The 72,089-nt window shown below is 35.8% G+C and overlaps 2 protein-coding genes and 1 pseudogene across 3 annotated transcripts; 1 reads left to right on the top strand and 2 right to left on the bottom strand.

Moving 5' to 3' along the window:
- Positions 1-24,742: 24,742 nt before the first annotated feature.
- Positions 24,743-28,291, bottom strand: LOC142551275 (putative E3 ubiquitin-protein ligase RF298; annotated as a pseudogene).
- A 13,816-nt stretch (positions 28,292-42,107) lies between these two features.
- LOC142551274 (SAC3 family protein B) lies at positions 42,108-52,542 on the top strand. Of its 2 annotated transcripts, none has more exons than XM_075660420.1 (16): positions 42,108-42,433; positions 42,555-42,776; positions 43,787-44,026; positions 44,769-44,885; positions 45,833-46,051; positions 46,312-46,488; positions 46,580-46,812; positions 47,240-47,340; positions 47,532-47,747; positions 48,214-48,441; positions 48,520-48,611; positions 48,717-48,810; positions 49,142-49,234; positions 49,325-50,106; positions 50,186-50,300; positions 50,738-52,542. In XM_075660420.1, the coding sequence occupies exons 1-16, from the start codon at positions 42,312-42,314 to the stop codon at positions 52,517-52,519; spliced, it is 4,833 nt and encodes a 1,610-aa protein (XP_075516535.1). In that variant the 5' UTR covers positions 42,108-42,311; the 3' UTR covers positions 52,520-52,542. The 2 variants fall into 2 exon arrangements, with proteins under 2 accessions (XP_075516535.1, XP_075516534.1); XM_075660419.1 differs by having other exon boundaries at positions 45,809-46,051.
- A 1,482-nt stretch (positions 52,543-54,024) lies between these two features.
- On the bottom strand, positions 54,025-56,799 carry LOC142551273 (putative protein phosphatase 2C 35). Its single transcript, XM_075660418.1, has 2 exons — positions 55,402-56,799; positions 54,025-54,357 (listed from the first exon to the last, which is right to left on the bottom strand). The coding sequence occupies exons 1-2, from the start codon at positions 56,314-56,316 to the stop codon at positions 54,226-54,228; spliced, it is 1,047 nt and encodes a 348-aa protein (XP_075516533.1). The 5' UTR covers positions 56,317-56,799; the 3' UTR covers positions 54,025-54,225.
- Between the last annotated feature and the right edge of the window lie 15,290 nt (positions 56,800-72,089).

Genomic DNA, 72,089 nt, shown 5'->3' with positions numbered 1-72,089 from the left:
GAAAGCAAACTGTCTGTAGCCATGCAGAAGTTTGAGAATATGAAGATGAGGGCCGGAGAAACTATGAATGAATTTGATGAACGATTCAGCAGCCTCGTCAATGAACTCTCAGCTCTTGGGAAAGACTTTGGCAATAGAGAAATTGCATTAAAGGTAATGAGAGGTCTACCCAGAGAATGGGATGTCAAAACAATGGCAATGAGAGCTTCCAAGGATCTCAACAAGTTAGAACTACACGACTTGTTCTCGGATTTAAAGGCATATGAGTTTGAACTTGAAGTTCGAAGTGGAGAAGAGCCCTTAACAAATCCACCAACCAAAGCTCTCGCAGCTACTGTTAACTCTACTACTACAGTTGCTCCAAGTTCATCTTCTACTACTGCTTTAGAGAACACTTCTGAGAGAAGTGCTGAACAGATAAGCAATGACGCAATGTCATTATTTTTTAAGAAGTTTTCCAGATTCATGAGAAAGAATCATAGAACATTTCAAAGTCCCAACCGCAATTTCCAAAAGAAATCATCACCTAGTGATATGGCATGCTTTAACTGTGGAAAAGTTGGACACTTCATTGCTGATTGTCCAAAACCAAAGAAGGATGACCAGAGGAAGAAGGGTGTCAAACGCAATGATAAAAAGACCAGAAGAGACAGGAAGGCAATGGTTGCAGAAGAAAGTAAGTCCAAATGGGCAGACTCAAGTTCTGAATCTTCTGGTTCTGAAAGCCATTCGAGTGAAAGTGATGAAGATGAGATCAAATGTCTGATGGCAAATACTGAGTCAACCTCGACATCCGGAGAGGTATTTGACTTTGACTCTGATGAATTTACACGCAATGATTTAGTCAAAGCATTACACGACATGGTAGAAGAGTATTCTAGACTTTTTCAATCGTTCGAGGAAGTTAAGATCGAAAATCAGGACTTAAAAGATCAGAACAGTAAGTTAACTTGCTTGCAAGTAGACAACTGTAATGATTTACAAGTTGAGATGAGTAAATTAAAAACGAAGAATGAAAGAGCAAAAGCAGAATACCAGAAGATGCTTTCTGAAAACCAGAAGTTATCACTACTGGTAAATGTTTGGAACAAGTCCTCTATTTCACTGGAAAAGATGCAAGAATTACAAAAACAATCTGGAGACAGGAGTGGTCTCGGATTTTGTAATAATGAAGGCACTTCTGAAACGAATACTAAGCCAAAACTGGATATGTGCAAAGGGAAGTATATTCACTTTGTGAAATCCAGTGTGGTACAGAAACCAGAAGTACCTACTGTTTCAGTAGAAAGGAATGTAAATCAGATGAACAAAAGGATGCATTATGGTCTGGGTTATGTTGAACCTAAGGAAAAAGTTGACCAGAGTTCTAGAATCAGAAGAGGATTCAACTCAGGAAGACAACCTCCTATGAAGGTTAAAAACTACCAGTACTACAATTCTAGACCTGTTCAGAAGAGATACAGGCTAGACAACAGAAACAGAAGGGAAGAACAACATACTAATATGCACAATGTTAGAAACAACAGACCCTCTGTTGCACACACCTCCCCCTGGATACCCGAAGTATAAAAATTATACAAATGTGGGTTCCAAAGGGACTAATAAGGCTTGGACCCAAATAGATTGGGTACCAGATACTAAAATTTGTGCTTGCAGGAACAGGTGAAGAAAACCAAGATCAGTAGCTCAACGTGGTATTTGGACAGTGGATGTTCAAGACATATGACTGGACAAAAAAGTCTGCTATCAGAAGTAGTAAGTTGTGCTGGACCAGAGATAACCTTTGGGGATAACTCAAAAGGTAAAACCGTGGGTAAGGGTAAGATTATCCATGGTAACATCACTATTAAGGATGTGCTCTTAGTTGAAAATCTTTGTTATAACTGGATCAGTATTAGTCAATTATGTGGTAATGGATTTTCAGTAGCATTCCAGAAGCACACTTGCACAGTTAAAAATGCTGATGATTCTACTGTTATAACCGGAGTAAGAAAAGGCAACACCTATAAAATCTCATGGAACATAGATCATATCATTGCTCCTACATGTTTAGTTGCATCTCTAAGTAATAAACACTGGTTGTGGCACAAAAGACTGAATCATCTAAATTTTAAGTCTATCAACAATCTCAAAAAGCAGAACTTAGTCGATGGATTGCCAGACATAAAATTTATTAAGAATCATGTATGTTCTGCATGTCAACTTGGTAAGCAAGTAAGATCTAGCTTCAAAAATAAAGGCAGCAAATCATCCTCAAGATGTTTAGAATTATTACATATGGACTTATTTGGTCCAATCCCTATCATAAGCTTAGGGGAAATGAGATACACTCTTGTTGTTGTTGATGATTTCTCTAGATTTACTTGGGTAATTTTTCTTGCTGGAAAAGATCAAACCAGTAACCTCCTGATCAAACTTTTGAAAAAGATTCAAAATGAAAAATCAGTTTCTGTCATTAGAATCAGAAGTGATCGAGGTACTGAATTTACTAACAAGATTCTTGAGATATATCTAGATGAACATGGCATTCATCATGAATATTCAGCTGCCAAGACGCCTCAACAAAATGGAGTAGCTGAGAGGAGAAATAGAACACTTAAAGAAGCTGCTAGAACAATGCTAGCAGATGCAGACATCTCTCAGCGCTTCTGGGCAGAAGCTATTAATACAGCTTGCTACACACAAAACAGAACGATGATCAACAAGAGAAACAATTAAACTCCGTATGAAATATGGAAAGGAAGTAAACAGAACGTATCTTACTTTCATGTTTTCGGTTGTAGATGCTTTGTGCACAATAATGGCAAAAATCATTTAGCTGCTTTTGATTCAAAATCTAACATTGGTTTATTTCTTGGATATTCAGCAGTTAGTAAGGCTTTTAGAATTTTCAATAATAAAACTCTTAATGTTGAAGAATCTATTCATGTTGTCTTTGATGAAGACAGCAGTGTTCCCGAGATTACTAACATATCTAATTTAAGAAAAAGATTAGACAGGGTTTATCTGGAATTAGACAGTGAAGATGATGAAGAAGCAAGTGTCAAGGATATTCAAAATCCAGAACCAGACATTCACATTCCAGAACCAGCAGCTGATACTCCAGAACCAGCAGCTGACATTCCAGAACCAGCAGTCGATACTCCAAAACAATCTACTGTTTTATATGAAGACAATCTAAATCCTTTTATTTGGAGAAAATCTCATCCTCCATCTTTGGTAATTGGAAATCCAGCAGCTCCACTAAGGACTAGAAGACAGATGATAAATGAATACATGCATGCTGTTTTTATTTCTCAAGATGAACCAAAGAAGATCGAAGAAGCTCTTCTGGATCCCAGTTGGATAGAAGCTATGCAAGAAGAGCTGAATCAATTTGAGAGGAATAAAGTTTGGTTTCTAGTACCTAGACCTTCTCACCAAGCTGTCATTGGAACTCGGTGGGTATTCAGAAACAAACTAAATGAGGAAGGAACAGTTGTAAGAAACAAAGCAAGACTGGTTGCACAAGGATTCAGACAAGAAGAAGGAATAGACTATGATGAAACCTTTGCACCAGTAGCTAGGCTCGAAGCTATCAGAATATTCTTAGCCTTTGCTGCTTTCAAAAACTTCAAAGTATATCAAATGGATGTAAAGAGTGCGTTTCTTAATGGTCTACTACAAGAGGAAGTCTATGTTGAACAGCCTCCAGGTTTTTCTAATCATTTGTTACCAAATCATGTTTTTAAATTATATAAAGCATTGTATGGTCTGAAACAAGCACCTAGGGCTTGGTACGACACACTTTCACAATTTCTCATTAATCATGGTTTCACCGTTGGTACTGTAGATAAGACTTTGTTTACCTTAGCCAAAAACAAACACATATTGTTAGTTCAGATTTATGTTGATGATATCATATTTGGGTCAACTAACCCCAAATTATGTGCAAAGTTTGCTAAGTTAATGCAGGACCAGTTCGAGATGAGCATGATGGGAGAATTAACATTTTTCTTAGGACTTCAAATCAAGCAACTTGATACTGGAATCTTCATAAACCAAACTAAGTATACAGAGAAACTACTGAAAAAGTTTGGGATGGAATCATGTGCTGCTGCTTCCACTCCTATGAGCTCATCTACTAAACTTGATAAAGATGAAGGGGGAATTTCAGTAGAGGTAACTCAGTATCGTGGTTTGATTGGTTCATTGTTATACCTTACTGCCAATAGACCAGATATCATGTTTGCTGTTTGCATTTGTGCTAGATTTCAATCAAACCCTAAACAATCACATTACATTGCTGGTAAAAGAATTTAAAATATCTTAAGGGTACTCAAAATGTAGGCCTTTGGTATCCCAAGGACTCGTCGTTTAATCTTATTGGATACTCACATGCTGATTATGCAGGATGTAAACTGGATAGAAAAAGCACAAGTGGTTTTTGTCAATTTCATGGTGATAGGTTGATGTCCTGGTTTAGCAAAAAGCAGACTTCCATAGCCACGTCTACGCAGAAGCTGAATATCTTGCTGCTGGAAGCTGTTGTTCTCAAATACTTTGGATACAGCAACAACTCAAAGACTATGAAGTTCAAGCCTCTGAATCATCAATATTTTGTGACAATACCAGTGCAATTGCTATATCACATAATCCAGTACTCCATTCCAGATCTAAGCACATTGATATCAGACATCATTTTATCAGAGATCATGTGCAAAAGAAGAACATTCGTCTGGAATACATTCCTACTGATCAGCAAGCAGCAGACATTTTTACAAAACCTCTGCCTGAGAATAAGTTTTCTTACTTTCGAAATACACTTGGATTAATAGATTTAACTTGATTATTTATCATCATCTGATATTATGGCTTAACTTTTCCTCTGTGATTATTCAGTTTTTAATTTTGCAGAAGGTAAAAGCTGAACGATAGAAATAATCTGTAGACATAAAATTTCATTAAAAATAATAGAAGCAGGGGCGTACATTTCTCACTTCTTTTTTAACGTACTCCCTCCAGAATGCCAACCAAGTGGTCAGTTCTCCGGTGGAGGTACGTAGAAACTCCTCTGAAAAAGCAATCTTTTTCAGAGTCTTTTGCTCCTTTAAGAGCATGAGAAGGTAGACGCCATCATCAGAGACGACGTCATAATATTTCTTCATCATTAACAACTCATTGGTGGAAGATGCTCGCCCACTCTCGAAGGAGGACTTAAGCTCCTGGATTTTAGTCCAGGTAGCAAGTTTCTTCTTCATCACTTTGTCTTCTATTGCTTTCTTTCTTGCAGCGGTCACCTCCCTCATAAACTCATCAGCCAAATCAGGACTATTATCTCTTGCCATTTCTCTTAAAGAATGATTATCTGGTTTACCCCATGTTCATATTTATAGATGAAAATCAGGCACCAAAGCTCGAGAAAGTCTTGACTACAGTAGATATATATATGAAACATTCCATATAGAGCTATCATCGGTTCAGTTACCAAGTATTTTAATTTAATAATTGCACTAATTTAGGTAGAACTTTATTCTGATCTTCTGTGATTTTGTGTCAAATGCAGAAAGTATTTTGTCTCATTAACAAAACAAGGCTTTCTTCAGTTTCCAGTAGAAGCTATCATAAGACGACTTACTTCCTTCTGAACTTAATCATTTATTCATTTTATTCTTCTAACATTGAGTTGTTTGCAGAAAGGAATAAAGGAACATCAAGTACTTCAACTGAAATTTCATTAGAAATTTTCCAGTACATTAAACAAAGTGAAAGTTACAGAAATCTCAAGACAATCGAAACGTCTTCTGAAATTCTAGACTAATCAAGCTCATGTCTTCAGTAATATCAGCAGCTTGTAGTATTCTTGCAAAGTACTTCAGCAGAAGAAGGGCATTATAGATGATATTAGCATTATCGATCCACCAGCACTCTCTTATTGCATTAGCATGCTTCTGGAAGGGATCGATGCTACATATCAATCTCAATGAAAGCAAACAATCTTTTTGATTGTTAATATTACAACTCCAGGAGTATGATCCAAGGATCATTATGTGCAGAACGACTTTTTCCAACATCTTCTTAGAAATCGCAGCAAGCTGTCTTCTGAACATTCTTGCTTCTGCTTCCGGATCAGTTGTTACCTCTTCTTTCATTTGATTTTTATGTTTACTTAACCTTATTTAACCCTTGCAGGTATTTATAGTGATATTCAAAGGAGATAAGGATCCTTGCGACTGTTCAAATTCAACGGTTTAAATTGAAAGATTGCCAAGAGTCGTTTAGTATTTAATATCCATTACTACTGCATTAATTGAGGGGGAACATCTTTATGGCATTTATATTAGAAACTGATTTGTCTTTTCGATAAAACAGTATACTTACCAGAAGTTGTTAAAGTGCTGCATTTGTTTCAGCATCTTATCCACTTCCAGTAGATATTATCATAAAATGACAAATCAGCTTCTGTTTATTTAGCAACCGCCTCGGACAGCCCGCCAATTTTTCAAAATATTTTAAAATGAGTAGAGTAACTGACACTTTTGTCTCTCTCTCTTCTAACATATCGACACGTGTCCCTATGTTCACTGACGGCTGTATATTTTGCTTTAACCGTTCATTTTTTTTACTACGCTTTACGAACTCAGATTATTTCCTTGTCTCTACTGCTTTTTCACATCTACTGCTAACATACTTCTATTCTCTTTCAAATTTAGAAATGGCCGCAGCATATATGTTGAATGCTTATCAGGTGAATTTTGCTTCTGTTCTCACTATTAAGGATGAGAATCTTGTCAAGATGTTCAAATCATTGGAAAAGTCCGGGCTTCGAATATTCTTGGAATCACCTGCTGTTATCTACAAGTCTGTTCTTCTGGATTTCTATGCCAAAGCAGAAGTTGTGGAAGGCAAGATTACCTATACATAGGGAGATGCATCGATTTCTATTGATGCTGCACTTCTGGGTTTCACTTTCTTCCTACCGATTTCTGGCCTTTCCGAGCTCTCAGACATTTCAAAGGAAGGCATGTCCATCGCCTTGACAAATTTTTCAGCCACTGGAGAAGAACTTTCACCCTCTTGCTTCAAAAAGCTACTGAAAATTGAGTACCAGGTACTCGCTGATATAGTAGCAAAAGCCTTGTTAGTTAAGGCTGGAACCTTTGACAAACTAACAAAAGAAAAGGTTCAAGTGATGGTGGCCATCACATCAGAAAAGAAAGTGGATTGGGGACATTTTCTGTTTCGCATTATGAAGGATATGATTCTCAGGAAAAGTACTGGATTTGCTGTGCAAATCAGTAAGATGTTGAAAGATGCTGGTTTTCCTGGAACAGCAGAAGAGGATGGCTCTTCGGTAACAATGACTGATGCTGATAGCGTGCTTGCTTTAAGGCCAAAGCTAACCGTTGGTGAGTTTGTGGCCATTAAGAAGGAAATTGGAGAATCTCAAATTGAGGGGCAGAAGAAAATTAAACGAAAAATGGTTGTGGTCTTGTCTGATTCTGACAAAACAGAATCTGGAGAATCAGCAGCACCCACTCAGCAAGCTTCACTGCCTCCCACCCCAGCTAAGAAGAAGCCTCGCACAACAATCCGCATCAAGAAAACAGCGGTTCTGTCTGAACTGGAGAATGTTCCTCTCCGCCAAGTTTTTCCATCTGTTGTTTCATCCACCAAAGCCAAACCGATTGACTCAGGGCCCTCACCTGCTCAAAGCTTCAGACAAACTTCTGGTGTGGTCATTAGAGAATCTGCTACTGGTTCTTCTGCTTTTAAACCAGTAGTCTCTGCTACTTCTGAAAAAGAGAAAGAAAAGATTACTGAGTTGTCTAAGTCACCGGTGGCAAGATCAACCATTCAAACAGCAATAAATCTACATCTGGAAGAAGTTGAAATCTCAACCAGAGAAGATATGAAATTTTTTGACGATTGGCTTAAGGTACGTGTCTACCACCCAATCACATTTTTGAAAACTACTAGTGTTTATGCTCAAACAGTAGAAAATGAGAAAAAGGTTTTTGATGCTGCCGGGACACGAAATGTGATAGAAGCTATAAATCGTCGCAATTACATTCTGGAAAAATTCAAAATGCAGAAGATGGACACTGTTCTGAAAACCTTAAAGTCAAATTTTGACTTTGCAAGTCCTACTGCTTTTCATGACCAGAATGTCATTCAAATTTTGTCGGAGCAGCTGACAATTCTTTCTGAACAAACTGCTAATAAGGAAAAGGCCTTTTCTCGGCCTCCAAAGTTCAGTCTCACTTCTGTCTCCGCAATTTTGAAGAATCAGACAGTTGAGGAACCGACCAAAGCTTCTCCTGAAGTCAAGGTCTCTAGTACTCCTGCACCTCAAGAAGTTCCTACTCAATCATCCTCTCTGATTTCTGTTCATGATCTGGCATCGGTTGATGAGGTAATCGAATCGATTATGCCGACCCAAATAGCACAAGATGAATTGCTTCAAGCTATTCCTACTACTACTGATCTTTCTCCAGAATCTGCTACTGCTACTGCAACTGCTGCTGCCAGTGCTACTGTTATGACTACTGCTTCATCGTCTCTTCCAGCACTTGAGCATTTTTCAGAAGCTCACCAAGTTGATATGGCAATTTTATTGCATACTTCACCCTCCGTTGTTGAGCCACAAGCTGTATCTGTACCTGCTGCTGTTTTGCAGCAACCAGACGAAGGGCCAACAGAACAGTCTACTGCTTCAGAAGGACCTTCTGTTGAACCAGAACCAGCTGTTACGACTCAAGCAGAAGCTGTACCATTCTCTATTCCTTCTTTGCAGTCTCCTGAGCGCATTGCCCGAATGGAGGAAATTAAACAAAGATTGCAAGCAAGGACTCCTTCCCCAGCTATGGAACCATTTGATCTAGAATTCCAAATTGATGCTCTTCAAAGGGATCTTGTAAATCTTTCAAACTTTGTCAAGCGGATATCTTATGAAAATGCCGCCGAATTTCATGATGCTCAATTCTTCCGAGAACGCATGTCTAAGGAAATACAGAACACTGCGGAATCTCTGAGTAAAATGCATGCTGAGACCATCGTCTTTCGACAGGCCATATCCAAAAGTTCCAGTCAGATCGCGCTTGCTCAATCTGATTTATTTACCAGGATCACCGAGCATGATGAAATGTTTCGATCAATCTCCACCACCATGGACCTGATGGATGCCAAGATTGATTCTCAATCTCAAACGCTCACTGCTATTAATGATCGAGTTTCTAATTAGACTCCTTATCTGGAGATGCTGACAAATGGAATTCACAATTTATTTGAGAGAATGGATGAATTACTTGCTAGGGTCCTTCTTGACGATGCCAAAAAGGGGGAAGACGATAGAACTGGAGCAAGTAGCAGCAGACCAACTGGAAGGAATCAAAATCTAGATGAAGCCATCTTCAGGGATATTGGAACAAACTAATTTTTTTTTTAATTTTATATTTATGCTTTGTGTGATTTTCTCTGAATATAAATTGTTTTGATTATCTAATCCGTTCTTATCTCTATTTTACTAACACAGAACATCTAGGTTTTGGCATCACCACAAAGGGGGAAATTGTTAGAATTAAATTTATTGTGGAGATGCTAAGAAAAAACCAGTAGATGTTGGATTAAGTACAAAACCAGTAGAACCAGTAGATGTTAGATTAGTTCAAAACCAGTAGAACCAGTAGATGTTGTAAACCAGAAGTACTTATATCGCGCTAAAACCTACTTAAATAATTTCTTAGCTAAAACCAGAACTAGAAGGATACAAAATTCAAAATATACACTAACAGAATCTTGCGTATCTCAAAGTCTCTAAATATTACCGTTGATCTATTAACGTGATACCAGCATTTATTGCTTCATTAAATGCTATACAAGAACATTTAAGACGGTATACCATTTTTTGTATGAACTGCGACTGATTACTTTTGATGTATTCTGCAGGGTCCATTTTAAGCAATAAAGCTGAACCACCAAAAAGAAAAGAACCGTTCAGTTTTTGAACGTTGAATAGAGCCTATATATGGAGATGAAGGATTTCGTGAAGTAGTACGCAGCATTGAACAAAAATCTGAATTGAAAAACATCATTCGAGCATTGTTAGAACTTTCAGTTATCTAAAGAGCTCAAACACTGAAAAAGCAGCACACGCTTCATTGCATACTCTTGATCATTGAGATCATATTGTGCTAGCTATTTTTCGTTATATCTTCTCAAGCTATTCACTTCACTATTTCATTGATAGAAGAATTTGTAACTGGAAAAGAGTCTTTTCTAGAACTTAAGATCATTAAAGAAATTGAGTTGTAAAGCTAAGAGTTTCAATAGGCGAAGGGTAAGTCCTGTTGAAGTGGGTGTGTACAATTGTTGTGCTGTATTCACCAAAGTCTTTTAGTGATACCTTCTGGAAACAGAAGCAGGGGAGACGTAGAATATTCATCTTCGAACTTCCAGAAACAAACCTTGTGTTATCTACTGCTTTTCGGCTTTATTATTTTTCACCCACTAACCAATAGATCGTTTTTCGCACATTATCTTGTGATCTGCTGGTCTTTATACTTGAACAAGAATCGTTAAAATCTCTAACAGGATTTTAGCACATCATTCGAAAGAATTTAATAAGTTGCCCATTGAGTTTATTCAACCCCCCCTTCTAAACTCAACCCGATCCTCAACATGGGGGTTCCATATAGTCAAGATCTTTTCTCTTTTTCAACCGATCTTTTCTTTTTTGAAAGGTATTCTCAATAGATGATATTGGATTATAAATAATCATCTGTTTCCCTTCTTTAATGTCAATACATACGTGATAGTTGTCTCCATAATTTGTGTTTATTTGTCCTTCGTCCACAATCACTCTGACAAAGCTCTCCAATTTAACGTCGTTGTCTGTGTTCGTTTTCATTTTGTTGTCAACCACTTCATTCAAACTTTCAATTGCAGGATCACTATCTCCATCCACATCTTGTTCGGTATGAACTTCATCATACTATGTGTGAGATCCCTAAAGCCAGATCGGGTGAATGATTTGCTTTAGATATGTCATGTGAATCCCATCGTCTTCCCATGGTGAGGTTTTCCGGTGTCATAATTATATTATTTGTTAAATGGAATTTGTATGGTTAATTATATTTGAAATGTGATTCACTAAAAAAACTATGATGCTACTGTTTAAAGGAAGCTCAGATTTGAAGGTTAATATGTACATTCTTCTTGTACTTTTTTTATTATGACATCACTGAAAGAAATCATTAGGTTGAATTTGGACGGATGAATTTAAAATCCATGTGAAAATGTGTTTTCTTGTAGTATTTATGACTTTTTTGTTATCTTTGTTTATTAAATAAGTGAACAATAAAATAAAAAATACGAGAACACCAGGATTTTAACGTGGTTCGGTTCAACCGACCTACATCTATGGGACCACGCCCAACAATAAAGTGAACTCACTAAGTATAAAATTTATGATCATACAAGAACTTATTCAAATAAAAAGACTCATTTTATAATGGCATCTCTATGAAAAACTGTAGCATCCGAAAATCAGTCCACGTAGACTGCATGCATGAAAATTATTAAATTTCTAAAATATTTTAATTAAATGATTTAGTATGCATGAATGATATATTTTGAGAAACTAAATGATTAATTGTGCAATTTATTCGATTGCATAATTTAAAGATGTTCAAGCGAATATCGGTGGTTGGCTGGGGACGGAAGACAAGGGACGATTAACGTGTTAAATATTTAAAAGCTAAATTTTTATTTTTAGTTAAGAAAAATTTTATTTTAAATAATTCAAGAATTTTAGCATTTTTTAAGGTCAAATTTAAACTAATTAGTGGAGCAAGGCATTTTACGTAATTTATATGAGATTTTGGAAATAAGTATTTTTAAATCTTTTAATTTGAGACCTAATGATTTTATTGATCTTAATAGGCCTAATTTTTTAATTACAAACTAGGGCTAGTTAATCTCATTAAGTATTTAGAAAGCCTTTTTGTTTTTGGTTTTTTTTAAAAATATAATAATTATTAAACCCTAAACACACACACCACTCATGTAACTTGGAGAAAAATGGCCGAAAAATGTAGGACTCTAATAAGGGAAGTTTTGAAATTTTTTCACTTTCGTTCTTCGATTTTTTTCATCGTTCTTCTTTCCAACAACGATCAGCCGTCTCCCTTGCATCATAAGATGGGTTTTTGATGAGAGAAAAAGGTGGAAAAAGGCCTCCGTTCGTTACCGATGTTCCGCCGCACCGATAATAGTATTTCGAGCGTTTTAAACGCAAAGACATGTTTTCAAATCTTTCTTTATGCACCATTCAATCCATAATACTACTGCAAGGAATTACTTGCAGTAGTATTTGCTCTTGATAAGTTCCATTCATACTTTGTTTTTTCAAAAATCAGTGTTTTTACTGACCACAATGTACTTTAGTATCTGCTTGATAAGAAAGAGGCCAAACCACGATTGCTTAGGTGGATTTTACTTCTTCAAGAGCTTGACCTAGAAAAAAAAAGATAAAAATGTGTAGAGAACGTGGTAGTTGATAATCTTTCTAGGCTTGAGCATGTTAGTAAAGAACTTGTAACTGATAAGACAGATGATTGGTTTCCTGATGAACAGTTGTTAGCAATGAAAAATTGTCCATGGTATGCCGATTTTGCTAATTTTCTTGTTACAGGCTCACAACCCCCGAATTTAACATTTCACCAAAGAAAGTAATTCTTTTTGGACGTGAAATATTATTTTTGGAAGGAACCTTTCTTGTTCAAAATATGTGCAGATGCCATGATAAGGAGACGTGTGTCGGAGTAAGAGATGAAGTCGATTTTTAGTCACTGTCATGACCGCGAGGTAGGTGGTCATTTTAGACCCACACGAACGACATCCAAGGTACTTGAATGTGGCTTTTATCAGCCAACTCTCTTTAAAGATTCACGTTCCTTTGTTCTTGCTTATGATAGATGCCAGCGCACATGTAACATTTCTAATCGTTATGAGATTTCTTTGAATAATACAATCGAGTGCGAAGTTTTTGATGTTTGGGGGATAGATTTCTTGGGACCGTTTCCAAATGGGTGGAAGTGGAATCATATGCCACAAATAATGCTCAAATGGTACTGAAATTTTTAAAGAAAAACATTTTTAATAGATTTGGAACACCACGAGCAATAATTAGTGGCGGTGACACCCATTTTTGCACTATAATTTTTGAAAGAATTTTGGGCAAATATGGGGTCACTCATAAGATCTCGACTCCCTATCACCCCCAAACAAATGGTCAAGTTGAGGTGTCAAATTGCAAGATTAAGAGAATTCTGGTGAAGGTTGTGGGGGTGAATTGAAAAGACTGGTCGTTGAGGTTGGACGACGCGCTTTGGGCGTATATGACTGCTTTTAAGACACCTATAAGCACTACACCTTATAGGCTGTTTTTTGGTAAAGCGTATCATTTACATGTTGAGTTAGAGAATCGAGCTTATTATGCAACTAAAGCGCTGAACTTTGATTTTGCTCTTGCATGTGAACACATGTTGCTGCAATTGGACCAATTGGACGAATTCATAGGTCAAGCCTATGACCTGGCGTTGACCTACAAAGAGCGTACAAAGCAAGCACACGACAAGTGCATTATGTCGAGGGAATTCAAAGAAGGTGAAGCGGTGCTGCTATACAACTCCAAGCTGCGCCTATTTCCTGGCAAGCTCAAGTCAAGGTGGACTGGCCCATACATGATTACCAAGGTGTTCTCCTCGGGAGCCATAACTTTGAGAGATGGGAAGAATAAGTCGTTCGCAGTCAGTGCTCAATGACTGAAGCACTATTTGGGTGGCACAGTAGAGCCAAAAATTAGAGTCACTCGATTCCAAAACAATCAGAGCTGAGAGGGACTTATAGTCTAGCTCTGAACTATAAATTGAGAACTAATTTCTTTCCATTCTTATTTTTTTTTGTTTAATTTTATTTAGTTGAGTTTTTAAACTAGATTTTTGTTGTTTTTATTTATTATTTTTATTTAAAAAATTAAAAAAAGGAGAAATAATTTGTGTTCGCGACCGAGCGGTAGGATTTTACCGCTCGAGCGCGAACACCTCTGCACAATTGCAATTTAAAGAACATTTCGCGCTCGGGTAGTAAAGTCTTACCGCTTGGACGCAGCTGCCTGTAAATAGGCGTCGTCCCTTTCTTTTTCTCATTATGCGCGAACCTATTTCCCCCATCCCCAAATTTGTTCTGAAAATCACCTCTCTTGTTCGTTTTTCAGCAAAAATTCACTCCAATCCGGGCTTCATTTGGCGTGGTTCTCGCTCCTCGGCAGGTATTAAGCGGTCTCCACTCATCGGTCACCTTCTACTACACCATTCATCATGCCTCCAAAGAAATTGAAAGGTACCTTCGGTTTTTCCTCATCTTTTTCAATTGATAGGAATTGCTTTGTGAATGAGGCTGCTCGGGCACGGTATGATCATGCTAAAATCCATACAAATCCGACTGCCGAGATGGGTTTTTTTAGGCAGATAGAATATAGACATCTAGGCCCGGCCCTGTTGTGGGTTTTAGTATGCGTGGATGGGAGAAATTTGGAAATCAACCCAATGCGGCTATTGTGTCAATTTTCAGGGAATTTTATGCAAATGCGGCCGAAAGGACAGATGGTAAGGCTTTTGTTTGAGGTAGACTCGTTTCCTTTGATTCTGTCACTATTAACACACTGTTAAACATGGTCGAGGTTGATGATTCCCAATTCGAGGCATTGGTCGCTAACCCCAATTATGCTATGATACTCGAGGCGCTATGTCATCCAGGAGCGACCTGGAAACCATTAGTGGGGCCGCTGAGTTGCTTTGATGAGAAATTTTTGAAGGCCCAAAATGCCCTATGGTATTTATTTTTGTCAAGAAGGATGATACCGGTCTCACATAAGAGCGATGAACAAAAGGAGAGGGCAGTGGTGTTGTTTGCTTTATCCGAGGATTACGACATCAATGTGGGAAAGCTCATAAATTCTCAAATCATGGTGAGTATTCACAACAGCCACATTTGTCTACTCTTTCCACTATCATCTCCGAGTTGTGTGCGAAAGCGGGAGTTGTCTTCCATGGTGATGAGGAATGGTTGCAGCCGATGAATGCTATTTGTGTGGAAGACCTACACCGGAAGAGTGCAAAGCGGCAAATTGACTTTCCCACTCAAGAGAGAGATGAGGGTGGATCAAGCAGCACTGCCCCGTGCCACCTGCAGTCACAACCCTGGAGACAGACCCAAAATGATAAGACGGATGAGTCGCTTGCCTTCATGGCACATCATGACCGAGTCAATGTGAACTTTAATGATCATTTTGCCTACGTTGAGTCCCTGATGCGCATCATGCTCGTTCAAGGGGGCGCTGACCCAGCGGCCATACCACCACCTCCGTCGTTCATTCCCCCATTCCACTTTCAGTATGACTATCAGCAGCAGGGATACACCTGGGGTACCACCGTCAGAACACGACAAGGACGAGCCTTGATTAGGGGAGTTCACTATTTTCCCTTCTTTTCGTTTTTTTGCTGCATTCTGTTTTCATCGTTGTTTCATTTTGTCATTTAGAGTACATTTGTTTCTGTGCTATGCATCTATGTTTAGTTTGTTCCAGTCATTTGTGCAATGGGGACATTGCACACACTTAGTATGAGGGGGTCGGGGGTCAGTCAGTTGTGCATTGCATGTGTTGTCAATTGATAGTGAAGCATGTATGTTGATAGCCGATGATGATTTTGGATTGATGACTTACATGTCTCTAAGTCTTGTCACTCATTATTGATGCCCTATATGGTAAAATCATGCATTTTGGCTTGAATTTTGAAATTTTTTATGCACATACAATGGGTTTTGGTAGTTGTGTGAATGATAATTGAGTTTAAAAATTTGTGGGGGAAACTGGAGAGACATGAGATGTGAGTAGAACTTGAATGAAGGTCTGCGAAAATGAATGAATAACCAGTAGCATGAACTCGAGTAGGAAGCTTCTGTAATCCTTTTTCTAAATTGTGTATGAAGCCTGAAAATTATTCCTTGGGTCAAATAAACTTACATGCCACATATTCAGAGCCTAGAGAGTACACATGAGAAAACTATACACTTATTCAAAAAAAAACAAAGAGAAAAATAAAAGGAGATGTAAGATGAGGGAAGCCAAAAAGGGGATGCAATTATATCCCTAGTCTGAAAAGGTGGAGATGTACGGAGTTGGGGAATATCAAATAAAAATTCTGACAAGTGCATAATGAAAATGATCGATGTACTCCCAATATTTTTATACCACTTGAACACATGTTGACAATACCTCCCTAAACATTTTTGTGCAACCATGAAACTCTACTGCATTGTGTTTACTGGTTGGTTACGAATGGAAATGGAACTCGGGAGAGTGAAAACTTGCATCGAATTGTTGATTTGGTGACTCACACGATTTGAGAATGAAGCTATCTGAAGTACAAGCTACTAGAACCCACAACCCACACACACAAACACATTTTATATCAAAATAAAAATGCGATGTGGTGATATAAAATGGTGTTAATGGATATTGTGATGTGACTGATGAGATGTATTTCAAAGACCCACAGATGCATGAGATACTAGTTGTTGTTTCGCCATCGAGTTTGTTGTTTTAGTACTTTTATTTGGTGTCTTGTCCGTGTCGTAATTGTGATCTATGACATATTTTGCTTGAGGGCAAGCAAAAGGTTAGTATGAGGGGGTTGATAGGTGTCATTTTTACGTGTTTTATTGCTTTAGTTTTGTCTGTGTTTGTATTGTGTGTGTGTGCATTTCATCTACATTTTGTTCGTTTTAGAATTAACATATGTATATGATCATGGCTCACTTGTACTTGATGATTTTGCAGGTGAAATTGCCGGAAAACTGAAATCGGGGGAGAAGATACAAGCCACAAGAAAAGGAGGAATTGGCATAAAGGTTGGCGCTCAGGCGGTAGAATCTTACCGCTCGGGCGTGAGAAAGAGAGAAGTTGGCAAAAGAGTTAGCGCTCGGGCGGTAGAATCTTACCGCTCGGGCGCGAGTTGGTTACATTGAAGAGTGGAAAACAGAAGAGTCGACGCTTGGGCAGTAGAATATTACAGCTCGAGCGCGATTGCTGCACGATGGAAGAAAAAAGATAGAGGAGTCGGCGCTCGGGCGTTAGAATCTTACTGCCCGAGCGCGATTCAAATTGGAAAAAATATTTGAGGATGATTTCTTGCCTTCTGTTGAATGCTTACCAATTGGGGCTGCAAATTTGGCATATGGGGAAAATAGGCACGAAAAACATACACTTTTCAGCAGCCACAAAGTTTGGGAGAGGAGAAAAAGGCTTGGAGTGAAGAAATTCAAGCTTGCCGAGCACCGTTCTTCTCGTTTTCTTCATGTCTAGTATTTCTAGCTTAAAATTTCTTGTTTAAATATTTTTTTTACTTATTTTTTTCATGAATTCTAGTAGCTAACTTTCATATTTGTTGAGATTTAAGGGGATCCTACCCCAAAACCATGTTTAATTAATTTATTTCTCGACTTTTGATAAATAATTAAAGAGATTTAATTACTTCATTGAGTTGAATTAGTTTGACATAGCTCAAGATGGCGTGTTCAATTAGTTAGGAAATCATGACGAGTGCGTGGATCAGTGTCCAACGAATTAAATAAATGAACGAGGGGAAGGTGAACCGAGATTCTCAATAAATTCATTCTTCATTGAATTTTTGATTAATTATTTTAGTTTTTTAAAGTCATCATTTAATCCTGAAAATATTTAATAATTGTTTATTTAATCATTTAGTAGTAAGTAATCAATCAAATCATCATTGCTAAAATTTTAATAATTGGAAATAATAACTGTGAAATACAGTCTCTGGAGGAACGATACTCATACTCTTGTACACTATATTATTACTTGACATCGTGCACTTGCGATTAAATCGAGCTTGAATTTTATTGATTTTTACCGAGGATTATACAATGCAAGTTTTGCTTGATCACTTATGTGGCCTTTCTTGCTGCTTTTCCTCGTTGACTGACAGCTACAAAGACAGCCAAGGTAACACACTATGAAATTGTGACAAGCAAAGGCCTCTGGCCTTCTTCAACATCTCAAGATCTTTCATCATATAAACTTCGGTTCGTGCATCTTGTACACGGGTTTTTCTCGTTGATTGTTTTTCCTGTCATAGCCCTTTTGGACCCTAACACAATAGCATGATTTTATCCATCTTTTGAGTCTACAAAGAAGATTTTTTTATGGTGCTACCTCTAGTTATAGGGAAGGTTTTTGGCTCCATCTGACAGGAATATAACAGGGCATGACATGCTAAATCTTGGGAAGAGATTCAGACAGATGTGTTGTCTCTATCGTACAAGCTTGATGATGATATTAGATGAATAATCAAGCATATTCAAATTCTTCAAGGAGTTCGAGGAATCATTTCATGAAGACGTGTCAAGAAACAAAGCATTCGAGTACAAAATGACACCGGAAGGCAGCCAAGATGCGCCCCAGCGGCCAGAAACACGTGCCCTAGTGTACTAGGCTGAGGACGGTGCCCCAACAGCAGAATCCTCGACCCAGTTGATGAAAATCTCTGCCATAGCGTGGCCCAGTACCCAGAAATCCCCGCCCCAGCGCTTCACAGTGCAGAATTCATCATAAAAACTCTAACTTACAATTTTGTTGTATTTTTCCTATAAACAACTTGTAAACATTATTGAAAAAGATTTGGATCATTATTGAATGAAATTGAGAACTTTTCTCTAAAAACTTTGGCTTTTGTTTCACACTTTTGTGATTTTTTATCAAATCAAACTTATCAAAGTTTAATAACTTTGTGGTGTTCTTCTATTATTCTTCACTTGGATTGTCAACGATGAGTTCTTTGAAAGTTCGTTTGAGATAAATTGTTTATCAATTTATTTGTTTCTAAACCGCGTGATTTAAGGGCGAATACATGTTACTTGTTTTCAAATATTAAAGATCAGAAATTTAAAATAATTCTTGTTGTTCAGTGAATCGAGGGCGTGATTAGGTATAGTTTGTGTTTGCTTTTCTTGGGTAATCGAATTCGCATCATTTGGTATCAGAGCTTTGGTTCGCTTTGGCTAATCATCAGGGCGAGGTTTTGAAACAAGTAAGCTATCTGTTTTATCTATCAGTTTTTCTTCTTTTATTGTTCGTTCTTCATTTCCTTGTGTCGCAAGATTTTTGTAGAATATTTTATTCTTGTGTTCGTGAATCTTGCGATTCTCGAACATCCTTGAGTTGTTCTTCGTTTTTCGGGGTGCACAAATTCTTGTTGTGCAAGTGTAAAAAAATACAAAAATTTGAAAATATGTGCTATCATTTAGCATTGAATTTTTTTTCGTGTCTCTTTGTGAGTCTTATTCAAGTGTCTTTGCATCCAAAAAAATCAAATTTCTTGTATTAGGCAGTCCGAGTAAGTCAATTCGCAATTGTCGTGAAGTTTGAACTTGAGAGTTTGGTGTATACAAGCTACAAAGCCTGAAAGTGTACCCTACGAGAGAACTCTCAAAATTGAGTCAGATACTTTAGTACGAGCGTTTTTTTTTTTTTTGGAGTGACATGTGAGGTATTTGTAGTGAGGACAAAAAAAAAGAGTTTGAGTGAATTTTGTTGGATTTACTTGTGAGATTGGGGTGAGGAAAACATACTCTTGTTATTTTTTTATACTAACATTTCTTGCGTGTACGACATGTCTGACGATTTTCAATTTCAAGAATGGGTTGGAGAGTTGGATAGAGTATGGGAGAAGGATTTTAAGCCTTTACGTGAGAAGTATAGGCAAGTTGAGAAGGGTAGAAGAGCAAAAAGAGTCGAGGAGAACAGGGTGTCTCACTGGAATCATTTTGATGATAGGCGACGTGATGAGGGTCATAGACATATAAGTCGAGAAGAGTATAGTTTTGGTGTGGCTAAGTGAAGGATCGTTTGCTGGGCACTTTGAGGTGCATCAAACAAAATATTCTCCAATGAGCTGCAATAGCTCGTGTTGTAAGAATGTTAACACCGAATAATTAAATCGAGTTTAGTTTTAAAACTAAGCGGAAGAAACTCTAAGTAATCATTCGTGAATAAAACTGTTATATTAGAAAGCTTTTAACTTATGTAAACTGAATAACTAAAAAGCATAGGATCAATTCTCGGATGTATCAGTTCAGTTATGGTAAGAACTGAACTGATAACACCTCGAACTGAACAAATCAGTTTGAAAACAATAGTTAATCAGTTAAGTACACAAGATATGTTTATGGATGTTCGGAGACTTCAAATGCTATTATGTCACCCCTTCTACCACCTCGGGTAGGATCCACTAAAAGACTTTGATCTATACAACACCTTGTACAAACCCACTCAGCTTAGGACTTACATTACTGCCTAATCTGAACTCCTAGCCTAAACTGAAGGCAGCACCTTTCAGCCAACACTTCTTTAAAGTCTGTGTGTCAAAGACTACATGCACAAGTTTAATCTCTTTGTGCAAGACTGTATTTGAGTGGTGGTGTGTGTGTTCGTGTGTGAGAACTGAACAAGAAATGCACCACGAAGGTGTTCTCACACACTAAAGAAATAAGCTTCTAAACTAAGCTGATATGACTTGAGTATTACCTCTGGGCTGATTGCTTCTGAAATCTTGTAAGCAAATAAGCGTGCTCTTTCTTTTTCCACACTCTTGTGTTGTATATTTGTTGATGGTCTTGAGCTTGTATTTATAGAGGTATTGAGACCGTGCTTCAAGACTCATCACATGTGATCGTTGCAGCTTGAATGCATTTCTTGATATACGTGTCTCGACTTTTCTCACATGCCTCCAGGAATCTCTCTGCTTTAATCTTTGCTACAACGTCCATTATTTTACCTTTGATCGTACAGATGGTTTTTTATCTTTGTGCGTAGCTGGAATCCATTTAGATAAGCTTGTCTTGATCTGCAACTGATTGATTCCTAACTGATACTCTTAACTGGTCATCTGAACTGATCTTCAGTTGGGCTGGTGAAATCGGTTGACTCGTCAGTTGAACTGATTTCACTCTTTCAGTTGAACTGGTCATCTGGGCTCTTCATCAGTTGAGTACTTCATCAGCTAGCCGGGCTTCTGAAGTTCTACTGCTGAACCACTTATCAGCTAGACAATCAGTTGAACTGTTATTTGATAAATCAGTTGAGCTGATTCAGTTTGGTCGATCAGTTGGTGTTTTTAGTTTACATCTTGAAATCTTCAATTTTGGCTCGTTTAACTGATCAGTTCGAAGCTTGATCAATTCCAGCTTCCTGCGCACTTAGGTAAATCATTAGAAACAAAGTAACAAATTTTGTTAACATCAAAATGAAGATTGCGAATATGAAATGTTCCAACACTAAGATAAAAATTCCATCTTTCTGTAGGGAAGTCAATCCAAAGGTGTACCTTGAGTGGGAGGAAAAAGTGGAGTGTATGTTTGATAGTCAAAATATACATAAGCTATGAAGGAAAAATGAGCTTGTAGCGAGTTTACTGACAGTGGTGATACTTGGTGGGATAAATTATTGTTGTGTGTGAGACGATGTAACAAAGGCCTTATAGTTACATGGAGTGAGATGAAAATGGTGATGAAGAAGCGATTTGTTCTTAATCACTGCAATAGGAGAGTTGGTAGAAGAGATTAACGTGACTTGCATCAGGCCTCTTGGGAATCCACATGGAGGTCGATCATGGAGGAGAGGATCATGGCTAGCCCAATGACAGATTCAAATCATGAATCATCCAAATATGAATATCAAAGTACATCTGAAATTTTCAACACTCATGCTTGTGATATTATTTATTGTTGGTGTCTAAAAATTGGACATGATATTAGCCAATATCCAAATGAGGTAGCGACGGTGATGGATTATCAAGCGGAGCCTGAACCCGAAGTCATAGTTGAGCTTGAACCTAAAATGGAGGTTGAGATCGTAGTTGAACCTAAATATGAAGTTGAGATTGAAAAAGTAGAGGATGATGATACTCCATCTGTTGATGCGAGTGTTGAACATTATGCAGTGGAAGGTGAATCGGTAGATGATGGAGAAGTTCCTTTTATGTCTACTATTGAGGAGGAGAGTAGACAAATTGAGACTTTGTTACGTACATATGTGGAGGAACAAAATATTTTATTTGTTCAATTGAATCAAAATGAAGAAGTTCTCGAGATTCAATTGATATGTCATGAAATGATTGGAAAAGATATGTAATGGCCGAAAGAAAGAGTGAACAAAAGAGTGAGATGCCTATAGAAAGAAAAAAGATGAAAAAGATGATATAAAAGAAAAAGAGACCAAAGAAAAGGAAAATAAAATAATTTGATGGGCCAAAAGAGTGAGAATGAGAGAGAATTATTTTTGTATAAACCTCCTCAAGTACCTTTTACAAAGAGGTTTATTCATCTTCTGATTATATAGTCATTTCAATCCCGAGCATTGTTAATTTTTCTTTGCAGGATTCTGGAGATGTCATGATGAGGAGTCAAACGGGTGTCAATGATGGAAGAATCCCTTGGTTTGATCGATATGACTTCCGAAGCAATCGAAATTACATGAAAAGGAGGAAAGCGTGTGTCGATGCTAGAAGGATCCAATGGGTAGTGCAACATGAATTTGGAAGCGCTCCAAGAGATGTAAGAGTAGTTGTCAACACAACGACTATGATGTATGACGTGCTTCCTTATCTTAATTCTTTGTTATGTTGTTTTCAAGAGTTTGGGAAAAATGTTGCAAACATGGTAATTAAGAAACCAGATTTAAATTTTACTTTTGTCTCTAATTCTTATAGATTTGAGAGTAGTTGGAAATTACATGTACATATTGTGAATTTTGATTTCTCACGAGTTACTAAATTGGTGGGATTTGGTGGCTATAATAATGTATATGCATTATACTTGAATTCTTGTGACGTGTCAAAAGATTGCATGAATAGTACATTTAGTATGTTCTATTTGCATGATTTATATTTGTTTGGTGCTGGTTGTGAGAGGCGCATGATTGGCTATGACAATGTGCATGTTTATGATGACTATTTTTTTAACGAGTATAAAATTGTCAATCTATATTCATTACATGAGCTAATTGGTAGTGAGGCACGTAGGGCCATAGATATAATGCATGATTTTATGTGTTGATTTCATATAAACGATATGTTGAGTGGTATTGTGATACATGAATCATATATAGGAAAATGACATCTGGACTAGATTCTTATATATTGCCTAAGCTACGTCTTATGTCTAGTGAGCTATGGTCGTACACATGTATGAATTTTATTTTAATGTTAACTAGGTTTAAGAAGAGGATGAACTTAGTTTTCTTGATGCTTAACGAGATGTTCATATTATTATTTTGTGTCACTTGTTATTTGATGTCTGGAATAATTGATGATTGCATGGATAAGGTAACCATGAAGTTGGGGTTCTAAACGGTGACAATTAATATTTTGTGTCACTTGTTATTTGATGTCTGGAATAATTGATGATTGCATGGATAAGGTAACCATGAAGTTGGGGTTCTAAACGGTGATAGAGCACACGGATGACAGCGCTTACAGACTAGAGTTGAAAAGTAAACATATTGATAATATAAATCTTTTATTAATAACTTGCTTGGTTTTTGTGCAGGCACCGAAGATTTGAGGACAAATATTTTTTTAAAAAGGGGAGTACGATATGAATTTGATCGGGCATGACGTACTAAATCTTGGGAGGACGTCTCGATCGTACAAACTTGATAATAATTAAAGATGAAGAATCAAGCATATTCAAATGCTTGAAGGAGTTCAGGAATCATTCCATGAATACGTGTCGAGCAACAAAGCATTCGAGTGCAAAATTACTCCGGAAGGCAGCCAAGACGCACCCCAGCGACCAGAAACAAGCGACCCAGCACACCATGCCGAGGATAGCTTGCCCCAGCAGACCAAAATCCCGGCCCAGTGCGTCCCCTGTGAACCAGCGCTCCAACTGATGAAATTTTGCGCCCCAGCGCACGACAATGTAAAATTCAACATGGAAACTCTAACTTACGATTTTTGTTGTATTTTTCATATAAACACCATGTAAACATTATTGAAAAAGGTTTGGATCATTACTGAATGAAATTGAGAATTTTCTGGTTTTTGTTTCACATTTTTGTGTGTTTTATCAAATCAAACTTCTCAAAATTTAATAAATTTGTGGAAGTTGTCGATTGTTTTCGCTCGGATTGTATGTTGTTCACTGAATCAAGGGCGCGACTAGATATAATTCGTGTTTGCTTTTCTTGAATAACCGGATTCACATCACATCTTTGTAATTTTCCCTAATAAATGCAATGGTGTTGGGTATCCCTCTAGCCAGACCTCAGTTTCAAGTTCAACTTCATCTTAAGGGCATTTCATATCGAAATGTTGATATAATATTTATTGGCAGACTATTTTAATAACAATAAGTTCTCGAGGAATATGTCTTCATTTCATTATGTAATCACTAATGATCATGTTGTAACATGTAATATACTTATCATAAATAAGAAAATAATATTGCATAAATCTAATTCTAATATCAACATATATTATGTACATGTCATATGTATTACACTACGTTTTCTTATAATTTTCATTTAAATTTCATATTTCCTAAAAGTAATTTCTACATACCAATACTGATATTAGAACAATTGGATATTGCATTGCATAAAATTCAACACTTGCAGTAATAAGAGAGAAGCCAGATAGTTTATTCACTGAGGGGAACCAGCACAATACAATTCCACACTTTAACAGAACCATTTTTTGCTTCCTGGCAGATTATATAAAAATCGTAAACTCTCAAAAAATATCATACATAACCAGATATATTTGCCATTTTTCCCACAGATCATTATCAAGAAAGTTAACCACATTCTTAAAACCAATTTAAGGGCGAGCATAACGTACACAAACACGACGCTGGATCTGGCTCCTACAAGAAGGGCAGTCCTTCATTCCTTGCTTCTCGTGTAACTCATTGCAAGTCATGCAGACCACTTGATGTGCACATGGGAGGAAAACCACCGACATCTCCTCAGATAGACACATTACACATTCCCGTTCACGTTTCACGCCTCCATTCCCAGTGAAATCTTGGAAATATGATGCTGCTACCACTCTTGGTACATAAGACACGGCTGAATCTTTAAGGGCCAGACTGTTTTGGCAGTCGGATAGTTTACTGGCATAGGTTCCGTCTATTCCTCTCCTAAGAGCGGCTATTTTTAATGAGTCTGATTTTACTTTCAGTCGAGAAATTTCTTTCTCTAGCATGTCGATATCATCTTTACACTTCTGGATATTGGTTTCTGCTTTCGACTTCATAACATCCTCTTTGGCTTTTGCTGAGGCTGCAGTATATTCCCTTTCTTTTCTAAACGAACTGGCCTGTGCAAGTAACTTATCTTTTTCTTTCTTTTCTTGATGCCATTTTGCCTGTGACGTCACGATTTTTTAATGTGAACTTACAATAGACTTGTATATGAAAAACTTTATAGACATCTCTAGGCCCTGAATTATTGACTTTGTTAACTAGAATAAGGTTTAAAAGGTTCGATTTTAGAGCTACAAAGGTAGGTCGTACAAACTAATTTCTTGTTTTTTTTATCTTTCAAGATAAGCCACAAGATAAACGACCATTATTTTAGGTCCATCAAATTAGATAGACCATGTTTTATTCTGTAACTCCAAACAAAGAAAACGATTCGCGCCAGCGACTCAAGTATCCCCCCTGAGCAAAAATAATTAGTTCACCATTGTCTACTGCCAAAACATAGAAATTTAAGTATTTGCAACTGTGTCGATATAGGCTAACATACTTACAAATATGGTATGAAACCGGATATAACTGCACATCTCTGTTAAAGTCATAGAATGATAGAATACATATACAAACTATGCTCTCTTAACCTGATATTTTAGCTTTTTTAAAAGACTGCCGGCTTATAAATACAAGACATTCATGTAGCAGGCCTTCAGGAAAACATCATAGTACTAAAAGTTCAGGGATGCAAAAATGTACCTCGACTTGATCCCTCACATCTTTGGCCTGCTGTAACTCCTGTTGTACAAGCATCATCTTTTGTTTTTCAGCTGCAAGCTCCACCTGTAAAATACTCTTCTGCTTCTCCCCTGACTGAAATTCCAGCAGCGTCTTCTTCTCCCTCTTCAACACCTCTTGGCAACTTTCAGCTGACTCAGCAGCGTGCACCTTTTCAGCTTCCATTTCCACCCTCAATATGGCATTCTCAACTACAAGTCTTCGGGCCGCAGCATTAGCTTGTTCTACCTGCCTACTAGCCTTAAACAAAGCATTTTCCATCTCAGAAAGCTTTTTCATGGTATTCTCTTCCAATATTTGCTTTTCTTTCTTGAGGCATTCCACTTCTCCCATGTCTTGCCTCAGAGTCTTGAGCTCGGCTTTGTCTTTGCTCAGTCTACGAGCAGCTTGCATGACCTTCTGATTTGCCCACTCTGTCCATTCTTGTAGCTGGTTTTGCAATTTTTGAACCTTTGGAATCAATTTCATAACCATTTTGTCCTTCCTGTCCAGTGGAATCCATTTCCCAAGGGACTTGACATTTAAAACACCACCATAACTATAATATGGTGTGTTATAGCTGATGGGTGTTGGATTAGCGATGCATTTGACAGGCGATGAGAGCGAAAGTTCTGTATCGGCCACAGGCAATGAAAGCAATGTGTTTTCTGGGAGAATAGGTAATGAGGTGAAGCCGCTACATTTAGGCAATGAAGGAAGATTATTTATTTCCAACCCCAATGCAGGCACCGAAGCAAGTCCATCGCTTGAAGAAATATTAATATTCTTGTAGTATTGAGGTGCACCGCCAATCTTGAATGAGGGATTCTTAGCATTCACACCAGTAGAATCAGCCACAGCTTTAAGTCTCTTATCCAACTCTTGAGCTCCAAAACTACTTCCATAATTAGCAAGTTTCCTAGATCTCAACGTACTTTTAGAACCATGCGAACGATGGTGGCGTTTCTCAAAGTGAATGGACTTGTGCCGTAATATGTACTCTTTTTTAGTCATTCCAGAAGCTTTTCTACAGCACATAATTTTCTCCTCGGCAACTGTTGTGTGGGATATTCTGGTAGCATTAAAAGGTTTTTCATTAAGATTAGATATCGAGTTTAGATTTTCCTTCTCCGACACATCTTCAATGAGAAAAGAAGAGTGTCGACTCTCTTTATCAGGGACAAGTCTATAGGGAACGAACAATGTTTCTCGCTTCAGTGTAGGTTCATTTGCTAAATTGGTTGTCTCAGAGACCAATAGTTGTCTTCCGCAAACCGAATCAAGATTTGCTCGTTCATAGGGACAGTTGTGAGCGTTAGCAGCACGAAAATTTTGTCCGCAAGGAATTTGCAAATCAGAACTTATAAGCTCTTGTTTTGACGGGGATTTCCAAGAAAAGGATGAATCCCGATTGAAAACTGCAGCACTATGACAACTACTCGAAGGATAACTGTTCACAGCACAAGCATGTGACAAATTCATATCACATATCAAGAGACACCACATCGCATCCCCAGTGCTGAAGAAAGGCCTAACCTCTCTAAGAAGGCAAACCAACTCAGCTAGTATATACTTCTTCATCTGCTCCAAATCATCGAAATAGTGCTCTCTTGACCTCTCGATCTCTTGGCCACCTCTCAAAATAGCTAACGTGTTGTCGACTATATTTGATACAGTGTCTTTACACCCATAGAAAAGGCCAGACCTCAAAATGGCATTGATTACAACATCCTCGCTGTAACCATTCGCCATTATTTTCTTGATCGCACTCTTGAAAATTGCACCCAAATTGCTCAAAACAAGTTCTTCTAGCTGGGATTCGGTAAGCTCACTCCAATCAGCGTCATGATAATCGTTTGGTGATGCCTCTACATCATCCCTGGACCGGTCTACTCCTAACTCACGCGACATAGATGCAAAAGATAGTCCAAAGTCGATCTTTAAAGCATTGGAACCATTTCGATTCACATTACATATATTACACCTATTTGTATGCACATGATTTGGGATTCTCTCCAACTTTTCAGCACAGAATTCAAAACTGGCGCTTTCATTCGGTTGCAAAGGTGTGATCTCATTGGGGTTGGCTAAGGGAGGATCGGCTCGATATTTTCTCTTATTTCTACTTCCTTTTTCTTTGACCATATGTGCCGACATTTGACTGGATGTGCTACTACAAGCCCACCATTGATGCCATATCCAATCTGCAAATCAGAATGTTCTTGTTATTAAATGGTTCATAAAATTCAACGAAATCTATTTCACACAGCTAAATGAATCGCCTTCGTCCTACCTCAGATCAGCAATTGCCAACATTAGGCCTACACATAAACACAACTCTTAAATTAATGATCAAAGAAATAAAAGAAATCTTAAAACAGCAATACAATAATCATTATTCATTATTAAGAAATAATCAGCTCAATGAAAATATTTTCACTACTATCCAATCCCATCAAGAACAAAACTGAAAAAAATCCAGGAATCAGATTAAATTATTTAAAAACTATAAAAAAGAAAAGCATCAATTCACTCCCTAAACGACAAAACAATGATGATTTATCATAAAACATAACAAATTCTGCACATGATTCAAGCGCGATGACCAAAATGGAAAACAGCCCATGAACCAAAATCTAATCATAAATGCAAATTCCAACCCATTAAAAGTTTTCGATCCAAAACAATCGACGGATCAGGATAATCAAAATTAAGAAAAACCCAGATTACAGTATCCCAAAAAGATTCATCTTGTTTTTGATATGGTGAAGATCCCAGGAAGAAATTAAGGGATTTTACGATTTTTAATGATTCTTGGTGTTGATCACACGATCCATTCATACCGGATTTTGAGCTTATGGTTTTCGACAATCAAAAGATGTACAAATCTAACAGCATCCAATGTAAGTAGAGAGATTACGGATAGCTGTGTTTCTGTTTTTATTTTTTTCGCTCTCTTGTCTGCCTCTTCATCTCCTCTTACCTATAGGAAAATATAATTTTTCCTCCCTATCCCTTACCATTGATTTTGTAGTACTTCTAGTTCAGATGGTTTTTTTTTTTTAACAAAGTTTAGATATAATTTTGATGCTTATATATTGAAAAATACATTTCATTGAATATTAGATTCAAAAGATCAATTTCTATCAAGATTTGACCTACTACCAAAATGTGGTATAAAGCAAGAGCTATTTTGCTATTTTCTTATGAATCTCTATAATACTTCTTTTCATTATTATTCAGTGATGGGAACACTCATTGATGGCATCACTTTGTTTCTGAGGTGTCCGAATTGATGAAATAGATAAACGTTTGATCATTAAAATGAATTTGATTCTCCTTCATGTAAGATACATCAATATCGGTCTAGTTGTTTCGTTGGCTTGAGAAGTCACTCAAACTCAAACACGTGTTTTCCATGTGTGTTGCCTCGTCGACTCAAAAGCTCGCAAGAAAATCATGTGTTCTATCATTGGATTATGTTGTTTGTCATAGTGTTTAGAAATATATTAACGTCAACTCAATTGAAAGGATAATTATATATTTATGTACATAAAAACTCTTATGAAACCGTCTTATGGATCAATTTTGTGAGACATATATGTTAGTATATCCATTAAAAAGTATTATTTTTACACCTTAATTATTGTTTTCTGAATATTTTTTTACTCCATATATGGATCGGATCGACCCGTCTCACGAGTAGAAATCCTTGAGACCATCTTACATAAAACTTACTCATTGTCGTATACTTACACGTGGCTATGTGTCGATGATAAAGTATCAAAATTACTCATTCTCGCTTTACCATTATCACTATGTTATATGTTGAACTCGTAAATGCAATTTTTACACAATTAATTTTACAGTATGATTTGAGAATATTGTATTATAAATATTCCCATACATTGTTATCTTAAATTACCGTTCTATGTTCATCAACTAAAATAAATTTTCTCAGTTTTTTTTTAATAAAAACAATAAGGCTCCGTTTGGACAATGGAAACAAAAAATGAAGAGGTAAACAAGGACTCTGCGGATGTCCGAAGCTCAATTTGGTATTTAGATAGTGGATGTTCTAGGCTCATGACTGGATGAGCCAAGATACTATCAGGAATCATCAGTTGTGATGGACCTAAAATCACCTTCAAAAGCAATTCCAAAGGTAAAAAAGTAGGTAAGACTAAATATTGTTATAAATGGTGTATTATTATTTGAAAATATATTACAATTTGATAAGTATTAGTCAACTATGTGATAATGGATATCTGGTAGAATTTCATAAGTACACATACACAATTAAATATGTTAATGCTAATATCTTATTGTAAGGAATCAGAAGTAGTAATACATATAAAATAAATTGAGAATATATTCAACATAACACTCCTTCATGTTTTGTTGCATCTTCTTCTGATAAATAGTGATTATGACACAAGTGCTTGAATCATTTGAAATCTAGATCAACTAATAATTTGTGTATACTAATTTTAGTTGATGGTTTACCAGAAATAGAATATGTAAAGAATCATATATCCTCTATATATCAATTAGATAAGCAAGTAAAATCTAACTTTAAGAATAAATGTATTAAATTGATATGTGGCATAATTTCTTATGGATTTGTTAGGACCTACACTCATAATGAGCTTAGGAGAAATGAGGTATACATTGGTTATCACTGATGATTTCTGTAGATTTACATGGGTAATATTTTTAAGTGGCAAAGATCATGCATGCTGTCAATTGATTAAATTTCTTAAATATGTTCAAAACGAAAAAAAAAATGTTTCAGTTATTAGAATCAGAAGTGATTGTGATACATAATTTACAAACAAAAGTTTGAAAGTCTATTTAGCATAACAAAGAATTCAACACAAATTTTCATTAGTCAGGGCACCTCAATAAAATGGAATTGTTGAACAAAGAAACCAAACCTTAAAAGAAGTAGCACAAACCATGCTTTCTTATTCAGGCATTTCACAATGTTTTTTGGGCAGAAGCAATCAACACTGGATTCAACAACAATTGATAGATATGGGATCATTGCACAAGAATCACCAATCTTTTGTGACAATATAGGCGCCATCAAAATCACCTACAATCCAATTCTACACTCTAGGACCAAACACATTTATGTCAGACATACATTAAAAGAAAGTCACAATGCTAGAATATATCTCAACTAATCAACAAGAAGCAAATATTTTCACCAAGCCACTACCAGAGACTAAGTTTTCTTACTTCAAAAATATTTTAGGACTTATTGATTTATCTTACTGATTAATTTTGAGGGAATATTGATTGTTAAGAAGGTCTACTGATAAGACAGAAGTCGGTTTACCTTGAGATCAACTGACTGTCAGTTTTCTAAACTGATCTTTTGTGCTTCTGGAAAACTAATATTATCAGTTAGTAGACTGATTCTTAACTCAGTTTAGTTCCATACTAGTTATGTAACGTTTTAATATTCAGGTTTTTAAAATTAGTTTATCAATATTTCAAAATATTTTTATTCCAATGACACGTGTCTTGTCAGAGGAAATTCAAAATTTGTCGTACATAAGTAGCTCAGTTTAGCTCTTTATATTGTTACTTCACCATTCAAATCATTTTCTGCAAATTATTTGTGCTTTTGTTATCTGATTTTCAAATCGCAATCACTCTTGCTTTCTAATTTGTTCATATTTCTTTTCGAAATGATATCTACGTCACCATCTTACATATTAAATGATCTTGTTGTGTATTTCGATTCAATTTATGCCATGGAAAACGAAGCAATTTCAGGAGTTTTCCGGCTGATAGAGTCATATGGACTTTGGGGATTCCTTTCTGCTTCTTCCTTGGGTATCTTTGTGATAGAGTTATTGAGGATCTACTAGAAGAGTTCAGTCAGTGAAAAAGGGAAGATTATTATGAATATCAAGAGGAACTCTCTACTGATTGATGATGGTTTCTTTGCATCCATGTTTCAATTACCTTCAGAATGAATATTTAATTTTTCTGATATCTCTACGACTGATTTGAAGAAGATGCAACTGAAGTTCTTTGCGTCTAGAAAAGCTATCGAACTTTCGGATGCTAAGAAAGATCTGAATCTGGAGTATCAGTTGCTAGCATATGATGTGGCCAAGGGCTTGAACTCTAAGGAAGGTTCTTTTGCTGCCCTAATCGTTAAGAAATTTCAGGCAATGACGAACATATTAAAGGTAATGAATATCAACTGGTCTTTCATTCTGTTCAACACTCTGAAAAATATGGTCCAATACACTAGGCATTCCTTCGGTTTTTATGTTCAGTTGACCGAACTTTTCAAGGATTCTGAAACTTTTCTAAATGTAGCAACAACTCTCCACAAACTCAGGATGCTAAATACACAAAGCATCTTGGCTCTGAGGCCAAAGAATATTTCACCGGCAAGACAGCTAGAGGTTAAGAAGGAGATTGGGGAGGAGGTAGCTCAGGCTAAGAAATCTAAGGCTGTGAAGAGCAAAGTCAATTTAGCTTCCAAGCCAAAAGCCAAGAGGAAACTGATCACTCGTGAGAGTGACTATGAGACAACACCTCCAACACCCGTCAAGAAAGCTAGAACTACCAAGACTAAACTAGCCTCGACATTCACCAAGCTAGCACTACTGTCTACTGAGAAGGAGAAGAAGAATACATAAATGAAGGAATTTGATCTGTTTTTTTCCCAAAAATGATGCCAGGGCAGCTACTGCTGAGGCAACTGACAAGGAAGTTTCTGCTATGACTGCATAAAATTTGACCTTGGTTGGGAGATTTGCTCCTCTACAAGCAATTGCTCTATCTACCATTCTATCATTAGCAAGGCCTAAAGGCATAATTATCATGGATCCTATTGAGTGTACTAGGTTTGGACTAAACTCAAAATTCTTCTCAAAAGAAATAGAAGGGAAATGAAAAGGAAAGCTGATAGAAATTGATGATCATAAATCTTTATATGCAGTTCAAACTCAGATAGATTTGTTGATGGACAAAGTGAATGAGTACGCATACATCAAAACTGAATACTATGATGAATTATATCAGTTTTGGATAGTTACTATTGCTCGCAAACTGAAAAAGAAGGAGATCTTGAAGATGTTCATTGTTCTTGAGAAAATGATGAAGAAGGCTGTGAAAGAAAACATGTCCAACTACCCACGATGATAAAGCTACAATCACTCAGTTGGATGTAGATTCGAGCTCACTACAAAGGAAAACCAAGTTCTGGAAGATGGACCAACAATTGTTCATTCCAGTTGATAAAAAAGAGTATAAAATCTACCAAAGAATCAACTAACTGAATCAAGAGTAACCAAAGAAAAAAATGATCTATTAGTTCCATCATCCAATTCAGCTGAGCAAGTTGTTGGCTTAATTGAAGTTTCAATCAATTTAACCCCAGAAGAGCAGTTGTCAACTGAACCGATTGTGGGAAGTACCACTGATTGATGCAGATGAAAATGTGAAGAAATTGGTTGAAAACATTGAGAAGTTGAAAGAACAGATGCAACTGTAATGGAAACTGAGGAACCAACAATGGAAGAATCATTTCAAATTACTGAAGTTGTAATTTCTGAGACATTTTTATGTCTGAATGTGTGAGAAACCAACTTTCTCCAAACTCATCAGTATTTGAATAATCAATTGCAGTAGCAAACCAAATTAAATTTCAAGAAACTGAAACTGAATTTGTTCAGGCAGTTGAGCAAGTTGATGTTGCCAAACCGAGCAGTCACTTGATCGTCTTTCCTGATTCAAAAGCTTGTAGTATTGTTGAATCACCAGAATTGAAGATTGGACATGATCTTCAATGGTTGATATTCTTTCAATTCTGACTGGAATCAATGCTCTTCTTTCACAAGTCAAGACAAGCCAAAAACTTATTGTAACTGGTGTTGAGAATCTCAAAGATAAAGTGGTCAAGGACCTCTCAGGTCTATCAAAAGATGTCAACACATTTTTTATCAAGCTGGAGTCCATGAGAAAAAACCGTGCTTCAATATCACAACTATCTAGTTCTCAAGATGCTCTTGCACAGAAGATGGATCTAGTGTATGACAGCTTAAATTCGAAGATAGATTCAATTCACACCCAGATCTCTACAAAATTCACAATATGATAGCCCAGAAGACTTCAATTATACATATTCTGAAAAGATACGTGGTTGCTCCTGATGTTGACAAAAAAAGACAAGGTTTTTGAGTCTAAGGTTGAAACTACTTAAAACAAGTCAGAGAAAAAAGGGTGAAGACAAATAACAAAGAAGATAATTATATTTGTTTATTATATCAGTTTTCATAAGCTATCATATTATCAGACATTTTCTTATGAGAACTTATAGTTTTTTCCTGAAGACAAATGGACTTATTGTTTAATTTTGTCAAACATTAAAAAAGAAGAAATTGTTGGAAAATTTATGTTTTTTTTATTAAAAATATTTTAAGGAAAATTGATCTAAACTAAATTGAACTAGATAAAAAGAGTCATCTGAACCAAATGGAAGTGACTATGTCCTCAAGCTAAACTGATTTACCTTAACTGGAGTAGTCAAGCAAAACCGACTCGGATTTAAACTGAATTACATCATAGCACCTTTTATCAAGTTCAGTTTAAGAGATAATAATTCATTCTAAAGGACAGCAGTTTACACGGTATGGCTAAACTGATTATTAGATAAGTTTTACATGTTGACAAAAGACAAGCAAACTGACACTTTTATTTGGAACTCGAGACTGTTGGACTCAGAGTCTATAAATAGAGAAGGACTTTAATTTGATAAAGCTCTACAACCTTTACACATATTCAAACATTCAAGCTTTCAAGTATTTGAAATAAACTTAGTCACTCGAGCACACTTTACAAAGAATGGTTCATAATCATTGAGAATCATTAAGTGCTAAGAGAATTCATTGCAATTCATTGTAATTCTTTGTATTCGAGAACAGTTTTTTTCGTTTAATTGAGTAAATTAGGAGTTTCAGTTTTGTTAGCATTACGTCAAAATTGAACTGGGTTTTTACAACTTACTTGTAAAGATCAAAGCCTTCTAGTGTGAGACTTCCCAAAAGAAAGAATGGATGACACAAAAGCTTGAGTTCTCCGAACATCCAGAAACAAATTTGCGTATATTTTACTTTCAGTTTGACTTCTCTCCGCACATATTTTGTTAGTCAACTGATATTGATAATTGATATTAAGTTCATTTTCTATCCAAACTGAATTATTATTAAACAAAGAAATTTTAGTTAGTGTTTATTCAACAATCCTTCTAAACGCTTCAATCTTTCCTATCATAATTACTTGAAATTCATCAAATAACATTGTTTTACTCAGAAAACTCGAAACGGTATATATGATTAAGAAAATCACCCTAATGATATTTTCCGAGGTAGAAACATAAAAAGATATGAAAATAAATTATAAATTGATGGTGAGTATCAGTTTAACAATAGATTGATGAAATAAAAAAAACAAAACAAAACATGAAAATTATTTATCATTTGATTTTTCTCGAAAAATCGAGAAAATTGTCAAAATCGAAGATTGTGTGATCTTTTGAAAAAACACTACTAGCCAAAACATGAAAGATTAATATCCTTGGTAACAATTAGATTTAAAAAAATCAAGAGCTATGAGATGTTTGCTTCTTTCCCCTACACTTTTCTTTAAGGAAAAAGTGATTTTTTGGTTTCAATATGAGAAGAAACTGATGAGTAGATTTTTGGAGCAAGGGTTGAGAAGAAATCACCCTAATACGAATCACTTTGCAGAATTCAATCATCTGCTTTGGATTTTTTACAATCTAACTTGGACACATACCACACAGTACATTTTACAATCGAATACTTGCTATTTAATAACGTTGGTATTTTTTAATGTCTAACTAACAATTAAAATATTATTGAAATAACTTAAATGATATACCATAGTTAAAATATTAGTTTCAATCAATTAACGAACAATCTACTTTCAAAATAAAATTAGTTTACAAGAATCAAATACAAGACTTTGGTTTTGACAAATAACTCAAGTGTCATACATGTTTTAGACATGCCATGACATGAGTAATATTTAATCTTAGGGTTACGAATCCTAATGGTCTCAAAACTTTAATATGTGATGCAGATGATAACTAATAAAATTCAATAACAAATGTTGTATTTAAATAAGTTTGTTATAATTTGTAATGATATGTTTTTTGCACGTTATACATATTAGTCATTGTCAAATTAGTTTGTGTTTACATTATAATTCATAGCCAAAATTTTCATATGATCGAATTTTAAGTTATATTATAAACGGATACAGCGTGTATATCACATAGATGAGATACTATTTATTACCATTACCTCAAAAACGTTGTGATAGAAGATGTTATGTTAGCCTCATCCAAGAAGTCGCCTTTCTAGCTCAATCTTATGCCATTACCTAAATGCAAAAATAGTGATGATTATGGTTTTTCACCAATAACTCTGCAACATTCTCTTTATTGTCCTCTGTCATATATCTCTGCATTGTTCGCATGGTATCTAACACATTGTCTTGTTCATTAGACATTTTCTTGTCAAATGCTTATGTTCCTAATTATTTGATGAAATCAGTCGTTGTATATTTGGTTATATCAGAGAAATTGTATATGGCTGTCACTATCGCATCATCACTTTCATCCACATGCTTTTGTTTCTTACCTTTCGATTTTGCGATTGTTGTTGGTTTGATGGATGGTGCGACAAATACAGACATTGACTCAACAAACTAACTCTTCAGCAGGAAATAGATCTTCAAAGCTCATACTTATGTTGTTATGTACTTCAACTGTCATTTTAAGGACATCCCCAACTGAATCATAAAAAGTTTTCGGTTTTTTTGTCTGTTTCCCAACCATTTCCAAATATTGCATACCAGTCGTGGTAATAGGTCCATCTCTTGTGTCTCATGGCACATGCATTGTTGTCTACCCGTAACAATAAAGAAATAAATTATTTTAATGGTATTGTCAAAAATTGTATAAATTGTACTTAAATAAACCAAACCAAGGGACATGAGTTTGTTTTCCCAACTTTAGTACCATCCAATCATTAATGTGGATAATTCAGTCGTTTTTTGTTTAAAAACTTGCCAAACAATGGTTGATCTCAAAAACCAACATACAATCTCACATTTTCACTGATACGAAACACAACCTAAAAAATAATCTTTTTTAAACAAAAAATTGAGTTGCATAATTACAAGGGCCTTGCAATAATATAATTTGTTAGGGGTGTATGTATCCAAATGCCTCTGTAATGAGATTTAACTTTTTCGAAAAAAAGACATCATCCAATTAAAAATTTTGGTCCTACAATTAGGACTCCTTAATTTTGAAAAACGTATATTAATTTTAAAATTCATAATTTGATTTATGTTGTTTCTCACAATTTCTAGACTTCAAGTTAAAATTTATAAATAATATTTGTGAATGGATATTTATTTAGTGTCACTTGGCTAATTTATAATATATTTAAAAATAATAATATTTATATATATTTATAAAAGAAGATTCGACTTGATCTATATTGAAATTAAGAGTGATAATTTTGACATAAAAATTAATATTTTTTTGTATTAGCTAAGAGTTTCGTTTAAACTAAATTTGATCCGTGAGATATATTTTTAAATTTTTTTTTTAATAATTCAGATACATAAGGGGATATTTATAAATAATTTAAAAATAAAAATTTATTTCAAAAATAATTTTAAAAAAAGTTTGCACAAATACTTCAATCCGTGCTTAAGAAGCACGGATACCAGTCCACGTGAACATTATCCATGCTTCGTAAGCACGGATGCTCCACGTGGACGAGCATCCGTGCGACAACCGTCAACTGTCTTGAGTTCGTTTCTTACCTTATAATGAAGTTTAGAAGATCGACAACTTATTTCAGAATGATAGATAATCGAGGTCCAGAATATCTCAGTGTTTCATTTACAAGCGACACATATGTCATCTACAATTTCTTTCGTAACCGTTGAAGATATTGTCAAAGTGAAGAGGTCAGATAATTTGATTTGGAAGTTATACACTGATAATTACATGCACGATCATGTACTTGCATACTTAAATCATATGGGGTTTTATGAAGTTTTAGAATGTGGCTCACAAGTTTTTGATAATCATTTGATTACTGCTCTTGTTGAACATTGGCGACGCGAGACACACACGTTTCATTTTACATATGGTGAAACAACTATCACGTTACAAGATGTTTCAATCATTTGGGGTCTAACAATTGATTGTGAAACAGTCACTGGAATATATGTGTCACATACATTTGAGAAATGACAACACATATGTTGGATTTTTCGGGATTTATGTCATCATCAAACCATTTGAAAGGTGGTCATTTGTCTATGACTGTACTACACGACCATTGCATGTCTAATCTTGTTAATGATAATAATTCAAAAGTAGATGTTGTAAAATATATCCGTTGTTTAGCGTTAATGATTATTGGAGGAATATTGTTCCCTGACTATCAAGGAGGATCTGCTAGACTCGTGTTTTTGCAACTGCTACGGGATATTGATAATGTAAAGTCTTATAGTTGGGGTAGTTCAGTTTTAGCATTTTTATATCGTGATTTGTGTAACACAAAACGTGTAGAGAAGACTATAATGGCTGGACCTTTATATATCCTGCATGTATAAATAATGTAATGCGATTATTTAACACAATTTTTTTGTTATTTTTGTTTAACTATAGCGTTAATGATTATTGGAGGAATATTGTTCCCTGACTATCAAGGAGGGTCTGCTAGACTCGTGTTTTTGCAACAGCTACGGGATATGGATAATGTAAAGTCTTATAGTTGGGGTAGTGCAGTTTTAACATTTTTATATCATGAGTTGTGTAACGCAACACATATAGAGAAGACTACAATAGATGGACCTTTATATATCATGCAGGTATAAATAATGTAATGTGATTATTTAACACAAATTTTTTGTTACTTTTGTTTAACTGTTTTTATTATTATAAGCAGATATGAGCACGTAGCAGGATTAAATGTGTTAACCTCGACCGAGATGGGTTAACATTAGTTGTACCTCCCATTGATCTAGATGCTATTATTCCAGTTTATCCATATTGTGCACGGTAATATTTAAAATTTATTGTGATAATATCATGTATATCATATTTGAAAACACGATGTTCACTAGAGTTTCTCGCCCATTTCTCATACTTCCGACATGCATAATCTGACCACGGCTGATTTTCCTGAACCATACGACCACCTCTTGTCACACATTCAATGAAATATTGTACGCACCTCAGAAGTATCAAGTGTACTATCGCAGATATAGAAATTTTACGAGCACCCTTCAACACACTATTTAAACACTCCGACATATTGGTTGTCATCACCCCACGACGCCAACCACCGTCACGAGCCAAACTCCATTTTTCTTTCGCAATTCCGGGCAAATATCTGTGCGCCAAAATGTTTTTTTGCTTGATTGCCTCCATTGTTGCTTCAAACTTACAAATTTGATTTTGTTTGCCTGCCTCACAGCATAAATATTTCAAATGCACGTCTTTGAATTTAATATTAAAATTTGAACACACATGTTTCAAACAAAAACGATGCACACCATAAGGAGGTTGAAAATAGGGTAGATCTTCAGTTGGTTGCACAATTCCTTTATGCCTATCAGAAATTAGGCACACACCATTTTCATCATAAACGACATGTCGTCCTAGATTCTTCAAGAATCATTTCCAAAAATCTGATGTTTCTTCATCCACAATAGCAAATGCTAGCGGTAAAACCTGATTGTTCGCATCCAGAGTGACATCGTCAACATTTTGTGCTTGTATTTGGTATATAAGTGTATACCATCGACACTAACTATTTTTCGACAATGCCGAAACCCATCAATACACGGTCTGAATGCCCAAAAAACATAGTTCAATGTCTTAATCATTTCAATGTTGGATATGAGATGCTTCCACTCCACAGCTGTTCCCGCATTTTATTTGGACAAAGCACACATATATTTTGGAAATAGTTGAACGGAGCTCTCCCATGTACCATAAACAATTTCCATAGCATGTTTCAAACTTCTCCATGCCTTCGTATACGAGATTTTATATCCATATTTATCTTTTACATTTTCAATGATATACTTAATCTCGTACGAATGATCACAACGAACAACTCCCAATAACGTATGTGCCACCATATCATTGTTCAAGTTCTGATGATCTATACCAACAGAGGTAGATATACATATGTGAGGCCCGCCATATTTTGTTATTTTCTAATAACCAGTTTTGGCCTTCAAAGAAACGCGTAGTCCCAATCTACAAATGGCCATAGAAGAATGATTTTTGCAACGTAATTTCCACAAACTGCGTGTGCTATCCACAACACGGTACTCACGCTTGACAACTTTAATGGAATAATCATTCACATATGCAATAAGATCATTATTATCTTTAAATAACATATTAACGCATAATTCACCTCTCTCCGGATTATAATAGCTTGTTTGCATTCCAGAAGGTACACCGACAGAATCAGGAGGCTCTTCCCCATAAAATTTATTGAAAAATGATGGCATCTCAGAAGTCTTAGAAAAGAAATGGTACGGTTTGCCTCTTTAACGTCTCATTATGTGGTTGTCGAGATGATGTCCTCTCATCAGGATTTGAAAATGTATTCACTTCATCATCATCATTCACTTCTTCTTCTTCAGACTCGCTATATGACATATCGGGTTCAGTATCACTCCTAGAAATATCATCATTAGTGCCCAGATCCGGACAACGAGCACTCGTATCTAGTGTTGTATTCGGCCAATATGAAACATCATTTTGTTCCGACGAGACAATGATATATTGGTCCCAAGACCCACTTACGTTATCGAAATTTATATTACTGATCCTTCAGTAATCTGTGGAACATAAGATTCTAGATCCTGGGAACCACCATATGTAAAAGTGTCGGGTTGGTTATTGAACCCTGAATCGATTCTATGTGGAACGTAGGATTCAGGATGATCAAATCCAACATGATGCTCAATTGAATTTACTTCCACGTATAAATGCAACATATGCATATTGTCACATTGCATAATAAACTCTAAAGCATCATCATCACCGAGATTGACTTGAATTTCATGCCAAAATGATCTCTCCATGAATGAATATTTGGTTGACAACTTCAGAGTAAAATTCATTGGATCGATTCCTAACATTTTATGCACAATTTCAACCAATTCCAACAAATTAATAGATCGTAATACTCGTATCGATATAACAAATGGAATACTATATTCAACCGATCCATTATCAATAACCACATGATCACCAAAATATAAGAGGACATCGATACTAGACATTTTGCCGAGGAAATTTGAGAGAAAATTTAAGCAGAATGCTCGAACAAGATATCTCTCAGAATATTGAAAAATTTATGCAGAATGCATGAGAAAATTTACAACTCATTGAAATATGATCGAAGTTCACAATATATAAATAGATTATAATATGCGTCTATAAATTGTAAAATTTTCATTGATTGATCGAAGTATTTCAGAAATCACGTGAAACATTTGCAAAAGATTGAAATATTTCTGAAAAATTTGCAAAAGATAACGTACTTGCATATCGAGTCTGTAAAATTACTGAGTGCAAAAAAACAAAATTATTGAGTATCTGTGCTTACGAAGCACATATATGGTGAGTTGACATATGAGGTGGAGCATCACTGCTTCTTAAGCACGGATGCTCATGTGTGACGTGAAGAATCCGTGTTTACGATGAACGGATGCTCCACTTCATCATCAGTATCCGTGATTTATAAGCATGGATTAAAGTATTTATATAGAAAAAAAATTCAATTATTTTTGAAATAAATTTTTATTTTTATAAATATAAATTTTTATTTTTAAATTATTTATAAAAAAAATCCGATAACCGTTGTGATTTCTTTAGATATAAAAATATCATTTTAAAAAGAAAAATGGATCTCACTTGTTCGGAAGAAAAAAACACTCCCCAAGAACCCTAAATCAGTATCCAATCACCAAAAGGTGTCGAACTTTCATTTTGAATTGCGTTGGTATTGTACTTCCATTGTTCTTGATTCGCAAACGCAGACGGAGATGAGATAAAAGTTCGCTCATGTACGAGGAAGCGTTTGAAATCCTCAGGAAACAGAAAAATGGCGTTTTCGGGAGGATTTGGGAAGAACTCGGGCCCTGGTACGGCGCCACAGCCTGAAATCCCTGGTTTTCGTCTTCCTCATTCCGTTCCTCTATCTCATCCTCTTCCCGTATTGCCGAAGTATGTGGTGACACAAACTCTATGCTCAGTTTTTTTGTACTCCGTTAAAATTGTATGTGTAACGTAATGAAATGAATTGTCTTTGGTTGTTGCTGATGATTGAGTTTTCTTTTGGATCCAGTGAGTCTCGTTTGAGGTGGGTTGATCCAAAAGCATCTACAGGTAGAAATGATGACTTCCAGTCTTATCAAAGGCCACCCGAGATTGTTCCACGAGCTGCGCCAGGGAATCCAAGAACTATTTCGCCAAAAAAAGCTGCTCAGGATCCTAAACGGACGAGATCACCCTCTTCTCTCTCCCAGGATGAAGAAATTTCAAAGAACTCCCGAATGTTCATGGGAGGGTATGCTCCATTATTGGCCAATCCTCTTCCGAGTCATTCTTTACTGTTTCTGTGCTATGTGTCTTGCATTCTCCTCAGTGATGCTGTCAAATAATTATGTCTACACATTTTTATTTAGTTTATAGCCTATAATTAAGCTTATGGCTGAAAGTTAAGATTATGACCATATCAATTTGGAATACGGATTTCCATTGGTTTGAAGGTGGGTTTCTTGAATCGTAACAATAGTTGTAGCTATAAATAATTACTTTGATAGTTCAGTTTAATAGTTCTCTTGATGCACAATTTGCATGGACCTAGCTTTTAATTTAAATTTGTATTTTGTATTTTGGATGCTACTCCAATTCTATTTATCTTTAATTGTCGGTCATTTATTCTAATCATGCTTTTTCCTTCCTTCTCTGGTCTTTTTGATTTATCTTCTCGCAACAAGGGATATGCTTTCCTTATCAAGCACAATCTTCTTCCCTAGCTTTTCTGAGCAATCTATATGTTGGTGGCCAGCTTTCTCATAGCCAACATCAGCCATAAGTTTCTACTCTGTTGAACTTTATTGATCTTTTATTGGGTTCCTCATTCTCCCATCCTGTTTTCTCCTGTTTGCATGGTCCCAGGGGCATATGTTTGTGATAATGTGAAGGTACATGCTAGATTAATGGCACTTCTTGGAGTAGTTAATTACTGTTTTTTTCCTTTGTAATACATTGATCTTGTTGTTTGTCTTTTGACCCATCTGTCAAGCCTCACCACTTTCTAGACTCTATCTTCATGGCAGCAGCCCATTTTATTGAATTAGAGCTGTAGGACCTTTGTTCTCCCAATCCTTATAAATACTGTCTTTTGATTGGACTTGGATCTGTTGACCAGTTCAGTTGAACACCCTTTGTAGTGCGATCAGCGCGACATCTTACTAAATGATTTCAGGTTTTGACCCTCCTTTTTTTGCAGATGTTTCATTGAGGTTAAGGTAAACTAAATCTGCATACTAATGTTGTGAATTTGTTATGTAGGTCTTCTTTCTCTTCCCCAATGTGGGTTAACATGCCAAAGTCAGAAGGCAATGATAACAATTCACCAGATCAACAAAACATGTTATCAACCCGGACAAATGGAGGTCCTCACCAGTCTGGACGAATGTTTCAGACCAATCATGCAGATGTTCTGCTTCCAAAACAAAGGTTACCTGCATTTCCCTCAATTCGTGGAGCTTCCCCACTGTATACCTCTTCAGCTTCAGTTGGTCAGAAAAGGTTCAGAAGAATTTTTCTTGCTTTGTTGACAACTTTATTAAACAAATGAATTATTTTGGAGGCATTTTGTAGTTCTATTTTGAAAGAAGTTGATCATACTTTTTAATATTATTATTATTTTGATTGAATTTCTCATCAATGTATATTCAGAACAAATGTAATTAAAAAACTGGTTGAATCAAGTAGCCTATGTAAGAAATTTATGAGTTTGACATATGGCCTTTGTTATCAAAAGTATTCTTTTTTTTTTAAATAAAAAACTCCGTTGGTTAAAAAAATGGTGTTTGGTTGGGTTTATAGGAAAATCTCTTAAAAAACCAATAAGCTAAAAGCAAAAAGACTTGGCATATAGGCTTCTGGTTCAGCTTCTTTTTAGGAGAGTTTTGAAAATGCCATACGTGATAAACCATTCTTTTAATCCAAGTGCTTCTTATCCAAATTCTGGACTGGATCTTACTCTTCTGAAGCATTAAATATGGACAAAACTTTCCGATTTGTTGGTTTTCAATTACCAAGGGACTACGAAAACGGTGTTTCTTGGTAGTTGGTTCTGGAAGTGTCTGTTGGTTCCACAATTTTTTTGTTTATTAACAAACTGGAAAACTAGAGTATTATTATGGGTGTGAATTAAACGGTTCTGAATTTTTTTCCAGTATCAGCCACTTTTTTATCTTCGCTTCAATGCAATTGATATGCAGTTAAGTTTCTCATATTTCATGGTATTATTTTGAATTTCCTGTAGATCTCCAATTGACTATAGTGACCTTGATGCTCCTGAGGAAACGCCTTCACCACCTCTGGCTTTTGAGGGTAGCGTCTCTGCAGTCGATTATTCTCGGCCTTATACTGGATCCAAGATGTATGTATCTATTCTATCTTATTTGTTATTCAACCAGATAATTTTCAAGCTTTATTTTCAGTATTGTTGAAAATATGCACTGATTCAATGTACCCCTAGATTTTAGTTGCAGCTTAAATTCTGGAAATATATTCTTTGCTAGAAAATTTCTTATAATTGCAGTCATTGTATGTATGAATTGTCTGTCCGAACGTTTCTCTGCCTTTTTATTGCAATAATTTACATCACTATCAACTTTGAATTTTTGAGGGTTCAAACCATTTATTATTTCGTTACTTTTCGTTTTACCTCATCTCATTATATGTCTGCTCTTAAGTGAGTTAATATACTGTCAAAGCTGTAATATTTTAATCGGTCTACATGGCCTGGAGGCTTGATCAGCACTTTCATTATGCTGTCTTTCCCTGTCCTTGCTTGCTATTTTCTAGATCATCTTTAAGAATTTTCATTTTACTTTGTATCTTTTGTTGCAACTACCATTGCTTTGTGTTTGGCATTTGTCGTTCCTCTCTCTCCTTTTTTCACAGATACACACACTTCATTCTTTTATCAATATTATTATGTGACATAATTTTTATACATCAAAATCGGGCACATTTACTCGCGTTGATTTGTCAAAGATTATGAAGGATCCAGTGATCCACGCCTTCACTTTGGATTGGGTGTCTGATGCTGGATATACAGTGTCAGAAGGAGGATTCTTGGGGAGCTTTAGTATAACATGTGCCTTTGCATCAAGTTTTTCAATGAAGTTCTTGATCTGTTTAATTACATGTTTGTGGTTGTGAGTGTTGGATTCCAATGAACATGCACTGAGACGTACAAGGTCTAATGAGTGTCATTTTTGTCAAACCTTTGCTAACAGATATGCTGTTTAGTATAAGGAATACCCTATCTTTATGTTCCATGCTGTGCATATGCAGGCCTTTTTCCTCTTCCCCCTCCAGGGCTTACCGGTTTAATTCGTCAAGCAATAACACCACTCCTCCATCCCGAGATGGCTTGGCCCCTTTCTCAACAACTGGAGACTTGTATCCATCTCGAGAAACATCTCACGTGAAGCATACAGATGCTCTGCTTCCTAAACGAACTAGGTCCCCGACGTTCCCGTCTATGTCTGAGTCTTTCACAGATAATCATGTTTTTGCTTTGGATGGTTATGGAAGGTATATGACTTTTTCCTACTTTTTGACAGGCTTTGTGTGTGTGTTTTTTTCTTAGACAATAATGTTAAAGGCATGCACGAGTTCTGTCCGTGTTAACAAAGTTGGTCTGATTTTCAATGCTGTAGACAGTTCAAATCATTCTACTCATGGCAATTTTTCTCTCCCTTAAATTACAATGAATTAAATTTTGTTGGTCATTGTTATATCCTTTCTTTTTTTCTTCCTGTCTGCATTAAATTGAAGATGGACTTTTCTTCCAGAGTGCCTGATTCTCAAAGTCACAAAGAGATTTCAAAATCTGGAAAAGCCAACAGTTTCGAAGTTACTGCAAGCAAGCCACTGAATTTTCCAATTGGAAAAAGAGCCAAGTTACCTCTTTTATCGTCATCTGATCAATTCATTCAAGAAAATTCAGATTCTGCACAGGAGATTGAACGGTAGGATATTACCTTTATGACATTGTTTTGTACCATCAACTGAGCAAAATTGTGGAATGCCTCATTTTTGTTGAGCTGAGTATTTTTGCAGAGAACTACAGTCCAAAGCCAAGCGCTTAGCCCGATTTAAGGATGAACTAAGCCAACCAAAGCAAAATGCTACAACTTTTAGAAACCAAAAACACGCTTTGGAGAAACCAAGACCTCGTGAAGATTCAAAAATGGATGCAACCGCAGATTTCGTTGATATTGATGTTATTTCTGATTATCAAGGAGGGGCATCGTCTGGAAGCATAGCTGGAGTGTGTCCAGATATGTGTCCAGGTACAACATGTGCACCGCCATTGTAATTTATTTGTTGAAATAATTAGCAAGCTAAGGTCGCTCCTACTTGCTTGTTGAATTATCTTTGCCTATTCTAGTGTAAGCACTAAGCAACGGGTTTCTCTTCCATATGCCTGTAGTCCTGTACCTGTCCTGGGTTTGATTTAACATGATGTGAGAAGTATAATAGTGATATCATCGTACTAGTTGGAGGTAAAATACTTATGCCTTTTGACTGAGGACTCAAATATTGTTGTTTGCTTCTCCATGCACTTTTTCATCCCTCACTTTACCCCTGCCCCTTTTCATTCTTGAAATGGAGGAAGAATGTGATATGATGAAAATCAAACCCAACTTCTCTTTTGGAATGAATTTTCCATCTAGTTTACTAAATTATGTTTAAATTGTCCTATGAATTTTTTCTCAGAGTCCGAGAGAGCGGAGCGTGAAAGAAAAGGGGACCTGGATTACTATGAACGCTTGGATGGGGATAGGAATCTATCCAGCAAATTTATTGCTGTTAAAAAGGTTTGTGTTTGCCTCGTAGCCTGATTAATGTGACCAACCTATTGGGAAGAAAAACTTTTTTCTACATAGAAAAAAGTTTTTTTCCGTGGATTAAAATAAAGAATTTATGCATACTGCAGATAAAGTTCTCTTACTTGGATAATATGTGCTAGCAGCAATGATTGTGCTGATATTTTCTTTTTACTATTCAGTACACAAGGACAGCTGAGAGGGAAGCAGAGTTGATACGTCCCATGCCAATCTTGCAAAAAACAATGGATTATCTTCTGAACTTACTGGATCAACCTTATGATAATAGTTTTCTTGGCTTATATAACTTCCTTTGGGATAGAATGCGTGCCATCCGTATGGATCTGAGGATGCAACATATTTTTGATCTGCAGGCCGTCAGGATGCTGGAGCAAATGGTCTGTTTCTTCTTTTTGTTTAGTCAAAAAGAATTTTGCATGCATTCGTTATGGTAGTAGTTGCAACTCCAAAAGTGTCGATGACTGGTGTATATTGCAAATGGATGATTAAATATAGTAATTTTTTAATGAATGAGAAACCGGATGTTGCTAGTAATTATTATGTATTGCTTCTTATGTTGCATTTTTCTTTCTCAGGATAGCTGAAATTGATATCAGAATCAGGATTCTGAAACCAGAAATAGTGTTAATTGCTACTTGTAGAACTTCAGAAACTAGAACCACAAACATGATTTTTTCTGATGTTCTAATTTCTTGTCTTGAATGATTACCTTTGTGTTAACCATTTATCAAAAACCACTTCACAAAAAATAAGAATTGATTCCTTTCTTCCATATTCACTTTTTACTCTTTATGCTAACAATAACATTATTAGATGTTGAAACTTTTACATTTATTTTTGCAGATAAGACTTCATATATTAGCCATGCACGAGCTATGTGAGTACACCAAAGGGGAGGGATTTTCTGAGGGATTTGATGCACACCTTAATATTGAGCAGATGAACAAAACTTCCGTTGAACTATTCCAGTTTTACGATGATCACAGAAAGAAAGGAATACATGTACCATCAGAAAGAGAATTCCGAGGTTATTATGCACTCCTCAAACTTGACAAGCATCCTGGGTACAAAGTAAGTCGTCTAAGATGGAAAATGGTTCTCTACCACTCTTGATTTAGTGATGTCTGTGAAATAAGAAAATCATGCCAGGTTGAACCTGCAGAGCTGTCACTTGATCTCGTGAAGATGACACCAGAAATGCGACAAACCCCAGAAGTTTTATTTGCACGTGATGTTGCCAGGTTTGGTCAGCCCTAACATTAAATTTTTATTTCTTCGTTTTTTGTGGTTTCTCATCAAATTACTAATCCAGTTATCTGCTAATAACTGTGTTACTTTTGCTACAGAGCCTGCAGAACAGGCAATTTTATTGCCTTCTTTAGGCTTGCCCACAGAGCTAGCTATCTTCAAGCGTGTCTAATGCATGCTCATTTCTGTAAGGTGCGGATGCGCTTTGCTGTATATATTCATCGCTCCCTATTAAATCAGACTCTGAATTTTTATGTCCTTTTTGGATCTTATTCCATTTAAGTTTGGATAGTTCACATCTCTTGGGGTTTGTCAGAATGAAGGGAATATCTAGTAATCTATTACTGCTCAACTGTGCTTCCCTGTTTCAAATTAATCAGTACAGCCTGTTTCTTCTGCCTGATTTTAAAACATGCCAATTGTCATATTAGTGTTGAAATCTTTTTTTGCAATCATTACAAATTGATTCTAAATATTTAGATGATTCTTTGTTGATGTCTCACCTCGATGCTGTTTCGACCAGTTGCGTGCTCATGCCTTTGCGTCACTGCACAGTGGTCTGCAGATTAACCAAGGAATTCCCCTGACTCAAGTTGCTAAATGGCTTGCAATGGAGGTAATTTCTCTAGTTGGTTGTGTAACTTGATACTGCTTCAAACATCTTGAAGTTTATTCAGATTTTTTCTGCTGTTTTTGTTTAAATCAGGAAGAGAACATAGAAGAGCTACTGGAATACTATGGCTTCTCGGTGAAGGTCTTTGAAGAACCATACATGGTGAAGGAACATACACTTATTAATGGTGATATTGACTACCCTGTCAAGTGTTCTAAACTTGTTGGTAGGAAAAGATCAAAGATGATTGTCAATGATGTCTCATTCCCTTCATTTGCCGAATCTTATGATATTGGCGAGTTAAGAGAGTCACCACAGAAAAGGGATCCTGAACAAAAATCTAAACCTTTGCAACTCGTTGTGCCTGGTAGTATGGCCCAGCCCATTGATCAGGAAATGAATGATTCTGTTACCAACTTATCACCTAAAGGTGACATGCAAAATCACACGCATAGAACATTCAGTGATCTAATGTCTCAGGATGAACAAAGGACTTTTTTTAAGAGTCAGGTGGTCCCAGCTAGTCCGATGTCCTTGGATTTCAGCCATAGTTCCTCTGAAAATGATGGTATTAGGTTTGGAAACGAACAAAAACCTAACTATGACTTCCGTTTTAGAAACTCGTTTGGCAGAACAATTAAGCGTGATTTAGAATTGACACCACCCCCAATCACACGAGAAAGAAATGAAGAAAAGAGTCCGGCCTTGCTGCCTATTGATTCTCTTGTAGATACTTCAATACCTGAGCCATTGTTTACCGAATACTTGGAAGCGGAAGATCAGACAGGCATCGTGGATGAAGATACAGCTAATGATGCGGAAACAAGTTATTGCGATGAAGAAGTTGCTGAGGCTAAGCTTAAGCTAGTGTTGAGGTTGTTACTTATGTTGATTTTTTACTTTGTTCATATGATTTTTTTTTCCTCCGAACTGTGCTCATTTATTATTGGTCAGGATGTGGAGGCGTCGTACAACAAAGAAAAAAGAATTGCGCGACCACAAAAGGGCAGAAGCATGTGCTGCATTGAATTCCCTTTCGCAGGGCCCACCAATTTGGCAATATGAAGCGGTAAATATTCTTCTGAAGCTGTTTTTCATGCTTCATACATCGCATAATGCACTCTGCTTATTTCCCGCTATAATGCATGTGATGGCTGTTAAGTGCCTGCAACATCGTTCTGTGTCTATATGTACTTTGCATGCTTTGGCAATCAGTAGGCTGTCAAGTGTTTTATCAGGATACAACTTTCCCGATTCATCAGGACCTTGGTACATGCTAGCGGATGTATTTGTTGGAAAGTAGATACTATAATGCATGGTTTTTGCTGATATGCACTTCACTAGTTTGCTTTCAACTTTAGGTACATCAATCACACGATTGATATGTTTATGCAACTGTATTTTTCAACTATAGACAATGAACACGTCAATTCCCATACCTTTTTTTTTTTTTGGTTTTTTCTGGCCAATGTAACGATGACTTTTATTTTACCCTCTCTCCTAAAGCAATCAGATGCTCATGGTGTACTCGATATTGATCTCATAATGAATATGAGACGTAAAATCCAAGGAAGATCATGGTCCGTGCTAAATCCTTCAGATGTGGTGGCTGCTAAACTTGCTGAAAAAAATCCACATGCTAAGTGCCTTTGCTGGAAGCTGTTATTATGTTCTTTGGAAGAGACTCCTTATAGAGACGACGTAGGGCAAAAAAACGAAGCTGTCCCCTCAGCGGCAGGTTCATGGTTGCGTTCTAAGTTTATGGATGCTAGCAATAACGAAGATGGTGATTTGGTTGTTTCATCTCCTGGCCTTGCAATTTGGAAAACTTGGATTTCTTGGCAATCTAGTGCTGAGCAAATCTGCTGTTTGTCTGTTGTAAAGAGTGCCGTATTTGAGGATCTGGACAATTCAAGAATGGGTGCAAGCGCTGTTCTATTCCTTTTGTCAGAAAACATTCCACTAGAACTCCAGAAGAATCGTCTTCATGACTTGATACTGTCTCTCCCTTCGGGTTCTCGTTTGCCTCTTCTGATCTTGAGTGTTACAGAAAAGGATGAATCAGATCTTTCTACTGTAGCCAAAGATTTAGGGCTCCATGATATTGACAAATCTAGGGTCAGCGTGTTTTCCTTTTCATTTCTCAAAGACCAGCAGACAGAACAGTACGATGGATTTTTTAGTGATGAACGCCTAAGAGGAGGACTGGAATGGCTGGCAGGCGAATCACCCCAACAGATACATATTCGCAGCATAAAGTTGCGTGAGTTGGTTATTTCTCACTTAAATTCTACTCTGGAGGTTCTTGATGGGATGGATACTTATAAAATTGGTCCCAACCAATGTATTTTGGCCTTCAATGAAGCTTTGGATCGATCCACGGAAAACATAGCTACGGCAGCTCATGCAAATCCTATATGCTGGCCTTGTCCTGAAATCGACCTCCTCGACGAGTCCAGCGAGGAATACCGAGCTGTGATGTGGTACTTACCGAGCAGAGGCTGGAATACATATGCGAGAACTGAAACATTCAGACATGCATTAAACCATTCCAAACTTCCGGCTTGGGAGGATGACATTGCTTGGTTATCACGGGGTTTCAACATTGACGATATCGAGAACCAAAAAATGCAACTTGAAAGTTGCTTGAGGACATATTTGACAGAAACTAGTCAGACGATTGGGTCAGGCTTGGCAAGAAAAGAAGCAAGTGCACTACTTCAAAAGTGTACTCGGCTCGAGCTCCACCACTCATCATATTACATTGTCCCTAGTTGGGTTAAGATTTTTCGAAGGATATTCAACTGGCGGTTGATGAATATAACCACTGATGAAGTGTTATCAACATATGTCTTGGTGCAGCGAGACATCTCTGTTCCAACTTCCGAGATCCCAGATTTTTCAGAATCAGTAGTTCATGAATTGTTACCATCTTACATTGACTATCCATCGTTTGACGAATTGGTTGAAGTTGGCCGTGAAACGCTTGTGCCGGTTCACACTGTATACGAAGCTTTTAAGCCTATGTCACCTGCCGCATACCGTGATCACGACAATCCGACTTTTGGTGAGAATGATGTGTTGATGGAGACTGAAAAGAGAAGTGAAAATAATGAGCAAATGGTTACATGTTATGATCACTCAAGTACTGTAGCAAACAGTGGAGACCAACTGATATTAAGCAGTAAACCTACTAGAGAAGCCGACAGATTGAGTGAGTTGTTGCAGAAGTGTAATATTTTACAGAACCAGATAGACAAAAAATTGTCCATCTATTTTGATATATAGTGAATCACGTATCGAATTTTTTCTGGGGTCTAAAATAGGCCTTTAATTTTTTAATTTCATTTTTAAAACTAAATATTGTGGAAGGTTAGGATGTATTAAAAAAATTTCTATTTTTCAAATGAGTAGGAATCTTGTTTACAATAAAAATAATAATTTTGATATAAAAAATAATATTTTTTCATAAATGGTTCAAATATAATATTTGTCATATAATTGATCGGTGAAATCGGTTCATAAGAGATTTTGTGATTTCAATTTGTGGTTTGTAATATGGATGAAATTTATTTTTATTGGACAGTCCATTTAGTTTTAGGGGTATGGTATGATTTTTGTTTCTTGAGTATCGCAATTTTTGGCTCAAACGTCACCATATTTTGTGCTCTCAATAATAAATTCGGTGTAAAATTATTGTGAAATGTCTACTCTCAGGAATGCCATTCTGGTCAAATTTTCATACAAAAAATTTATTATATAGACATTTAATTTTAATTGAGACTAGTGAGGGAGAATATTACTTAATTAAATCCCAGTCTCAGGAATAATAGGCGGCCATTTTGGAAACAATTCTTTGTGTGTAGAATGGGCGATAGTTTTGGAAACGATTTTTGTAATTCAATTGAAATTGAGAGACCATGCAAATTATTTAGGCAAAAACTTGTGTGAGACTGTCCCACGGGTCGTATTTTTTGAGACGGATCTCTTATTTGGGTCATCAATGAAAAAATATTACTTTTTATGCTGAGATTATTACTTTTTATTGTGAATATCGGTAGGGTTACCCGTCTCACAGATAAAGATTCGTGAGATCGTCTTACAAGAGACTTATTCAATTATTTATATAGTTTAATTGAGATTAGGTCAATTAATAGACATTATTGGATTATAATTTAATTTTTTTGTTGGAAAGAATTACTCGTAAATCTTTTATATTACCGACCGTGTTTAAATTTCATTTTTTGTGCATTCAATTATGAAAATGAGTTTTTATTGTGGCACGTAGATAATATAATATTTAAAATTTCAAAATTTAACATCTGAAGTATGTAGATTTAAATTATTTAAATATTTGATACACTTGGGTCTCGGTTGGGACATAATTTTTCGATATAAATAATTATTGTATAATATATACTTCCTATAAGATAAAATATGAGAGGATTAAAAGAACTATTTTTGAGATTATAGTATAATTTTTTATAAACAATAATAATCCAACAAGATTCTAAAAATATTAGATCTCCATTAATAAAAATTATTATTTTAATAATTTATAGTACATCCATAACTTCATATATCAATATAATATTTTTTATTAATATTTTTAAAATTTTAAATATCCATGTAACCTTCTAGCATAAAAAAATAGTTTCAAAATTTTATATTTTAATATAATATAAACATTTCGCACAAATATTATTTAGCAAAACAATTTTGATGAGATTGACACCAAATAAAAATTATATTATAGGTAATACATACACCGATACACATATGGATGTTATACCTAAATACATAAATGCATCTTTACATGCATACATATATAAATACACACACATACTCCCATAAAATGCAACAAAATATACATTTTGAATTCTAGTGATAAAAAAAGATTACTGCAACATTCCAAGATAATAAACCAAAAGCAAATTTGGCATTCAAAATGATGAGCAATGAACTACAGAAGTAAGAAGTTCAAGTTTTATACATTAGTCAAGTTTTCTAAGGTGTACAATGATGATTGTTATGTCGTCGGTTCGACTTTCATGCTCTAACCACAGCTTGTATGATTCTCTGGCAATGGCAGAACATGCATCTTTTGGATCCTCAAATTTATTCACCTGCCAAGGATGTTAACAAGAAAATCCAATAAGCGACGTAGGGACTTTGCCGCACAATTATTCTTCATGATCGCTTCGGAAGCATGTCAAATGGTACATGTAAGACAGAGCATGCAAGTGGTATACTACGTGAACGGGCTAAAAATGAACACAGAACACATCTTAGCTAAGATAATTCATCCGAGTCCCCATGATCACATAACCCAAGTGTCAAGGGCTGCAAATTCTCAAGTTACGTTTTCAGAAAGGTCAAAACTAGAGATTTTGCTTATAACTTTATTGATAAAAATCAAATATATGGACAATTCTTGGACCCATCCACCCATAAATGTCGATTTATCAAAAGCTATTAGGTTGAAATTCAAATCAATGAAACCAGACAGCAGCTAAAGTGCTTAACATTAACATTATTTGGATTTTGAGATGAGAAGTTTTAGTGGAGAGATTTGTGTCGTGGGTCGAATCTTAACGAGGAATTCAAATTGGCAAGTTATGTGGCTGAATTGAGATAAGCGTGAAGAAGTCGTTAGAAAACAACAGGATTCAGATGTTGAATAAACAGGGAAAGAAGAAATAAAAAACAATACCAAATTAATTGCATAAACTTTGAAAGCATACATTTCCTTGACACAAAATTGCAACCCAAGAGTTAAAAAAAATTTGTTGGCAAACTCAGATGAATTTTGTAAAAGGTGCCTAGCTTATTGTGATCGATATGCATGACCTAATAAACATATATGAAAATGTGATGGAACTACAGATGTCTACAGAAGTATCAACAAAGAATAGACAGCATAACACATTGTTTTATCCCATAAAAATATCTTTCATGAGTGAATTATTGATTTCACATTTCAAAATATCATACTCTTTAATTTAATTTGATCCGGTTAAACTCTGTGTTACAGAAAATTTAATTCAATTTACAGTTCTTGTTAAGATGTTATAGCAAGGCAGCCAAAGAAAAGTGTACGAGATATTCAATGAACCACGGATGTATTGATTAAGAAAAGAAATTCCAGCTTTAAAGCACATTAAACTTACCATGTCCACCACAGTTTGGCTGGACAAGAACTCGAAAACGCCATCACTCGCCACAACAAAGAAAGGATGGTTAGATGGTGTTAACTGCACCATGGACACCTCTGGATCAGCAACCACACCAATTTTCTCTGCAGTACTATCCCCAACGCTCCGCGTAAATGCAGTCCCAGGATACATCCCATCTTGGACCCATAACCTCGGTGGATCACCCCCCTCGGTTTCTTCATCTCCCCAAGATTGAATTCCAGGGTCCTTGAGCCCTTCAACTTGATCAACACTCAAAACTCTGGCCCCACAAAGCTTCACTCTGTCACATTCATCCTTCCTAAATGGTGTCTGATCGTATGACAAGTCTTGCGCAACTACTCTGTCCCCTTCTTTTACAGCTAAAACAGCCCTGGAGTCACCCACATTTGCCACATAAAGCTTATCTCCAATGACGATGGCTGTAATCGCAGTAGTACCACTCATGTTATCATCTATATCACTATTGTGAAGTTCACTGTTTGTTGCTAAAAATGCGGTACTATAAGACTTAACAGGGTCATCCAACAAACCAACATCATCGGAAAGAATTTCAACAAGCCTATCCTTAACGAAATTGGAGCACCGAGTACCAAACAGCCCGTGCCCATCAAATACACCAAAGAAATGCACATTTGGGTTGCCACGAATGTTTGTTCTAACACAATAACTATCCTGATTTTCCTTATCAGGGGTTTCAGGGTAGTAACCTCGCTGAGTAAGCACAGAATATTCTAACCTGAAATTGTGAGAAGGAACATTAACAACATCTGAAGATCGGTGAGCAAGACTATGTGTATTTTGCCCCGCATACACTCCCAGTTCTTCCTTTTCGTCTCCATTTGAAGATGGTGGATATCTGCCACAACACTTTCCATGGACACAACCCATTTTTCCAACCCAACTTTCCAAGTCAAAGAAAATCCAACAGTTGCAGACCAAATACACAAAAAAATTCTAAAAAAAAAACTTAGCCTCAAAGAATACTAAACCCACGTCGAGGATTCGATTCTTTCGTCACACGGCCAAAAGGGCTTCCCAAAATCCCACATTTCGTGGATTTCAAACGATTTTTCAAAAGGGAGAATACACAAAATGTGGTTTCTTGAATTGGAATCCTAATTGTTAAATTGACGAAACCACGTAAAATTAAACGTACAAGAAAAAAACGGGGGTTTAAAAATTATTCGATTTCGAAGAGGTCGGATCAAGTTTGAAATAAACCAGTTAGCAAGAAATGATCGTAAAGATAGTTGACAAAAATAAGGACCCAAGCGTGGAAAAAAGGGAGATTATTGTAAGACCTAAATTCAAAACTCCAAGACGACGCAGCCAGAAACTTTTTTGCTTTGATCACACATTGGAAATGGAATTTTTTCAAAAAATCAAATTTTCAAGAAACGCCAGGAGTAGTGGGGTTGTTTGTATGGTCCCACGGCCATATTGAACCCTTTTTTTTAGATAAAGAAATGTGAACGCCATAAAAAAATATTATTTCTTGTTTTTTCTAAAAAAATATTATTTCTTGTATAGATTTCAAAAAACAAATCAAATTTATCATCAAATATATTACTAAATAAGATTCTCGAATGTTTAAAATTAAAAAAAAAAAAACTAATTGGGGGAGAGATTTATTAATTATTAGAATTGAATTTCAAATTGAATATTTAATTTTAAATTTGAAATTTTAGTGTCAGATGTGTCGAGGATTCAATCAAAGTTTCATATTGTAAATAAATGAGGAAAATCATAGGTTGATAAGTTGAAAAAATATTTTCATTGGTATGCGACTTTTGGGTAAAGTTCAAAAACAAATTATGAGAGTTTATGCTCAAAGTGGACAACATATATCATTGTGGAGATATGAGTGTTTCATTGTACAACAAGTGACATCAAAACCATGGTCTAAATCAAGTATGTGGGTGAAATATTTAGATACTTAAAGAAAAGAGTCTCCCAATAAATCTATGATGAGATCGAGTCAAGTGATGCTCCAAGTAATTCACATAAGATGTGCGTTCACAATGCAGATCCTCTGGAGAGGATGGACATATTGACTTGAGGAGAGACTTGAATCATGAGAACAATGGTGGTCTTTCGTTTGAGAGGATGATTGTTGAGAATTCAACCAAAGTCTCATATAAAATAATGGAGAAGATCGTGTGTTAATAAGATGAAAATATATCTCAATTGATACGAGATCTTTTAGTTAAAATCCAAAAATAAATCTACGAAGGTTTATGCCCAAAGTGGACAATATCATATCATTATAAAGATATGCATGTTTCATTGTACAATAAGACGAGCTATAAAACATCGTCACAAATTTTCTTTAAAAAAAATATTGCTTTCCATTATACATGTAACAAAAAACACGACATCTAATTTATTTGGGAATTTACGGTGCAAGAAAATTTTGATCAAAATCTTTTACCATTGCTATCAAAATATCAAAAACTGCATACACCATTCAATTCACATCTAAACGTGAAATATCCAGCTCCATTCGACTTATTTAGAGTTCTATACCACAAATATAGTGTTGTAGACTTGTAGTACCCCAAAATGTCCTTGTTTACTAGTCGTATTAATTTATAAAATAAATGAAATTTATTAAACTAAAAGGTTTAACTGAGACCCCAGGTTGGAACTTTCCAAGGAGGACTTGGTGTATCCACAACCCTAAAACAACAAACTCATCTTTATCGCGGGACCAGTTGTGCAACATCATTGTCACATCAAAATTTAAAAACCTACAATTTTTATAAAGGGTAAATTGATTTTAAATCCTCAAACTCAAACTTTTATTTATCTCAACTCCTGGCACCTAAAAAACTTTACCCAAATTCCATAGAAAGATAAAATTAACAGAAATATCCTTATATTTAAAATGATTGATTTTCCTGGGAGAAAATTGTATCAAAGCCGAGATAAAATTATTTCAAACATACAAACTTATTATTATAAAGTAATTAAATGTTTGAGGAGGAGAATTTTCTCAAATAACACGAATCTGAACCCAGGTTTGAGATTAATTATTTACATGAATTATTCCAGAACTCTGGAATATCGACAACAGAAAGATCTAACTAAGGTCAGATATCAAGTAGGAACTTCTCAGAGTCTTAAGGTAAACTTATGATTCAAAATAACAAGTTTCTAGAAATAGTATCGGATTCCTCTAAACTCTCCGGAGATCTTAGAAAAATTCAAAAGACGGTACATAATTATGGTAATATGCTGTATTATGTACCACAAAATGTGGAGAAAATCCTTGAAAATTGAGAAGAAATTCTTGAAATATTAAAAGATATTCGAACAAGACTTCAAACCTTAGAACAACAACCATGTTCTAGTAAAAGGACTTTAGAAGAAAGGTTATCACCATAATTTGGTACTGAACCCTTATTACATCAAAAGAGGAAGGCCAAAGTGATATCAAAACCTTTAACTAAAGAAGAAAAATGATCAATCAATTAAAATAGTTTCAGAAAAGAAATTAATCTGATGACAACTTTAGAAATGATTGGTCTAGAGGATCTCCAAGAGCTTGTAGAATCTTTTGCAAATCTCAAGGTCGTAGATTTGAAGATGAACACAACAGGAGGTGAACAACCCTAAATAACCTGGTCATCTTCTCAGGAATCACCAAGAGAAAGTGTGGGATCTCAAAATATAAATATGAGAGAATCCCAATCAGACTTTTACACTGGTGGATAAGTACACCCAGCGGAAACAAGGTCAAGGAAGAATCAAATTCCTTTGCATCAAACACCCTATAGAAAATCTGTTTTAGAGCATATACATCCTTATGGGGTTATGATTAGCCTCGATGTATTAGATTTGAAAAACAGAGAGATCTTATAGATGATTGGACATCCGATATGAGATCGCAGCAGGCACACTCGATCTCAATAGGGAAGGATTCATTAAACTTCTGGAAAAGAGTCTTATAAGATCGGTTAAAATTACTTGGGACATGACTTCGGTAGAAACCAAAGAATCAGTCATAGCAGGAGAATCTCTTAGCGAGATAGCCAGAAGAATGGCTACCCTTTTTAAAGCTCAATTTATAGGGGTAGACTATTTTAACAATCAAGATAAAGAGAAGAAAAGAAAATACACTCAAGATCTGTATAGTCTTGAATTACATGATATATGTTTAGTGGATGAATATATTATGTTATTCACTAAATATAGATGGAATTCAGGAGTCGAAGAAGATATAGCAATGCAACTCTTCTTTGTCAAAATGCCAAGTCCCTGTACAGAGATGCTCATAAGGGAATATGTTCCTGGCAATCCAGATACATTGGCACGAAGAGCCTCTTTTCTCAAAGGAAAATTGGCAGAATGGTGTCATTTGGCAGCATTACAAAAGAATTACAAACGATTAAGGGGTATTAACAAACGTACTCCTTTGTGTTGTAAAGCAAATGATCTTTCAACAATTATCGGAAGTAAACCACAGAGGCATAGGAAGAAAAGTTTTCAGACTCATCCTTATGCTAAAAGTAGGAGAAATTCTTGGAAACCAAGAACAGTTTGGTCTAGACAAAAGGCCAAATCTTATAAATCTGGGCAAAGAAGTGGGATATCAAGAAGTAGGATATCATCTCAAGCATCGAGTACATATCGAAGCACAGGAAGAACACCTACAAAGAAAACTTTCAGAAGAGCTCATACTCGAGCTAATGAAAGTTTTAAAGATTGTAATTGCTGGACATGTGGAGCAAGAGGTCATGTCTCGACCAACTGTCCAGAAAATTAGAAACGAGGTATTAAATTCTTGGATCCAACTCCGAATATTGAAGAAGCAGTTTATTACCAAGATCTCATTCAGGTATACCGATTTGAGGATATTGCCTCAGACAAAAGTATATATGAAGAAGAAGAAGTCTTAAGTCAGGGAGAATCTGATGGAACTGAATCAGAATCTGATTGAAGACGATGTGTTTCGACAAGAAACACATGAAGATTTGTCTGGTTTCTTTAGTCAGACAACAATATCTCATAACATGGTCCAAAAGATTGTGAGAGAAAATCCCAGTCTATAGAGATATCAGGAATTCTCTGCGGGACAGGTAGAAAATTTCTTAGGAAGTCTTGACCTAAGAAATAGAAAGCATCATCTAATCTATAAAATTTCCAGATGAGAAATAACAATTCCAATGGAACTTACCGAAAATAGAATGGAGATGCAACTAATTCCTTCCGAAGAGATTAAGGAGGAAATACAAAAACTCAAGATAGAAGTAGCACGAACTATGTCCTGGATTCATATTCGAGCGATTCAGATTATGATAAAAGCTACTTTCAAACAAGATATAGATTCGCCCATTGATATTGTTATATGTGATAAATGAATGGGAAACCTTCAAGATTCAGTACTGAGAACAATCTCAGGAAATCTCTGTGCAGGAAAAATTGTAGGAGAAATTTATCCAAGAATATCCTACAACCTGGCAGATCGAGATTTCAGCCGAGCTTTGATATTACATCAAAATTTCAAAAAAAAGGCTGATGAAGAAGGTAATAGACCATATTCTATTATCTATTATATTACATATGCTCTATCTAATACACATTATTCAGAATTTTTTATTAGAAATGAGTTCATTGAAATACCTGAGATATTTGGAAAAGTTGCCCCCGGACAATTTATCCAGAAAGAGTTGTGTTTCCTTTAATACAGGGGACAAATATCCAAATACAAGACAAACCGATTTTACAAAAGAATCAAAGTCTTAGATTGAAATCAAGGAGACTATCTTTTCAGGGAGATAGAATTACAACTTATAGGTGGGGTGAAACACCTGTCCAAGAAACCCAACAAGAGCCAAAAAGCTTTTCCACAATAGGAAAGCTTAGATGCCCAGAATGATGGAAGGAAGTAGAAATAGTAACCATCTACTATTTAGAACAACTCATGATAGGAATTTACCAATGAATGATTAATATCGGAGAATTGGAAGTTCATATCAAAGGAATTCCAGGAAAGAACCAGATCAATTGGTTCTTGGACTAGAGTTTCTCTAGGAACATAAACCTTGAAAACGTCTATAATATGGAATGAAGTTTATGGCAGAAGATAGAATGTGGAAGATCCAATGACCACAAGTCCATTCTCGATATACATTCCAGTAGGGATGTTATACGAACAATATAAATCAGAATACTTTGCTGCTTATATTGACTCAGGTGCTGGAATATGTACAGCAAAAAGAGGAGTTTTCCAAATAATTTGGAATAAGAATTACCAAAGACTGCCGAAAGAGATTTTTCTAGACGAATCTTAATCTTACATAAAGGGATTTAGATGACGAAAATCATGATCGGATGTGTTGGATAAACACCTTGGTATAAGGTACAAATACCATCGATTTATTTTCATGATACATGAGCTAACATTCTTCTAGGAAATAATTTCCTGCAAATGTTTAAGTTCTACACGCAAGAAAATGATACTAGAAGATTAGTATTCACAACACCTTCTGATCATAAAATCATAGTTCAGTGATTAAGAGAGGCATTTTATAGAAAATTTTCCATTCAATTTCGCAGCAAGCGTGGTGATGAAGAAAAACTTCTGAACCCAAAAATGAAGGATTCTAGACGGTTTGGAGAAACGGTTCTCCAATTAAGAGCAGATAAACAGCTCCAACCTAAAGAAATAGAATTCCTTGAGATAGCCATATATCAAAATGAGTTAGGGTTTGAATCAATTGTATCACTTGAAGATGTCAAGAAAAGAATCGAAGAAAATTACAATGAAGATCCCTTGGCATGGTGGGATGAAAATCATCTCAAAGCCTGCCTTAAAATTAAGGAAGGCAAAGAGCATGAATTTGTCCGACCTAAACCCATCCCAATGAACATAATTGATCAAATGGATATGCAGATTATAATTAAGGAACATTTGGACATTGGTTTGATCAAACCAGGAATTTCACCATACAGCAATCCGGGATTTCTGATAAGAAATCATAGTGAGATAAAAAGAAACAAACCCATACTAGTTATTAATTACCAAGAAATTAATAAAATTCTGGAGTTTGATGGGTATTTTATACCTATCAGTAAACATCTAATAATTTGCATACGAAATGCAATGATATTCTCTAAATTCGATTGTAAGTCCGGATTTTATCAAATTAGGATGCAGGAGGAAAGCAAGAAATTCACAGCTTTCTCCACCCCACAATAAAACTATATTTGAGAAGTATTACCAATGAGATTGAATAATTAACCCCAAATATTTCAAAAAAAATGGATAATCTATTTAAAGATTATTTTAAGTTTTTGTTTGTCTATATTGACGATGTGTTAATTGCATCAAAAAATATGGAAGAACATATTAATCGTTTAGAGATTTTCTCGGATGTTTGTAAAAAAGAAGGACTAGATTTATCAGAAAAGAAAGCAATCATTACCACAAGAAATATTGAATTCCTCGGAATAGAGATCGATGAGTCTGGAATAATTTTACAAGATCATATAGTAGAGAAGGTGCAAAATTCTCCAAACGAGCAAAAAGAAAAGAAACAACTTCAAAGTTTTCTAGGAGTTGTTAATTTTGTTGGGATGTTTATCAAAAACCTAGCAAAACACAGGAAGGTGTTTAGTCCATTATTGAAAAAGATGCGAAATTTATATGGACAAGAGAATACACCCAGGGACTTAGTCAATTAAAGGAGATTTGTAAAAATCTTCCGAAAATGGCTATTCCTCATTATGAAGATGATCTAGTATTATATACTGATGCCAGTGATCATTGGTGGGCGGTAGTTTTAACAAAGCTCACACCAGAAGGAGAACAACTATGCAGATATTGCAGTGGACTCTTCTCAGATGCAGAAGTCATAAGATGTCATATCAGCGAAAAAGAATTTTATGCAATAAAAAGGGCTTTGAAAAATAGCCATTATTTTTTACTTGTGAAGAAATTTACTTTAAAAGTTGATAATACACAGGTAAAATCTTTCTTAAGGAATATGATAAAATCTAAACCTGAAAATGCTAGATTATTAAGATGACAAGCGTTATGTCAAAATTATATTTTTGATATTGTGATAATTAAATCTCATGAAAATATTCTTGCAGATTTTTTGACAAGAGATGGATAGCGGTGATATCGATGCCATCATAAAAATGCAGAGGCATTTGAGAGAATACCTTGAAATGCTTCAAAACGAGTTTAACAAGCTGCCCTTAAACGCAGAAGTTGCGGGAAGACTACAACAAGCCGATAAGATAATTGTCTTTGATTGAATCACATGATGTTTATAGGCTTATACTCAGTTATGGTCTGTAATACAAATGCATCTCCTCCAAGCCATTGAGAAGCAACTGGTTTCCCAAATGGAGAGTTTTCGAGTACAAAACTCTATACCAGGAGCAGAGAATTCAAATACCCTAGCACAAGTGTTAAGTTGGGATCATCTCCAGATGAGTCGGCTGAAATAAAAATTGAGACTCCAGAACCCTATCTCGAGTCCTCAAGTAAACCCTTCACCTCGGGGATTGAAGAGGGAAAGATCAACTTTAGACCTAATACTGAAAAGGGTAAATCTAAGATTGGTACTAATGAAGTTACAATTTCTCCATTCCAGGTGTATCAACAAAACTGGGAGAAATTAAAAACCAGAGTGGGCATTAAACCAGCGACAATCAGGATTGATGTTTCAGGAAAATATCCTAGAGCATGGATGAAACCAAATTCATATCCAAAGAAAGTCAAAGCATGGTATGAATTCAGGGCTCTTGACTCAGTTTATATCACCTCACCTAGCTTCCCAGAAATTTAAGGATTACCCAAATGGATCCAGGAAGCTGTTCATGAAACTTGGGCAAAGAACGACTATTTGTCCAGAGGAGACATTCTGGAGTTATATTTTATTAGTACAGCCCCACAACCAGCAAGAAAAGGCTTACACGAAGCCTTTCATTTCATCAAGCTAAGGAAGCCAGACACAAATGTCCGGAAAATTATCAAGGACCCTCCGTTAGAAGAAACACCCCTTGTTGCTTCAATAACTGAAGACGACATTTCTACCAGAAGAGCATGGGGTTTATGGGTCTGTCTCGCTGAGATGGACAAAGTCAAGTTTTCATTTAAGTTTTATCATAATTCTTTAAATGGATCATTCCTGTTAAATACTATGACAGAAAAAATGACAAGTTTTGCTGAATATTTATTCGAAAAGAAAAGAAATCTTCTATGGAATTGTAAGCTTCCGGGGAGTAAAGAAACTCAATGAAAATTCTGTAATATGGCTCATGTTGGAAGATGGTCGGAGAATATCTACCCAGAATGCCCAAATCAAAAGGAGTTGGAATTTAGCAAAGGTTTCAGACCTCGTTTAGACAAGAAGCATCTTGATGAAATAAGACCAAGTGGTGAAGGACCACAATCACGTTTTTCCCGGGACACCAAGAGTTTAAGATTCCTCGACAAAAATAAGTGAACATATGACTAACATCACTTTTCTTGGGGATAACAAAAGGTAAAAAATTCCCCGACAAGAGTTAGTTAGTGGGCATGTGATAAACCCACTGAATGAAAAAAAATTTTGGACCCAAACAACTATAAATAAAGAGTAAATGGGAACAAGAAAATCACACAAGAGTTAAACCGAAATTTAGAACCAAAGAAAAATGTATGTCACATATCTTAAGGTTTCTAAAAGACGGATTAAAATAATAAGAAAGCAGCTGGTAAATTTTAAAGATATCTACAAACAGTTAAAAGAGGAAGAGAACGAGATCTCAGCTGATATAATACAAACGCATATCTACTGGTTATGCCAGAAGATAAAATCAGAAGAACAAGTCATTTCTAGATTAATGATCTAGTAAAGAAGCAATCAAGAAAAGGTGGAGGGACCATTCAACCACCCACTCATCTCACTCAAGAGATAGTGCCAAACACAGCTAGATGGCAATAAATAAAAGCTATGGCAAGAGTTGAAGTCCGAAAATCAAATCCGCAAGAGACTTCTATAAATAACCAGACAGAAGGAAGATGAATGCATCATTCAACCTCTTCATTTTATTTAAAAAACATTGTAATATATCTCTTTTTATTTTATGTGTGTTTTAACTTCGCTACTATAAGTAGCTAAACAAGTTTCTCCTCTTCTACAGGAGGTTACTATGTAATTATATTTGATATGTTTGAATAAAAAAACCAAGGCTTTTGCCCCTCTCATGTATTAGTTTCAAATTGAACTACTTTACTATACACACTGAGGTAGAAAACGGAACAGGGTTGTGGTAGGTGCTGTTGAAAGAATCTGCGTCAGGAACCGTCTGTTGCGACTGCGTGGTTAGGCTGTGAGGAGCAGTCTGTAAAACCCGATGGATATAACTCGACGGCGCTCTGGTCAAAGAGGTAAAAGTTTGATTTACTATACGGAAGCATGATAGGCCATTTAAAAAAAAAATCTATCATTTGATAATGGTATATAGGTTGGAAACCTTGCGTAGCTGTATTTCTTGGGGCTACATGTCTTCAAAAACAGGCTCGATTGGTATAACAATGTCATGTACCAAAATCATGAGAATTAAGTATGATTTTGAAAATTTTAGAAAATTGGGGATTTAAAACAAAGATTTAGATGGGTAGGGAGCAAGGAGAAATTTGAGTTTGGAAAAAGGGAGTGTTTACAAATTTCCCTTTTTATAAACATTTATGCAAAATCCTAAACATAGAAAACAAATTTTTATTGAGTCTCACTGGTTCACACATCAATCTACATTTTTTGTTTACCATATTTATTTATAATCTTCATTTATATATTGTTATAAATATATATTTATGATATTCATCTTAATTATTTTTTGAATAATATATTAAATTTTTTTTAGTAAAAGGCTAATATTTTTATTTAATAATTAATATTAAATTTCAATTTCCTAATAAATATATAATTATTATGTGTAAATGTAATATTCATTTATATAATATCATAAATATAAATTTATTATATTAAGGGAAATTTTCAAATAAATCCTCAAATGACGTAGCAATTCTTCGGGCCACAGATATTTAGATTCTGGCTGAGTTCCACCAATGGACGCCCCAATCAACTGATCTACGACCACCCAGACCCTAGTTTCATTTAGACTTTACTCTTTTCCACATGAAAAGTTAAATTAAGCTCCCTACTTCATTTAAAATTTTGCAAAATCATCATTGAACCTCTTTTTTGATACGTGACATTGTTATACCATACAGTCGCAACAAATGTTTCCTGACATAGATCCCTTCAACAACACTTAGCACAACCATGTATCGTTTTCTACCTCAGTTTGTATAGTAAGGAAGTTTAACTTTGAAAATAATACATGAGAGGGACAATAAGACTTGGTTATTTTATTCAAACATACAACATACTATTACATAGTAACCTCCTATAGAGGATAAGAAACTTGTTTTATCTACGATACAACACACATAAGCTGAAAATATTACAAACTTTATTTTGAAAGAAAAATGAATACGTTGAATGATTCATTCATCTTCTTTATGTGTTGGTTCATATAGAAGTCTGTCTTGGTGGATTTAAAATCCGGACTTTAGACTTGTAAATTGTTTTTCCAGTTGTGGCCGACAACATCTTTTAGTTGGTGTTACATTATTTAGTGGTCTGTCATGTTGTGGTGGTTGAGTGGTCCATCTTCTACTAATAGAGTGGTTGGATCACATGTCTTATTTATCTTTGTTGGGGAATCTTTTTCTTTTGTATTGCGAGGAAATCGGGACTTGTGTGGTCCCTCACCACTCAGACTTGTCTCCGTGTTGTGTTTTCGATCAAATTTGGGCCAAAAACCCTTTCCGAATCTTGTCTATTTCTTGTCTAGGCATTCTGGGAAGATTCCTTCTGACCATCTTCTCAGACGAGGCATGTTGCAGAATTTTCGGTGAGTTTCTTTACTCCACGACAGCTTGCTGTTCCACAGAATATTTTTTTTCTTTTCAAATAAATATTCTGCAAAACTTGTAGTTTTTCATGTCATAGCAGTTAACAGAAAATATACATTTAGAAAATTTTGATAAAATTTAAATAAAAACTTGACTTCGTCCATCTCTGTGAGACATAGCCATAATCAAATGCTCTTCGAGTGCAGATGTCATCTTCAATAAATGATGAAACAAGAGGTGTTTCATTATGCGGAGGATCTTTGATGAACTTTTGAATGTTCATGTCTGGTCTCTTAAGCTTGATGAAATGAAATGCTTCGTGTGAGATTTTCCAGGTTGGTTCTGTTGCTTCACTGAAAATTAGAGATCTATATTATCTCATATGCACAAATAGCCATTGTTTGCCCGAGTTTCATGAACAGCTTCCTTGATCTATTTTGGATGTGCTGATATTTCTGGGAAGCTGGGTGATACAATATAAACTGAGGCAAGAGCTTCAAATTCATAACATGTCTTTACCTCCTTGGGATAGGAATTTGGTTTCATCCATATCCTAGCGTACTTTTCTGCTATATTAACTCGGATCGTGCCTGGATTGATTCTTATTATTGTTTTTTAATTTCTCTCAGTTCTGTTGATAAACCTGAAATAAAGAAACTATATGGTCGTTAGTACCAACTTAGATTTTTCCTTGTCAGTTTTAGGTCTAAGTTTGATCTCTCTCTCTTAAGTCTCTATGGTGAAGGGTTGACCTGAAGGCTCGGGATAAGGAACATGAGCTTCAATTTTTTGCTTTGGCCGACTAATCTAAAGATGATCCCGACTTAGTACTTATGCTAGGGGTACTTGAATCCCTTGCGGACATCTTCATTAAACATCTACCCTCGACTAAGTTTTCTTACTTTAAAAATATTTTAGGGCTTATTGATTTATCTTAACGCTTAATTTAGGGGAACATTAAATTCTAGCCAGTTAACTGATAAGACAGATTTCAGTTATTCTTGAACTGAACTGAGTTAGTTTCAAACTGATCAGTCAGTACTTGAACCAACTGATCTTATCAAATAAGTTAACTAACTTTAATTCGATTCAGTTCTATAATGAAACTTGTAGCTGATTAAAACTTGTTATTTTAAAAAATTAATTTTAACCAAATCATGTTTTTGCGTAAATGCTTGATTTCAGCTTTTCTGATAAATAAAATGGTAGAAAGACATGAATTTAATGTCAAACTACTCACGGACTGATACATGTCCAAAACTTGAAAAGTAATGAAACATATTTAAAAACCGCCCTACTCTATTTTCATCTTACTTATCTGAAATCTCTCAAATTCTCTTACTCTCAAATATTCAGAAGCAAATCACTTGCATTTTTTTCCTCGCAGAAAATCAATTCAAATGGCAGCCTAAACTCCCGCATTTCTTGTTGTTGCATTTGATATCGATTATATTATCTCTTTCAAAGATGAAACAGTCAAAGGAGAGTTCCAGAAGATTGAATTGTCTGGGATTCGTCAATTCTTGGGGTTGGCCACTCAAGAAATCTATTCCCAGAGCTCCTGTCTATCAATGAGTCCAGCTCGATATCTGATGATGGGAAAATTCAAATGAAATTCAACAATCACTCTATGATTATTGATGAATAATTCTTCAGGAATTTGTTCCAACTTACAACTGAAGGGCTTTCAAGTTTTTCAGAAGTAACTAATTCTGACATCGAGGAGAAGCAAACCTTATTACAAACCAGTGGGCAAATGACAAAGGTTTTTGAGGCCAAGCGGGAACTGAATCCAGAGTTTCAACTGCTAGCAGATATTGCTGCTAAGGGAATTTTGGCCAAGGCTAGGTCATTCGCCGCATTAAACTTCGAAAAATTTCAGGTAATGATGGCCATTGTCAAAGGTACAAAGATGAACTGGTCGCTCATTCTATTCAACATCTTGAAGAATTTGATTTAGTCAACCAAGCAGTCGAAGGGCTTTGCACTTCAACTGAGCAAGTTGATTGATGAATATGGGCTCTCTCTGGAATCCACCTCAACAGTCACTAAATTCAAGATCTACAATGCCAACAACGTTCAGTCAAAGAAGGCTAGAGACGAGGAGACAGTAGCCAAGCCCAAGAAAGTTGCTAAGTCCAAAGCGGCTGGTCCTCCAAAGCCAAAAATAAAACTAGTTCTGGCAACCAGTGACTTAGAGAAGACGCCCTCCCCGCATCTGATCAAGAATCCAAGGTCTCAGAATACAAAGCCTACAATGGCTCCAGGTGCCCTACGTGCACTTAGGCTACTACAAACTAGAGCTGAGGCACCTATTTCACCAGTTCCAATATCTTCATTCCAACCAGCTGGAGAATTCCTGTCAAAGAACATAGTAGACTATTTTCAGAAGATAATAATTGAACTGGAGAAACTCTCCGACTGACTGGAATCCCAGCTCCTCTCACCATAGTTGTCTGCCCGACAATACTTCCACAGGCACGACCAAAAGGAGTGCTTATCAGAGAAGTGGTGGACAAAACTAGTTCCGGACTAGATCTACCGCATGCCCTAGTTGATCTAAAGGATAAGGCTAAGATGATTGAAGAGCCATGGCAGCAAAATTCATTTCAGACTCATATTGATCTTATAATACAGGAAATCAATTATTATGCTGAGATTAAGATGAAACACTTTGACGAATGGGTACGGTTTAGGACTATAACACTTTCCAAGAAATTGAAGAAGAAATCAGTTCTAAAGCGCTTCATCTCCCTAGAGTTAGCCGTTATGAAGGCGGTCAAAGTCACCACAGTAGCCCAAGCAATGGAAAGAAGAACTAACTTCTTCGATCTGATGAGAATCAAGTGGCTAACTGAAGTGACTGTGGAACTGAAGGCGAACTATGATCCAAATGGTCCAACTACGTATGCCGACCAAACTGTCTTCACACAACTGGACTCTGATCTCATTACTCTCCAGCTGAAAGTGAAAAATTGGGAGATGGGCAGCAATTGCATATTCCAGTGGAGACCATCAGTTTAACACCAGTTGAGGAGTTCAAGAAAACTGAAGCTGCTGAAGAACTGACTTCAACTAGACCAGTTCAAACCAAACCAGTTGAAAAGGTTCAAAAGACAGCTCGTCACTTTATTTCTAAAGAAGCTCAACCTTTCACCTTCATCGCACTTATATTTCAACCAGTTTTTGATCCAGCAGCTCAGATCACCACATACACTGATGAAGATTTATCTTTAGCTAACGTGGATAATTTCTTGCTATCAGCCACTGAAGAAATTCAACAGGAGTATAGGGAAGAGCAAGATGCTGAACAAGATGTTGCTGAACAAGTGACTGAGGAAGTAAATGCACCGACCATTGAAGCTGAGGTACAAACAGAAGAATTCAGTTGGGAACTGAACAAATCTTTCTTATTGAAGCAACTTATCTTCTCCAGCTTGATGGTTCCTGAGACATTATTTATTTCAGAATCGGTCCAAAAACCGATCTCAGCTGGAAAGAAAACTCCTGAGGCATCAAATGCATCAAATAATCATCAGGATTGGCCTCAAAGTCTCTCTGTACAAGAAGAAGCGGTTAATGAGGTAGCTGAAGATGTGGATCAAGATGTTGGCACTGGACAGTTAGCATTTGTTGAATTCAGCGGAAAAGGAAAAGAGAAAGCCCAAGCTGTTGTTGAAATCTTCTCTCCTGAAATACCGATCGCAACTGCTTTAATGCTTGAAAATATCTGTCCAGTTTGATAGATTTTGGGTCAACAGTCTCTCAAGTCAAGTCTACTCTAATACTTCATTCTTTAAGTCTAGACACTCTAAAAGATCATAAAATGAAAGACTTAAAAGAAGTTGACCAAGGAAGTATCTGCTTTATTCGAAACAGTTGAAAAGATTAAAATAAGAAGATGTTACAACTCCTAATCTGATCACCTCCAAGGAACTACTCAGCAACCGGATTGACTTTGTGCACACAAGCCTATCAAAGAAGATTGACATTGTGCAAAATCAGTTAGCTGAAGTATCCATTCAAGTCAGTTCAGCATTGCTCCTCTTTTACAAAGTGGCGGGTGTTGACAAAAAGGGGGAAGAACAGAAGAACACAGCAGAGACCAGCAAAAAGCGCAGTGAACCGGACAGTTCAATTGATAAAAGACCAGCTAACAAGAAAGTAAAGAAATGATCAAGTGTCCGGCATCAGTTATACAGTCTGAGGAGCGTATATATTTTGTAACTTTTTATTTTGAAAAGTTTATGCGAATCTGTACTTACCTCTTTCAAAATTAATTAAAATTTCATTCTTATTTTTACGAATCTATACATTTCTGAAGAATTAATTTATCTACACATGAGTTCAGAAAATCTAAGTCAGTTATTACAGACAATCTAAATTTAGATAAACAGTTCAAAATTCCAAGTTTTGTCAAACATCGAAAATGGGGAAATTGTGAGAATTTATAAGTTTTAGAGTTTGACAAACTGACCAGCAACCAAACAAAAGACTTGAACTGAACCAGTAGCAAAACTGAATGAACGCAACTTATCTCAGAAATGAAAGAGACTTATCGGACTTAAACAGACCAATAACAGAAGTATATAAATTTAAGTTATCATAAGTATTGATGAATTGGAGATTGAAAAACAAATCAGATATCAGAACTTAAGACTAGAATTGATAATATTCATAGAACTAGTATAGCTAAACTGAATCAACCAAAATTGAACTAGAATGTTCAAACTGAAAA

The sequence above is a fragment of the Primulina tabacum genome, chromosome 7 (assembly GCF_025594145.1).
Source record: "Primulina tabacum isolate GXHZ01 chromosome 7, ASM2559414v2, whole genome shotgun sequence".
NCBI classification, from domain to species: Eukaryota; Viridiplantae; Streptophyta; class Magnoliopsida; order Lamiales; family Gesneriaceae; genus Primulina; species Primulina tabacum.
Note: the sequence above shows the minus strand (reverse complement) of the source record. Positions and strands in the feature narration are given on the sequence as shown.

What these genes read in the sequence shown, in the direction of transcription:
- LOC142551273 (XM_075660418.1), bottom strand. Translation starts at nt 56,316, where the DNA reads ATGGGTTGTGTCCATGGAAAGTGTTGTGGCAGATATCCACCATCTTCA. An exon ending in GCCAAACTGTGGTGGACATG is followed by an intron (nt 54,358 to 55,401) that starts GTAAGTTTAATG and finishes CATCCTTGGCAG; the next exon opens with GTGAATAAATTTGAGGATCC.
- LOC142551274 (XM_075660419.1), top strand. Translation starts at nt 42,312, where the DNA reads ATGGCGTTTTCGGGAGGATTTGGGAAGAACTCGGGCCCTGGTACGGCG. An exon ending in TGCATGCTCATTTCTGTAAG is followed by an intron (nt 48,811 to 49,141) that starts GTGCGGATGCGC and finishes TGTTTCGACCAG; the next exon opens with TTGCGTGCTCATGCCTTTGC. An exon ending in CTAAATGGCTTGCAATGGAG is followed by an intron (nt 49,235 to 49,324) that starts GTAATTTCTCTA and finishes TGTTTAAATCAG; the next exon opens with GAAGAGAACATAGAAGAGCT.